At 35.2% G+C, this 70,754-nt stretch overlaps 8 protein-coding genes and 1 pseudogene across 9 annotated transcripts; 4 read left to right on the top strand and 5 right to left on the bottom strand.

Annotated features, from left to right (window-relative positions):
* The first annotated feature begins 2,472 nt into the window (after positions 1–2,472).
* LOC143529311 (NAC domain-containing protein 90-like) lies at positions 2,473–5,423 on the top strand. The gene is made up of 3 exons (XM_077025136.1): positions 2,473–2,889; positions 3,355–3,647; positions 4,834–5,423. The coding sequence occupies exons 1-3, from the start codon at positions 2,715–2,717 to the stop codon at positions 5,140–5,142; spliced, it is 777 nt and encodes a 258-aa protein (XP_076881251.1). The 5' UTR covers positions 2,473–2,714; the 3' UTR covers positions 5,143–5,423.
* An 11,993-nt stretch (positions 5,424–17,416) lies between these two features.
* Positions 17,417–23,241, bottom strand: LOC143529310 (beta-fructofuranosidase, insoluble isoenzyme 1-like). The gene is made up of 5 exons (XM_077025135.1): positions 21,545–23,241; positions 21,283–21,441; positions 20,530–20,792; positions 20,166–20,418; positions 17,417–17,515 (listed from the first exon to the last, which is right to left on the bottom strand). The coding sequence occupies exons 1-5, from the start codon at positions 22,400–22,402 to the stop codon at positions 17,498–17,500; spliced, it is 1,551 nt and encodes a 516-aa protein (XP_076881250.1). The 5' UTR covers positions 22,403–23,241; the 3' UTR covers positions 17,417–17,497.
* A 402-nt stretch (positions 23,242–23,643) lies between these two features.
* LOC143529309 (beta-fructofuranosidase, insoluble isoenzyme 3-like) lies at positions 23,644–27,637 on the bottom strand. The gene is made up of 6 exons (XM_077025134.1): positions 27,260–27,637; positions 25,641–25,649; positions 24,655–25,517; positions 24,410–24,568; positions 24,053–24,300; positions 23,644–23,969 (listed from the first exon to the last, which is right to left on the bottom strand). Exons 1-6 carry the CDS (start codon positions 27,465–27,467, stop codon positions 23,699–23,701), a joined length of 1,758 nt encoding a protein of 585 aa, XP_076881249.1. The 5' UTR covers positions 27,468–27,637; the 3' UTR covers positions 23,644–23,698.
* Positions 27,638–35,539: 7,902 nt separating this feature from the next.
* On the top strand, positions 35,540–40,176 carry LOC143529308 (wall-associated receptor kinase 2-like; annotated as a pseudogene).
* Positions 40,177–44,150: 3,974 nt separating this feature from the next.
* Positions 44,151–48,053, bottom strand: LOC143529307 (urease accessory protein D-like). Its single transcript, XM_077025132.1, has 8 exons — positions 47,932–48,053; positions 47,769–47,834; positions 47,630–47,704; positions 47,346–47,390; positions 46,851–47,081; positions 45,959–46,041; positions 45,694–45,856; positions 44,151–44,829 (listed from the first exon to the last, which is right to left on the bottom strand). Exons 1-8 carry the CDS (start codon positions 48,031–48,033, stop codon positions 44,716–44,718), a joined length of 879 nt encoding a protein of 292 aa, XP_076881247.1. The 5' UTR covers positions 48,034–48,053; the 3' UTR covers positions 44,151–44,715.
* A 1,192-nt stretch (positions 48,054–49,245) lies between these two features.
* LOC143529341 (uncharacterized) lies at positions 49,246–52,359 on the top strand. Its single transcript, XM_077025159.1, has 4 exons — positions 49,246–49,652; positions 50,318–50,692; positions 51,550–51,718; positions 51,787–52,359. The coding sequence occupies exons 1-4, from the start codon at positions 49,305–49,307 to the stop codon at positions 52,239–52,241; spliced, it is 1,347 nt and encodes a 448-aa protein (XP_076881274.1). The 5' UTR covers positions 49,246–49,304; the 3' UTR covers positions 52,242–52,359.
* Positions 52,360–53,237: 878 nt separating this feature from the next.
* Positions 53,238–55,508, top strand: LOC143529369 (uncharacterized). The gene is made up of 4 exons (XM_077025184.1): positions 53,238–53,963; positions 54,622–54,684; positions 54,786–54,954; positions 55,054–55,508. Exons 1-4 carry the CDS (start codon positions 53,238–53,240, stop codon positions 55,506–55,508), a joined length of 1,413 nt encoding a protein of 470 aa, XP_076881299.1.
* Positions 55,509–55,689: 181 nt separating this feature from the next.
* Positions 55,690–59,726, bottom strand: LOC143529340 (F-box/kelch-repeat protein At1g57790-like). Of its 2 annotated transcripts, none has more exons than XM_077025158.1 (3): positions 59,522–59,726; positions 56,138–57,257; positions 55,690–56,048 (listed from the first exon to the last, which is right to left on the bottom strand). In XM_077025158.1, the coding sequence occupies exons 1-2, from the start codon at positions 59,551–59,553 to the stop codon at positions 56,150–56,152; spliced, it is 1,140 nt and encodes a 379-aa protein (XP_076881273.1). In that variant the 5' UTR covers positions 59,554–59,726; the 3' UTR covers positions 55,690–56,048; positions 56,138–56,149. The 2 variants fall into 2 exon arrangements, with proteins under 2 accessions (XP_076881273.1, XP_076881272.1); XM_077025157.1 differs by having other exon boundaries at positions 55,695–56,056; positions 59,522–59,721.
* A 7,243-nt stretch (positions 59,727–66,969) lies between these two features.
* On the bottom strand, positions 66,970–67,980 carry LOC143529368 (protein VACUOLELESS GAMETOPHYTES-like). The gene has a single exon (XM_077025183.1). It carries the CDS (start codon positions 67,978–67,980, stop codon positions 66,970–66,972), a length of 1,011 nt encoding a protein of 336 aa, XP_076881298.1.
* Between the last annotated feature and the right edge of the window lie 2,774 nt (positions 67,981–70,754).

Raw genomic sequence — 70,754 nt, 5'->3', positions numbered from 1 at the left:
CATTGGAGCTTTTGGAAATGGTAGTTTTTCGGTGGCAAATATTTCCGTGACGCTTTTGGTGAGTGGCGTCCACCGGTGTTTTCGGCTTGAAGGGTGTGTGTTATCTCTTCCGCCAACAAGAGGGTGAGAGCTGGATGAGGTGTCAAAGTTTACCCTTGACTGCCAAATACCTAGCTTCCTCTTTTTGTTCTGCCGGGCGATCCGAACATTGTTTTCTCTAGTCCTTTGCGTGTAGAGGTGTGTACTCTGGGGAAGATCCCTTCCCAGTTGCTTCTCCGTCTCGGCAAAGCGCTTGGCCGCCGTTATGATGGCATCCCATGTGGATGGCATGCCGTCCTTACCCATCAATGTGCGGATAAGCTCTGGGTATTCGGCGCCCTGGATGAAAGCGGCGCGAACAAGATCTTCACTTATGTTGCCCAGACTTAGCTTTTTGGAGTTGAAACGAGTGATGAAGTCTAGTAAAGATTCAACATCCTCTCTCACGCAGTTGAGGATCGTCCACTGTTCTTCAGTATATTTCCTTTGTTGGCTGAAGTGTTGGCTGAACTTGTTTTGAAAGTCCGCCCAATCATAGATGCAGTGGACTGGTAAACGATCGAACCATGCCCTGGCCGCTCCAACCAGAGTCATCTGGAACATATAACACCACGTGGGTTCCGTCCAGTTACTGACGTTTGCCCCCGCAATGAATCTGTTCAAGTGGTCGTCTGGGTCGGATAGACCATCATAAGTGCCGATGTTGGACATTTGTTTGGCACTTCTCGGGGCGATTGCTTCCGCAATGTCCCTTGCAAACTTTGACTTTCCTGCATTCGCAGCTGTTGGTCTAAAGGTTTTGGAGAAGTCACGCGGGTTTCTCTCTGCATTCGTTGGTTTAAAGGTTTCTCCAAAATTCCTTGTCGGTTGGAAGTCCGTTTCCTTACGCTTCCCTTTTGCCTTATGGCGAGGGTTTGCGTCGGTATCGGATTCTTCCCGCTCATCTTCTGAGTACTCGCACTCACTGTTCATATTGAGATGTTGGCGAGTACTGCCGAATTTGTCAGCCTGTTGAAGTGAACGCAAGCGTTCATCCAACTCAGCTTGGAACTCTTTTTGACGTGCTTCGGCCCACGCCTTAACTTGATCTAGTGTTTGGCGAGGGACCCTCGTCCGTTTCTCCAACTGGGCATCAGTGAACCCAGTGAAATATTGTTTACTGCACTTGTCCCGGCTTGGGTAACCGGGGTAGTGTTCGTAAAATTTGTATAACCGCCGGTGTTCCCAGTTGCTGGAGTTGTGGTCACCGGGGTTTCTTGGTCACTTACTGGCCTTGGGACCGGAGTAACGTTAACCATTTCTTCAGAAATTTTGAAAAAACTAAGAATTAGTTCTAGCTTTTATGCACGGATGGCGCCAATGAAGAAACACTAAGCGACCCAGGGCAGATTACGGATAATCTGTGGGTTAAGTAATGTTTCCCACGAGGATGAGGTCCAGCAGAGAAGGTTGTTCTTCAGGTGACCTGCAAAACAGACACCGTAAGCTCGTCACTGAGAAGGGGGGGGGTTCCTCCTTGTGACCACCCTCCGGCGTGAGAATCAGACTAGATTGCTCTGAATATAAGTGTATATTAAGAGATTGCTAGATAAGATGAGATATCCGATGATGTCCTTACCATTCCAAGGAGTTGGAGTATTTATAGCCGAAGGTAGGTTTCCTAGAAGGTACAGCCGGCTGAATAGTATTCCTGTTCTACCAACAGTGGGCTACGCACAAGCCATGCTGGTTGGTGGATAGGCTGCGGCCGACAGTGACAAGGTCGGCTGTATACTGTTCCTTTACTGCCGGCTATGCACTGTTCCACCAACTGTAGGCTGCGCACGTCCCACAGTAAAGGTTGGTGAGTAGGCAGCGGCTAATAGTGAAACAGTACTAGAGGGTGCACCTCCTCGTACTGTTGTCGGTGAGCTGTCACCCTGTGATTGGTTCATGGGCGTCTGGCCAGATCGTCTGTTTTGCCCATACCTTGGTAGGTATAGTACAAAAGATCTTCCAGAAGCATACGGACTGGCTCATTTGGGCGGGAGTATTCCAGCGTTGCTCATTCCTTCAGGTGACTACTGAAGTAGCAAGAGTTGGTGCCTTGTGCGTGTAGCCTTGCTATCAGTGCGGGTAGCCTTCCCTGATGGCTTGTATCAGCAGCTGCGGGGACAGACGGAGTACACCATTGGGAGGCTTTTCCTGCGGGAACAGCTTGCGTACTGCGCGTAAGGACGTCACGTCTGAGCATGGTGGGTCCTGCGGATCCAGTTGGTTTCTGCGCAGACGTCTCTCTTCAATGTGAGTCCTGCGGGTCCAACTGGGCTCTGCTGGGACCTACCTCTTCGCATAAACTAATCAGTAATCTCATTTTCATGTTTGAATTTGGGAAGCAACACTATTTATAATTAATTCAATTGCCGAAGGTCACTAAATGTATTAATTAAAATATTAAGATGGTTCTACCCACATGCATGGAAATTTCTCATGTACGTTTTTTTCTCCTTTCACTCGGCTTTGATGTTAGTCCCACACATATGTCAATTCTCCCTCTCTCTCAATATATATAACTTATACACACACACCACACATATTTGTAATTTGTACGCGTTTAAGAACCAAACCAAACCTTGTATGTTAAGTTTGTTCGTTCTTGAGCAACATAGTTAGTTATCCATCAGATCTAAAGATCCATGGAAGGAGAAGAAGTGGTGATACCAGGATTCAGATTCTACCCGACCGAAGAAGAGTTGATAACGTTCTACTTAAAGAACAAGATACAAGGCATGCCACACGAATTACTGCAAGATATCGATCGAGTTATCCCACAACTTCATGTTTATGATTTCTATCCATGGGATCTCCCTCGTTAGTACCTCATTTTACTCCTTTAAGTTTATTTCTATTATTCCCTAAACCATTAAGATTTTTATCTATTTATAAGCTTTTAATTTGCAAGCAAAAGCTTGCTACAACATGTTAGTTTTTGTATAAGACTCACCTGAATTTGAGAAGGATTAGATCTCCACAAAATAAAAGTTAAAGCTACAATAATCCTTCAAAGTTACTATATGATATCAATATATGAGCATGTTACAAATTATTTTACGTTATTAACGTTGAAAGTTTATAAGAATAAATCATAAAATATAGAAATTTTTGCTTTATGTGTTTATGTATATTAAGTTAGAGTATTCATCTATATTCTATAGTAACCAGAGCTAGTATGTATGAATACTAGGCCTGCATAATAGCTTAATATGTATTTAAGACATAAAATTAAGATTCATTGTTGGTCTTAACTCTTAACAATATATAATACCTTGAATGCAGAATATGCCGGAGAGCGTTGTCAGGGAGATCCTGAGCAATGGTTCTTTTTTATTCCTAGACAGGAAAAAGAGGCGCGAGGGGGTCGACCATCGCGCCTCACGAGTTCTGGCTACTGGAAAGCCACTGGCTCCCCGAGTATTGTTTACTCGTTGAGTAACCGAGCCATTGGGGTCAAGAGAACCATGGTTTTCTACAACGGTAGAGCTCCCACCGGGACAAAGACCAAATGGAAGATGAATGAATATAAGGCTTTTCAAGAAGAATCATCCTCAAATACTAGCAGAAAACCTGAGGTATTTTCTTTATTTTATTGTTCTTTATCTTAACTTCTTATTTAAGTTGTGAAATGGTCATGTAGTTCAAGTTGAGTTTGTCCACTGCTTCTGTTTTCTGGAAGTTTGTGAGTCAGTTCAAAGAACTTCAAAGCAGTTATTATTGAATGTTGTTAAAAAATGAAGTTATTGTAGAATCCTGTTTTTAAAAGTTAATTACATCTTATAAATAAAAAAAACTCACTTTATTTGTGACTATGGTACTACTAAAAAGGTACATTTATTTATAATTTATCTAATCACAATACCAAATAGATCTAGGGGTAAACAAGCCGAACTCAACCGAGCCTGAACTCAGTTAAGCTCTATTAAGCTCGAACTCTACTTGTTACGAACTTTCTGTTTAAACTTCAAGTTCTGATCGATAAGTATACTTAAAGCTCACGCCTCATTTATTAATTAGTAATTATTTAGTTATATTATTTGTATAATTAATATCTATGTATTTTTTAGAACTATACTTTGTAATTGCAGTAATACTTTTATATGTTGTGTTATATCTATATATATTATAAAAATAAAAATAACTATATTTTAATAAAGAATGAGCTCATTTAGATTAGCGAGATTATCAAATATTCTTAATATGTGAATTTCAATATTTCATGCTCAAACTCGTTAATTAATGAGCTCGAATTTAAGCTAGATCTTTTTTATTAAATGAGATTCAATTTAGTCTTTTGTTCGTCGAAACTCAACATAATTCAAATTTTTAGTGAAAAGGTTTCGAATAGCTACTAGCTAGTAAAATGCATAAGCTCATATACACCGTGGTATATATGCCATTTGCACACTTTTACACTACTATAAATATGTAAAACATGAACTTTTTTCACACTTTTAATTAAATGTATTAGATGGTTATATAAACATAAATGTTACTAAACGTGTAAGTATAAGATAAATTTGATATAAATAATTTGTATGAGAAAACTAAGAACTAATAGATTGATATCTATATATAGTTCTACGGATTATATAATCGTTGTAAAGAAAAAAGTATGAAAATGCATGAGAAATGTAGTGTATATTAGTATATATGTTCTTGAAACATACTATTTTTACAAGACGTATCAATTCTTATAATCATTAATTAACAAAAACAAATAACTACAAAGAAACTAATGCAACTTCTTATAACATGCAGCTGATGGAAGAGTTAAGTTTGTGCCGAGTGTATGTGAAATCAAACTGTTTGAGGGCATTTGATAGAAGGCCATCCGGAGTGACCATAAACGAGCAACCGCCAATTCCACAACCCTATCACAATAACGAACATCATGCAACCACATCGTCCACTCATCCCAGCCGTCCATCGATACTAGAGAGAACAACGAGCTTATCCGATCATAGTCATTACTCGTCGGATGAGCAAAGTGTTAATCATCCCAACTCTATGATGGAAAGTGATGATCAACATTTGTTGGACTGGGAAGACCTTAAAAATTGGTTCTAGGTAATTTTTATTGTGAGTTTATTATAAGCGTAGTTTGAATAAGAAAATGAACTGAGTGTTATTTGGATATATGTTTTTATACATTTTTGTAATGTTTTGATTAATTGAGGAAGTGGTATTACTATGTGTAATAAAAGTCATGCTTGCAGGTAATATATAGCCTAATACTGGAAGTGTGTGGGATGTTAACGGGTTTGGTTTAATGGTTTTTAGGTTAAATCGTTAGTGAAATGATTTTTATTACCTTTAATCCAAAACCAAACCGTTAAAAAATGAGATACATAAAACCAAAAAATAAAACATTTCTACGGTTTAAGGTTGTTTAGACTTTAGAACATGTAACTTGTAAAACGGACGAGGATGATTTGAAACTTCTAGGACCATGTGACATGTAAGGTATTAGTTGGCGTTAGATAAAAGAAAAAACATATGTAATATTACATCATTTAGTCGGTTTTATTATATAATTAGTAGAATCAAGTCCGGTTTGGCATTAAATGGTTTTCAAACCACCCATAAAACATCAAGATCGATATGAAATCATTAACGAAGAACACACAATATATAGTAAACCGCCTTTTATTATAACCCAAAAAAATATAACTAAAAAACTCGATTACAATAACTCTTATAATACATAACCTTAACACGGTTGAGGTATTTATGTTGCTAACCCGACTTGGTTAATAAGTTGACTAATAAATTCCTAAAGCCCCTTAGCCCCATACAAATTTAAGATACTTAGAGCATCCACAACGGGGTGGATTTCCCTAGGTCCGAATACATGTGGCAATCGACGGACGTAAATCCGGCGGACGTCACCATTGTGGCTCCCAAGTCCGCTGAACAAGTTTGGTTCTGCAAACGTAACACGAACCTGCAGATGTGGGCTCCTTTATACCTATAAAACAATTCTTGATTTACAATCAATCCACAATCTCACCAAAATCTGATTCAACATGAAGTGGTTTCAGATCTAACCGATTTGAAGTTTCAAAGAGTCCATCTTCAATTAGCGTCTCCACTACAACCTCACCAAAATCTGATTCAACATGAAGGGAGACCGATTTCTGTTCGCCGTTTGAATATCCGGCGAGAGGTGATGGGCGACTGTGATGTTACTGAGGGGATGAAGAAAGTGAGAGGAGAGTGTATCTTCAGATCTACCAAAACTATTTTTGTGTAGGTTTGTTTGAATCTCCGGCTAGAGGTGATGGGTGGTTGTGGTGCTTACTGATGGGATCAAGAAAGTGTGAGGAAAGGGCATCTGATCTAACCAAAATTAATGTGATTAAATATACAAATTAATATATTATAAAAGTATATTTAAAATATAAAATAGTAGGTGATGATGTGTTGTTTGTGTAGGTTTGTTGTTGTGGAAGAAAGTGGGTATTCTGTGAAAAGTTTGAAATCTGATGTGGCGATGATGTCGCGGTTTGTATAAGTTTGTTGACGTGGATGCTCTTAGGACCGAACCTGTGGTCCCACTCGGTATTAACCCCATACAAACTTAATGAAAAGGTTTCCTTTGAAGAAGACCATCCTTGTCGCGTATAGACTTCAAGAGTCAACACCACTTCATAATTTGTTATGAATTTGTTTTTCTCCTTATTTCCATGTATGAATGTATAATCATTCTTTGAAAATAATCATTTTGAAATTTAATTTTAAGTAATGTATTCTTTACAAGAAAATTTAAGAAATACAAGTCAATTTTTGAATGTTGAGATAATATATCAAATTGAATTAGAACTCTTATTCATAACTTATCAAATTATATCATTCGTTGATAAATCCAATGGATCAATACCGCATAATTTACAAAAAAAAGGAAAATAGAAAAATCTTGTGTTATGTTGGATTTGCATTTTCATTCTTGTATTATGTTCAACGAGCAACCGCTAGTTCCCCAACCCTACCACAGTAACGAACATCATGGATCATTGATCCAAACTACTCATCCTAGCCGTCCATTAACATTGGAGAGAACAACAGGCATATCCGATGATAGTCATTACTTGTCGGATGATCAAACTCTTAATCATCCGAACTCTATGAGGAAAGTGATGATTAATGTTTGTGAGACTATGAAGACCTTAAAAAATGGTTCTAGGTTTAATAATAGTGAGTTACTAATTAAGCAGAAGTTGAACTATTTGTAACAAAAGTCATGCTTGTAGCTAATACTGGAAAGTGATGATCAACAATATTTATAGGACCGGGAAGACCTAAAAAGTTGGTTCTAGGTTTTATAATAGTGGGTTAATTAAGTAGAAGTTGAACTGTTTGTAACAAAAGTCATGCTATTAGTTAATACTGGAAGGGTGTGGGATGTTAACGGTTTGGTTTTAATGGTTTTAAGTTTATATCGTTAGTCGGATGATATTTATTCGCTTTAATCGAAAACCAAACTTGTTAAAATTGAGATACATAAAAGAAAAGAGTTAAGTGTCATTTTAGTACCCGTGCTTTGGTCAACTACGCAACTTTAGTACATATTCTTTATTTTATGCAAATGGCTACCCCAGTTTCAAAAAACTTGCATTTTTAGTACTTTTTTTCTAACCCCGTTAATTTTTTCCGTTAAGTCAGGGATTATTTGGTAACTTCGTTATTTTCTTTGTTTTTTTCTTTTATTTTAAACGCTTATATCTTGTAAACCTTAAATCCACAATCATAACATCAAAATCCAAATCCTAAATCCCTAAACTCTTTCTCCATATCATCATAGGGTTTGAATTTTTACGATATTTGGGAATTTAGGATTTGGATTTTGATGTTTTGATAAAGGGGATTTAGGGTTTACAAAATATAAGTGTTTAAAAGTGAAGAAAAAAACAAAGAAAATAACGAAGTTACCAAATAATCCCTGACTTAACGGAAAAAATTAACGGGGTTAAAAAAAGTACTAAAAATGCAAGTTTTTTGAAACTGGTGTAGCCATTTGCATAAAATAAAGAATATGTACTAAAGTTGCGTAGTTGACCAAACCACAGGTACTAAAATTGCACTTAACTCTAAAAGAAAATGAACCATTTATACAGTTTGAGATTGTTTAGACTTTAAAGCATGTAACTTTAATGAACGGGTTGGGATGATACATAATATCTAGGACCATGAGACGTTAAAACATATTAGTTGACGTGACACGTATTGAGTTTAGAGAAATGAAAACATAAGAAAGAAAAAGAAAATATAATTTTACACGATTTCTATAACTATATATGTAAAATTACATTATTTAGTTGGTGTTATTATATATCTAGAATTAAGTCTTGCATAGTATTAAACAGTTTTTAAACCACCCATAAAACATAAAGATCGATATGGAATAAAACGAAGAAAACAAAATATAAAATAAACTAACTTCAATTATAATCAGAAATATATAACTCGAAAAACCCAAGTACAATAACTCTTATAATACATAACCCTAACTCGGTTGATGTATTTATATTGTTAACTTGACTTGGTCACCAAGTTAACTAATAAAACCTTGAAGCCCTTAATTCCATACAAACTTAATGAGGTACTTGGGCCCGGGTCCCGTCGGGTATACCTATATGGGACGGTTATACTTGAAACCCGACGGGAATTGGACCGAGTATGGGATTTGCATTAAAAATTTTTGCATGTATGCGACGAGTATGGGGTTCAGCGATACCTGATCCTATTACTTGAAACCACATACCCTTTACCGAACCATACCCGATTTATATACCCGAACTTTAAAATAAATTTATTGTTTTCCTTATGAGATATGTACTTACTGATATGTTTTCCGTTATGTTTCATTTTAGTATGTTCATTATATTAAACATTTGTTTTTCTTTTGAGATATGTACTCATTGATATTATTTATAGTTTGCATGTTGTGAATATATATATATATAATTATATAAAAGTTATAAGGATGTTATTTATATATGATAACGTTTATATGTATGTGATGCATCATATTTTAATTTGTAATATTTGTTAAATAAAAAAAACTATACAATAGTTATAGTTATAAAAATGAAATGTACTTACGAGTATACTCTATACCAACAAAAGGTTTTTTCCTTTTCAATATGAATGGGAAGGTTAATTTCCTTTAAAAGAAGAGCACCACTTGTCCCTTATTGACTTCAACAGTCATGACCACTTCACAGTTTTCAATTTCATACTTGTTATGAATTTGAATTTCTCCTGCTATCATCTTATTTGTTTAAAAATAATCATTTCGATATTTTTCAATTACACGTGTATTCTTACAAGAAAGTTATAAAAAAAAAGTCAAATTTTGAATGTTTACATCCAAATTGAATTAGAACTCCGATTCACAACATATCAAATAATATTCAAATTCAATGTTTTATACCAGGCATTATTTACCAACAAAAAAAAAACTTGAATTATGTTGCTTTTTCATTTTTAGTTTGTGAATCACTATCCAAAAGAAGCACTATCCTATAAAAAGAAACAGGTATGACTTTGACCTTGTATACGAGAAAAAATGTTATCAAGAAAAGCTATTTCTCTTATAACTTCTGTTATCCACTGAGTTTCCATTCACACGTCATTCTTAAGTTATAAATACAAAAAATATTTTTTATGTTTTAACAATTAGTAAAGAAAAAATAAAAACTAAATGTAACTTAAATATAAAAATACAAAAAGGTTGCAATTGTAAAAAAGGCAACCATAAAATACCAAAACAAAAAAGAATTGAAAACTAAATATATTCAGTTCTCATTGCGGTTGGTAGTCAAAATGCGTACATATGTTTCACGAAAGCTATCGAGACACATACGTGTCAAAACCGCTTAAGAGATTAAAAATATTTTATTTTGAAACTGAATCGATTTACGGTGTTAAAAAAACACTAAACACCGTGTATTTGACTATTTTTTTAAGTTAATGGAAACAACTTAATAAATAATTCCAAACTAGTTAGTAAATGAAAATATTAATAAAAAACTAAAATTATATTTAATTATTAAATAAAACCATCCACGCTTGGTTTCTTCGGTGGAAAATACCACGACTCTCCTCCACGTACATGAACCATGACGGAGGGGCACCGTGCTCATCGCCACATCACTTCCACGCTTGGTTTTCACTCTCCCACGCCTCATGGTCTAAGATTTCAATTTACCAAACAATATGATAATTTTTCCATTTCAGAAGTTTATGGTCTAACCAAACTAGGGGTGGGCACATAACCAAATTAGCTTAACCATAACCAAATTAACCAAACTATAAATGAATTAGTTGACTTGGTAGAATCGAGTTAATCAACACAAACAATTAACCAATGGTTCTGTTACACGATAAATGATAAACCAGAGATCATGGTTTCAGTGCGTGGCATAAGGCATAACCGAGTGAACACATTATATGGTCCTATGGTTCGAGATACTCGGGAACCTTAGATTTATCAATCATGCTCACTTTCAATTGCATTTACTGTTTTTTACTAAAGAAAATAAAAAATCAATGCCACTTTCATGAGATGTTCTAAATAACAGGGCCGCCCCTAATGGGTTGTAGAATAAACGGGTCGATTTGGGCTTATAACTTTTGGGGGACCATTTTATAAAATGAATTTATTACATTTTTTATACTTTTTTAATTTTTTTAATTTATGGGCTAAGAGGTCTGCAGTGAGTAACTTCCAGTTAATGCTAGCAGGTAATTAAAATTTGTTTTTTTAAAGGCCTCGGTTTTAGAATTTGTTTTATGCCTTCAAAATGATTAAGCCGTCCCTGCTTAATAATTATTCAAATTCAAAGTTTAGCATGTGAATTTTGTTTGTGTAAATGGTTATCGGTATAATTAAGGAAAGTGGAAGAAAATTTCGCAACTTAAGAGAGAACCAAATTATCTGAACATAAAACCTACCATGGTCTATTAACTGAAAACCAAATTAACCAAAACAAAACGGTTTAGGTTTCTAGTTAACCAAATTTTTGGTTACGAGTTCGGTTAAACGTCAAAACTGAACTATACCGATTCATGTACACCCCCAAATCAAACTAAGCTATATGTTCGATTTCCTACTAAGCTACATGATAAATTTTATAGTAGTTAAATAATTTGTCAAACTTGAATTAAATTTTATAGTAGTTATATCTATTCCCAAATTGATTCCAATGAAATGACATCTTCCATTCATTTATATTAATAGAAACTTATTATAAATTAGCATCCTATTTTAAAGTTGTTCTAATCTCATATTTAAGCTCTACTTTAGTTCATTTTAGCCTTCTTCATGGACCAAGCATCTAGTCTCTCAACACTTACGTTTTCAGTACCATTGTTAAATACATACAAATGTGTTTTATCGCCAACTGCTAATGTTAGTGAAATGATTTTTATTACCTTTAATCCAAAACCAAACCGTTAAAAAATGAGATACATAAAACCAAAAAATAAAACATTTCTACGGTTTAAGGTTGTTTAGACTTTAGAACATGTAACTTGTAAAACGGACGAGGATGATTTGAAACTTCTAGGACCATGTGACATGTAAGGTATTAGTTGGCGTTAGATAAAAGAAAAAACATATGTAATATTACATCATTTAGTCGGTTTTATTATATAATTAGTAGAATCAAGTCCGGTTTGGCATTAAATGGTTTTCAAACCACCCATAAAACATCAAGATCGATATGAAATCATTAACGAAGAACACACAATATATAGTAAACCGCCTTTTATTATAACCCAAAAAAATATAACTAAAAAACTCGATTACAATAACTCTTATAATACATAACCTTAACACGGTTGAGGTATTTATGTTGCTAACCCGACTTGGTTAATAAGTTGACTAATAAATTCCTAAAGCCCCTTAGCCCCATACAAATTTAAGATACTTAGAGCATCCACAACGGGGTGGATTTCCCTAGGTCCGAATACATGTGGCAATCGACGGACGTAAATCCGGCGGACGTCACCATTGTGGCTCCCAAGTCCGCTGAACAAGTTTGGTTCTGCAAACGTAACACGAACCTGCAGATGTGGGCTCCTTTATACCTATAAAACAATTCTTGATTTACAATCAATCCACAATCTCACCAAAATCTGATTCAACATGAAGTGGTTTCAGATCTAACCGATTTGAAGTTTCAAAGAGTCCATCTTCAATTAGCGTCTCCACTACAACCTCACCAAAATCTGATTCAACATGAAGGGAGACCGATTTCTGTTCGCCGTTTGAATATCCGGCGAGAGGTGATGGGCGACTGTGATGTTACTGAGGGGATGAAGAAAGTGAGAGGAGAGTGTATCTTCAGATCTACCAAAACTATTTTTGTGTAGGTTTGTTTGAATCTCCGGCTAGAGGTGATGGGTGGTTGTGGTGCTTACTGATGGGATCAAGAAAGTGTGAGGAAAGGGCATCTGATCTAACCAAAATTAATGTGATTAAATATACAAATTAATATATTATAAAAGTATATTTAAAATATAAAATAGTAGGTGATGATGTGTTGTTTGTGTAGGTTTGTTGTTGTGGAAGAAAGTGGGTATTCTGTGAAAAGTTTGAAATCTGATGTGGCGATGATGTCGCGGTTTGTATAAGTTTGTTGACGTGGATGCTCTTAGGACCGAACCTGTGGTCCCACTCGGTATTAACCCCATACAAACTTAATGAAAAGGTTTCCTTTGAAGAAGACCATCCTTGTCGCGTATAGACTTCAAGAGTCAACACCACTTCATAATTTGTTATGAATTTGTTTTTCTCCTTATTTCCATGTATGAATGTATAATCATTCTTTGAAAATAATCATTTTGAAATTTAATTTTAAGTAATGTATTCTTTACAAGAAAATTTAAGAAATACAAGTCAATTTTTGAATGTTGAGATAATATATCAAATTGAATTAGAACTCTTATTCATAACTTATCAAATTATATCATTCGTTGATAAATCCAATGGATCAATACCGCATAATTTACAAAAAAAAGGAAAATAGAAAAATCTTGTGTTATGTTGGATTTGCATTTTCATTCTTGTATTATGTTCAACGAGCAACCGCTAGTTCCCCAACCCTACCACAGTAACGAACATCATGGATCATTGATCCAAACTACTCATCCTAGCCGTCCATTAACATTGGAGAGAACAACAGGCATATCCGATGATAGTCATTACTTGTCGGATGATCAAACTCTTAATCATCCGAACTCTATGAGGAAAGTGATGATTAATGTTTGTGAGACTATGAAGACCTTAAAAAATGGTTCTAGGTTTAATAATAGTGAGTTACTAATTAAGCAGAAGTTGAACTATTTGTAACAAAAGTCATGCTTGTAGCTAATACTGGAAAGTGATGATCAACAATATTTATAGGACCGGGAAGACCTAAAAAGTTGGTTCTAGGTTTTATAATAGTGGGTTAATTAAGTAGAAGTTGAACTGTTTGTAACAAAAGTCATGCTATTAGTTAATACTGGAAGGGTGTGGGATGTTAACGGTTTGGTTTTAATGGTTTTAAGTTTATATCGTTAGTCGGATGATATTTATTCGCTTTAATCGAAAACCAAACTTGTTAAAATTGAGATACATAAAAGAAAAGAGTTAAGTGTCATTTTAGTACCCGTGCTTTGGTCAACTACGCAACTTTAGTACATATTCTTTATTTTATGCAAATGGCTACCCCAGTTTCAAAAAACTTGCATTTTTAGTACTTTTTTTCTAACCCCGTTAATTTTTTCCGTTAAGTCAGGGATTATTTGGTAACTTCGTTATTTTCTTTGTTTTTTTCTTTTATTTTAAACGCTTATATCTTGTAAACCTTAAATCCACAATCATAACATCAAAATCCAAATCCTAAATCCCTAAACTCTTTCTCCATATCATCATAGGGTTTGAATTTTTACGATATTTGGGAATTTAGGATTTGGATTTTGATGTTTTGATAAAGGGGATTTAGGGTTTACAAAATATAAGTGTTTAAAAGTGAAGAAAAAAACAAAGAAAATAACGAAGTTACCAAATAATCCCTGACTTAACGGAAAAAATTAACGGGGTTAAAAAAAGTACTAAAAATGCAAGTTTTTTGAAACTGGTGTAGCCATTTGCATAAAATAAAGAATATGTACTAAAGTTGCGTAGTTGACCAAACCACAGGTACTAAAATTGCACTTAACTCTAAAAGAAAATGAACCATTTATACAGTTTGAGATTGTTTAGACTTTAAAGCATGTAACTTTAATGAACGGGTTGGGATGATACATAATATCTAGGACCATGAGACGTTAAAACATATTAGTTGACGTGACACGTATTGAGTTTAGAGAAATGAAAACATAAGAAAGAAAAAGAAAATATAATTTTACACGATTTCTATAACTATATATGTAAAATTACATTATTTAGTTGGTGTTATTATATATCTAGAATTAAGTCTTGCATAGTATTAAACAGTTTTTAAACCACCCATAAAACATAAAGATCGATATGGAATAAAACGAAGAAAACAAAATATAAAATAAACTAACTTCAATTATAATCAGAAATATATAACTCGAAAAACCCAAGTACAATAACTCTTATAATACATAACCCTAACTCGGTTGATGTATTTATATTGTTAACTTGACTTGGTCACCAAGTTAACTAATAAAACCTTGAAGCCCTTAATTCCATACAAACTTAATGAGGTACTTGGGCCCGGGTCCCGTCGGGTATACCTATATGGGACGGTTATACTTGAAACCCGACGGGAATTGGACCGAGTATGGGATTTGCATTAAAAATTTTTGCATGTATGCGACGAGTATGGGGTTCAGCGATACCTGATCCTATTACTTGAAACCACATACCCTTTACCGAACCATACCCGATTTATATACCCGAACTTTAAAATAAATTTATTGTTTTCCTTATGAGATATGTACTTACTGATATGTTTTCCGTTATGTTTCATTTTAGTATGTTCATTATATTAAACATTTGTTTTTCTTTTGAGATATGTACTCATTGATATTATTTATAGTTTGCATGTTGTGAATTATATATATATATAATTATATAAAAGTTATAAGGATGTTATTTATATATGATAACGTTTATATGTATGTGATGCATCATATTTTAATTTGTAATATTTGTTAAATAAATAAAAACTATACAATAGTTATAGTTATAAAAATGAAATGTACTTACGAGTATACTCTATACCAACAAAAGGTTTTTTCCTTTTCAATATGAATGGGAAGGTTAATTTCCTTTAAAAGAAGAGCACCACTTGTCCCTTATTGACTTCAACAGTCATGACCACTTCACAGTTTTCAATTTCATACTTGTTATGAATTTGAATTTCTCCTGCTATCATCTTATTTGTTTAAAAATAATCATTTCGATATTTTTCAATTACACGTGTATTCTTACAAGAAAGTTATAAAAAAAAAGTCAAATTTTGAATGTTTACATCCAAATTGAATTAGAACTCCGATTCACAACATATCAAATAATATTCAAATTCAATGTTTTATACCAGGCATTATTTACCAACAAAAAAAAAACTTGAATTATGTTGCTTTTTCATTTTTAGTTTGTGAATCACTATCCAAAAGAAGCACTATCCTATAAAAAGAAACAGGTATGACTTTGACCTTGTATACGAGAAAAAATGTTATCAAGAAAAGCTATTTCTCTTATAACTTCTGTTATCCACTGAGTTTCCATTCACACGTCATTCTTAAGTTATAAATACAAAAAATATTTTTTATGTTTTAACAATTAGTAAAGAAAAAATAAAAACTAAATGTAACTTAAATATAAAAATACAAAAAGGTTGCAATTGTAAAAAAGGCAACCATAAAATACCAAAACAAAAAAGAATTGAAAACTAAATATATTCAGTTCTCATTGCGGTTGGTAGTCAAAATGCGTACATATGTTTCACGAAAGCTATCGAGACACATACGTGTCAAAACCGCTTAAGAGATTAAAAATATTTTATTTTGAAACTGAATCGATTTACGGTGTTAAAAAAACACTAAACACCGTGTATTTGACTATTTTTTTAAGTTAATGGAAACAACTTAATAAATAATTCCAAACTAGTTAGTAAATGAAAATATTAATAAAAAACTAAAATTATATTTAATTATTAAATAAAACCATCCACGCTTGGTTTCTTCGGTGGAAAATACCACGACTCTCCTCCACGTACATGAACCATGACGGAGGGGCACCGTGCTCATCGCCACATCACTTCCACGCTTGGTTTTCACTCTCCCACGCCTCATGGTCTAAGATTTCAATTTACCAAACAATATGATAATTTTTCCATTTCAGAAGTTTATGGTCTAACCAAACTAGGGGTGGGCACATAACCAAATTAGCTTAACCATAACCAAATTAACCAAACTATAAATGAATTAGTTGACTTGGTAGAATCGAGTTAATCAACACAAACAATTAACCAATGGTTCTGTTACACGATAAATGATAAACCAGAGATCATGGTTTCAGTGCGTGGCATAAGGCATAACCGAGTGAACACATTATATGGTCCTATGGTTCGAGATACTCGGGAACCTTAGATTTATCAATCATGCTCACTTTCAATTGCATTTACTGTTTTTTACTAAAGAAAATAAAAAATCAATGCCACTTTCATGAGATGTTCTAAATAACAGGGCCGCCCCTAATGGGTTGTAGAATAAACGGGTCGATTTGGGCTTATAACTTTTGGGGGACCATTTTATAAAATGAATTTATTACATTTTTTATATTTTTTTAATTTATGGGCTAAGAGGTCTGCAGTGAGTAACTTCCAGTTAATGCTAGCAGGTAATTAAAATTTGTTTTTTTAAAGGCCTCGGTTTTAGAATTTGTTTTATGCCTTCAAAATGATTAAGCCGTCCCTGCTTAATAATTATTCAAATTCAAAGTTTAGCATGTGAATTTTGTTTGTGTAAATGGTTATCGGTATAATTAAGGAAAGTGGAAGAAAATTTCGCAACTTAAGAGAGAACCAAATTATCTGAACATAAAACCTACCATGGTCTATTAACTGAAAACCAAATTAACCAAAACAAAACGGTTTAGGTTTCTAGTTAACCAAATTTTTGGTTACGAGTTCGGTTAAACGTCAAAACTAAACTATACCGATTCATGTACACCCCCAAATCAAACTAAGCTATATGTTCGATTTCCTACTAAGCTACATGATAAATTTTATAGTAGTTAAATAATTTGTCAAACTTGAATTAAATTTTATAGTAGTTATATCTATTCCCAAATTGATTCCAATGAAATGACATCTTCCATTCATTTATATTAATAGAAACTTATTATAAATTAGCATCCTATTTTAAAGTTGTTCTAATCTCATATTTAAGCTCTACTTTAGTTCATTTTAGCCTTCTTCATTGTAACATCCCGAAATTTCTAAGGTAATATTAGTTATATTACTTATTAATAGATGGAAAGTTTACTCGGGTTATCGGGAAATAAATAATATAATAGGAGTTGGTATGGGTCGGGCTAGTGTTGGGTAATGGATGCGGGTTGTGGACTTGGGTTAATTGAGATGGGTTAAATGAGAATGGGATTTCAGGGATATAAATACCCCCAAAATCCCAAAATATCTTCATTTCTCACCAACTCCCCAACACACACTCCATACACACTCAAAACACACACATTCTAACCGATCAAGATTCGAAGCCGAGACCCGAGATTTGTTGATAGATCTGAGTTGGTAAGGTAAGAACTAATCCCGCAAAGCTAATTTTACTGAAAATGGTTAGGATTTGACGGGTTAACCGGACCCGAAACCTTACTGCCCAAATCGGACCCCTAAAACGTCGATTTTAGGCCGATTTGATGGTTGGGGTTTGTAGGCGCTGATCATACGATTCCGTGGGTACCAAAATCGAGTTATTTGGCTAAGAAACGAAGGAGTTATGGGCAAAACAGATCTGCAGCGCGATAACTTCGCCTGCAAGATTAAGTTCGCCTGATGAACTTCGCCTTCAAGCGTAACTTCGCCTTCAAGCGTAACTTCGCCTAAAAGCCAAGTTCGCCTGAGGATAACTTCGCCTAAAAGCCAAGTTCGCCTGAGGATAACTTCGCCTAAAAGCCAAGTTCGCCTGAGGATAACTTCGCCTGAAGCCAAGTTCGCCTAAGGATAACTTCGCCTAAAAGCTAAGTTCGCCTGAGGTTTAACTTCGCCTGAAGCCAAGTTCGCCTGAGGATAACTTCGCCTAAAAGCTAAGTTCGCCTGAGGTTTAACTTCGCCTGAAGCCAAGTTCGCCTGAGGATAACTTCGCCTAAAAGCCAAGTTCGCCTGAGGATAACTTCGCCTAAAAGCCAAGTTCGCCTGAGGATAACTTCGCCTGAAGCCAAGTTCGCCTAAGGATAACTTCGCCTAAAAGCTAAGTTCGCCTGAGGTTTAACTTCGCCTGAGGATTAACTTCGCCTGAAGCCAAGTTCGCCTAAGGTTTAACTTCGCCTGAAGTGAAGTTCGTTTAGAAAATAAATTAAAAACCTAATGGAAAATGTGTTAAGACAGTTAATGTAAATAAAATTTTTCCAAGCTGACCTGGCAGCTTAACCCCAGCCAGGGGCTCTGCCCCTTGGACCCCGCTAGAGGCTGCCGCCCCTAGAACCCCGCTGCCAGGGGCGCTGCCCCCGGACCCCCGTTCATTGTGGGTCATTTATAGATAGAAATACAAAACGAGTAGTAGTAGTTAATTGATATGTGTAAATATTATACAGTTTGCCGAGCCCAGTTAAAGAAAGGCATTACGATCAACGGCGAGCGTAACAGGATCCAGGTGAGTTTCTAGCCCCACTTATGTGTTATGTTTTCGGGGCTGTGTGCATACTCAATGTGATAGTTAATACACTTATCCTAAGAGATAAGTGTATGCCTTATATGGATAATGTGAACTGTATGAATGATTGCTTGATGGTACGTGAACGACCTACGGATATTGCACGTGCTGTCAGGTTGTAAAGCTATGTATAAGGTAGGAATGTTATGTATGAATGATTGCTTGATGGTGCGTGAACGATCTTCGGATATTGCACGTGCTGTCAGTTTGCAGCGCTAAGAATAAGGTAAGTATGTTATGTATGTTTATGTGTATGAACACGATAGAGATGATAAAAGAAAGAAATGATAACGTATGGTTGTATGGTTACGAAAAGGGTACCGAGCCCTAATAATACTCGAGGTATGATGTATGGTTGTATAGTAATGAAGAGGGAATCGAACCCTTCTAATATTCGAAAACTAGGGACCAGACCCTTATAATATCTGTGATGTTAGGGACCAGACCCTTATAATATCTCGTTATTATGTGTGTATGATTGTTAATGTGACATGCTTATTATGTAAATGCTAGGAAGTGTGTTGTAGACAAGTAGAGGTAGAACGTGTTAGAAGTGGCAAGTTTAGTAAGAGTGTTAGGGGCATAACGACAGTACGTGGTAGGGTAAGCCTATACGTGCTTTCGTTATTAAAGTGGCATAACGTTATACGTTATTAAAGTGGCACAAGTGGCATAAGTGGCACAAGTGGCAAAGTGGCATAAAGTGGCATAAGTGGCATAAGTGGCATAAAGTGGCACAAGTGGCTAAGCGGTAGGGGTAATTAAGAGGTTAAGCTATAGGGGTAGTTAAGTGGTTAAACAGTGGCATGTTAGACAGTGGACTATGTGTCTTCGGATACGTAAATATTGTATGAAGTGGCTGTATGATAAGTTGCTTGATTAACTAGAACTCACTCAGCGTAGCTGACTTTTAGTATGCACGCAGGTGAGCTGATTACAGAGTTAGCATGAGGATGACACACGGCATGGATTGAACGGCTGGCATCTGAAGAAAGAAGTAAAGATGTTTTAAATATAAAGTTTTGTGTTATGGTATCAAAGAAAAGATTTAATGTTTTGTGACAAATGATTGACGTTTTATATTCCGCGAAAGGTTTTAATAAACTCTGATTTGTAAGAACTGTGTTTATGAGTAAATCCGACGCTAAAGTAGGGCACCGGGTTCGGGGCCTTACATTCATGGGCCAAGCATCTAGTCTCTCAACACTTACGTTTTCAGTACCATTGTTAAATACATACAAATGTGTTTTATCGCCAACTGCTAATGTTGGATAAACCCTAGATGTTATTGCCGTCTTCCCTCCTGATGCAAAGCTTTCCACAACCGAATGGTCAATCAAACTCCTAAGCGAAATCTTGTTTTCAGCTAAATCCACATCCACAAATCCTCCAAATGATGGCCTATACTCTTGGTTGTTCAATGTTGATCTTTGTTAAAAAGAGAAACATAATTAGTATATAGGTGAATGTGAGCTAGGATTCTATGAATCAGTTATATCCATTTTGGTTATGGATTAAGGCGTGTGAAAGAGATCTTACGGCATAGCATCCGAACACATAAGAACTTTATGATTGGTGTTAGGGGTTTTGAAAACCCTAATAAAGACCGGAGTGTATTCTTCAAAATTCTCTGAGGTCAATGTTAGAAGGCCAAATGGCCCTAGCCCGCCTTGTTTGGTTGTTCCCATGATTTGACATATGTTATTCGCAAGATTTTCAGGTGGGAATCTTTTATCCCATTCATTATCATATGCCTCTGCTTTATCTAAACTCTGGAACTTAAAGACCACATCCACGTCTGCCTGTGTTTAAATAATGTATAACTATAATCAAATCACATAAACAAACCACATTTTAAGTAAATCACTTGATGAGAAGTTCATTTATGTTCAAGCATGCACAAAAGTTTTATTTTCTTTTAGTCAAAAGAACAAACGTATATGCATACAAGTATGGTTCGATCATGAACATAAATATCGTTAACATCCGCGTCTTAAGGTCATTTTATGTCCATACATTATATTCATTTATATGTTCTTTTAGAGAAGTTGGCCCAAGTAGGTTCATTTGTGTTCGTTTTGTTTTCCTTAATGTGTGTTTATCTTCGCTATACTATCAACACACAAACACAAACATGTACACTTTTCTAACAAACAAACATGAACAAGAAATTTGTTTGTAAGTGTCCATGTTCATTCATTTGTTCGCTTAATGTTTAAAGAAAGAAAACAAACAAGCATTCGTGTTCGTTGAAAGCAGTTACTGAAAATGAAAACTACCAAAATTTCAAACCTGGGCAGCAGTAATTCCTGCAATTTCAACTTTATCTCCCTTCTTGAGCTTCTTATTGGTGAGTTGTACTCTTTTATCTCTTAAGGTTTCTAGTTCCGCAATAGGCCATAGTAGCAATTGCTTCCTTGATGGATCTAACCAAACATTTCGTGGAATCAACTATGCCATTGTCACAATTCAAATATAAATCATGGTTGACATACCATTCAAATATGAATATTAAGGTTAGATGAAGATTCATGAAATATAAGAAGTTATTTACCTGAATTCCAGCCCATCCTTTCTTGATGTTTTCGTCTTCAGTGCTAGACTCGTTAGCCCAACCCCAAATAACCCTGCGATTCTTTGCAGGGTCAAAGAACGACTTAGAAGCATAAAAGTTTCCCCAATCGTATCTTAAACCAGCCCAACTATCGACCATTCCTTTGTCCGGGATGTATTTATCTTGTTTTGTATCATATTTACCAATTGTGTAATAATCATATCTAGTAAGTTCAAGACTTACTTTAAAAACATGTTTGGTATCACCATCTATTTCCGAAGTGTCCAACCCTCTTTCTCCCTTAGTAGATACCGGGTAAAAGTCCGGGCATTCCCACATCCCAACATTCTCTTTTTGGTGGAGTGGGTGGTCAGCCAAAGTCCAATTAATGAAATCTTTGCTTCGGTACAAGTATGATATACCTAACATATTATCATTGCCACCAATGGTCATTTCCCATTGACCGTTGACCTTCCAAGCCGTAGTGGGGTCACGAAATGCGGACACGTTTTCTTTGGTTGGTTTTATGATAGGATTGTTATCCGGTTTGATCCATTTTGTTAGGTACGGGTCAGAATAGTTTTCGGGTATTGCATAGTTTTGGACTTGATAACCTGGTTCCGGTTTGTCTTTGGTCACCCCGGTGTACAAAATGACTGGTTTGTCATCAGGAAGCATTGTGGCGGATCCAGACCAACAACCAAACTTATCAAATGGTTTTGTTGGTTTAATTGCCGGATCAAGTGGGGTCCAGTTTATTAAGTCTTCTGATACTGAATGAGCCCACACAGTGTTACCCCACACGGAACCTTTCGGATTGTATTGGTAGAATAAATGATATAATCCCTTGTAATACATTGGTGCTGTAATATATGACCAAATTGCAAATTATTGTTAAAAACCTTTCATTTTTGTATATTACTAAATGGATGTTCTAAAAGATATAAACTCACCATTAGGATCTGTATTTCTTGTTCAGTTTCAACACCAGATCATGCATATAATTTGCAAGAGAATCATAGCGTTTAGTATTAGAAAAAGAAACATATTAAGAAAAATTGATATTTAAACGTGCACGATTATATGTCTAGATATAAAAAAATTACGCATATGTATGAGTCGTGATCTATAAACAATGTTTATATATTTCGCAAGTACCAAAATAACGAAAAGTCGCGTGATTGGTGTGTCACGTTCTTCGACCAACAACCAATATTATGCATGTTTCTATAGGTAGATGAAGTAGAATTGCAAACACATGGTCAATATCAATAACATCTACTTGTAGCTAAGACCATCATGACATACCATTGATCCAATTTTGTTTGGGTTGAAAATGATAGGCAGTTCTGTGATCTTCTAAAACTTGAAAAGCTTTAATGTGCTGTAAATGTTTAGAAACTTTATGAAAGGCCATAACTCCTCCTTTCAATTTGAAGTCATTTAACATCGGGAAGAAATACACCAACCCTACTAAAACCCAAACAATCACATTGAAAGGCCCCATTCTTCTAATTTTAAAAAATATAAACTAAAAGATTTTTAAACTTGTAATCTTTTTAATTGAAAATTTGTGAAGGGAGGGGAAAAAAGGGAGTTATGAGGTGATGGTAATGAATATATTTAGGGAATTATGAGGAGACGATAAACAGTGTTTTATGGAAATTAACGTCCCTACGTAATATTGATTTAACTAAAGGTCGCAAAAAGGTGTAAATGTCATTTTGCCTCTGTTTCCAACGATCACTTAAACTCTGGCTAAAATTAATTGCAGCCATTTAATTTGTAACAAAATGTATCAACCAAATTTTTTGTATCAAAATTAGCAACTGATTTGACTACTGTACCTTTTAGTAACCAATTTTGTGACTTCTCCTTCAACCAATTTTTTTTATATTAAAGATGGTTTTGTTCCTAACTTTAATACATGGTATTGAGTTTGCAACAAAATTTCTAGTGACTAAGATTTTTCCTGTTATTATACCGTAAACATAATAAAATATATAGTTTATTGAAAATTTCCAAGGCATAATTAGTTATACAAATAATAGTCACGTAAAGATTACATACTTATATAGTATATAAGACATTAATAGAACTAATACCATCTCAAACTTATTTCTATCTATATGATTCAATGTTATGGAACATGGCTTAGTTCATAATAGGTTTATTGATAGACCAAGCATTCAGTGTCCGAACCGTTATGCTTTCGGTACCATTGTTAAATACATGCAAATGTGCATCACCATACACTGCAAGCTCCGGATAAACTCTGGATGTGATGACCGTTTCCCCTCCCTCCCCGAAGCTTTCCACAACCGAATTATCGATCAAACTCCTAAGCGAGAGCGTCCTGTTAGCTAAATTTGCATCCACAAACCCTCCAAATGATGGCTTGTACTCATTCTTATTAGTCGAGGAACTGTATTCACAAAAAAAAGATCTTAGCGATGTTTTAGAATTCTTAATCGATTATCCTACGTTTGTTATGACCAAATATCTTACAGGGTAGCATCAGAACACATGAGAACTTTATAATTATTGTCATCAGTCTTGAAAACTCGAAAGAAAACTGGAGTATACTCTTCAAGATTCTTGGAGGCCAGTGCTAGAATTCCGAATGGTCCAAGACCACCTTGTACGGTTGCACCCTTGATCCCACATAGATCTTGTGTTGGAAATTTATCCCACTTTTTATCATATGCCTCGGCTTTACTCAAACTCGAAAAGCTAAATTGAACATCGACATCGGCCTGCATGAAATCATTCAAAGTAATAGTATGATGAATCTTTAAGAGACAAACTTAAAATTTGATCAGTTATTGTTTCCCTTGTACATTCAACTGGTATTAAAAGATAAACCTGTGCCACAGTAATTCCTTTTATTTCCTTGGTGTCTCCTTTGTTAAGCTTCACATTCTTTAGTTTCTTCTTCTTGCCCCTTAAGGTTTCTAGTTCTTGAATTGGCCATTGTAGCAATTGCTTTCCACTAGGGTCCAACCAAACCGTACGCGGAATCAACTACAAGTTTACAAAATTTTAAATCAGCTAAAAGTTAAATTTAGATCATGTTTAGTGACCTTTCTCTAAAACATGCTAGTTGATACCTGAATTCCTGCCCATCCCTTCGCAACATCTTCATCTTTTGTGCTCGACTCGTTAGCCCAACCCCACAGAATCCTTTGCTTCTTGACAGGATCAAAGAATGTTTTGGAGGCATAAAAGTTTCCATAATCATAACTTAACCCTATGTCCCAACCAGATGTATTATCCGGGTGATACCGGTCTTGTGCCACATCATATGACCCAATCGTGTAGCATTCGTTTCTTGTCTCGTCAAGGCTCACCTTAAAAACATATTTAGTGCCACTACCCAATGTTGATGTGTCCAACCCATTTTTTTGACCTTGAGATGATAATGGATAGAAGTCTGGACATTCCGACATACCCGTACCCATTTTTTCATGAAACGGGTGTCTAGCACGGGTCCACCTAACAAAATCTTTGCTTCGATACAAGTAAGCAATCCCTCGACTGTAGTTTCTACTACCAATCAACATTTTCCAATGACCATTATTGTACCAGGCAGCTGAAGGGTCACGAAAAGACGAAATGTTCTCCATAATTGGCTTAAGGATTGGATTGTTTTCAGGTTTGACCCATTCTTCAAGGTACGGATCTGAATAGTTGGCAGGTATCGCGTAGTTTTGAACTTGGTGACCTGGTTCTGGCGTCTCTTTAATCACTCCAGTATACAAAATGACCGGTTTTTCACCTGGAAGGATTGTAGCTGATCCAGACCAACAACCGTACTTATCAAACCATTTTGATGGCACAAGTGCGGGTTTTAATGATTTCCAGTTAATCATGTCCTTTGATACCGAGTGAGCCCACACAATGTTGCCCCATACCGCACCTTTGGGATTGTATTGACAGAAGAAATGGTAAAGTCCCTTGTAATACATTGGTGCTGTTTCATAACATCAAAACCATAAGCCAACTTTTATGTCAATGCTTATAAATTCATAATGGCTTGTCTATATAATCCAAACAATATGTATGTTATATCTTATTAATCTTTTTAAAAACTTACCATTAGGATCTATGAGTATTCGTTGGGTTTGAGCAGCACATCATGCAAAGAGGTTGAAGGAGGAAACATATTAGCTCGGTTACGGCAAGAACATATGAATAAACAAAAGTATATTCACTAACAATATGCAAAGGTTTAACCTTTTCTTATGCTAAATGTTAACTTTTAAAGCTCAAAGCTACTAAACTTATGGATCATACTATATCATATTATATAACAAAGACTGGACATAAAAATTAGAATAAGAGATCATTATAACCACAATCAAAGTCGTATACATCATCTAAAGTCATTATATGTGTGGGAGCGGTTTTAGTTTAACGGCGTTAAACATCCTAGGTGGCTTTGACGCCCACTATGACCAGTATAAATGGCATAGGTTTAAATCTCGTGGGTGTGACAAAACACTAAAAAAATGTAGTTCAAAAAAGTTAATTGGTGACAAGTTCATAGACATATTTGTCACCTAGGCTCGTCATTAGTACCGCAGGAAGTCATATATTGATTTATACGTAACCAATACAGTTTGGTAATAACAAAAGAATATCAGACTATTGTTTTATTATTGTAAAAAAGATCGAATAACAAATATTAATTGCTTGCTAGCATTCGTTCTTTAATTTTCTCCACGAAAAATTAAACCAATTATATAAATGCAATTTAATTTTGTTACTTTATTGGCAGAAGTAATGTATTTATGACCCATACAAACAGAGACGACTATGTAGTCTGCATGCAAATTAATTGGACACAACAAATTAATATAGATATTCAATGATATGTAATCTAATAAAAAACATTAATATTAATAAAATTAAAAATAAATATAAATGTAAATTATTATTCTTTTGGAAAGACTATTTCATAATACATCTTTACTGTTAAAAAAAAAAAAAGCGAAGCTAGACTTCGCAACCAAAAGCAGTTACATTTATATAGGTCGTCTAGGCTCCATCGATTTTAACCCATAAATATACAAATGTAACTACTAGCTAGTTTTGCTTTATTAGTTATGCTTAGTAGTAGGCAATGCAACTCCTTGATAAATACATAATTAACGTTAAGTGGATAATTAGGAATTTAACGTAAGCACTTGATAAAAAAAGTTGTGAAATAGAGAAAGAGACTATACATTGTTACAAAGCTCTGTTTTATGTCTTATATTTAAAACATGTACTTGCATTTATATGATTTTTTTATTTAAAATTGGTTGTGTATTAAATAACCTTCTATTTATGTAAAAAAAAATGGATGTGTATTAAATAACCTTCTATTCACAGCCAATTAACAGATAATTAAAAAAATCTTTTATTCACAACATTTTTGTAATTCTAACTTGAATATAAGTTTAACATAAGTTGGCATAAAAGGGTTGAGAATCCGCGTGAAAAACTCTAATATATATGTTAAGTCATATGTAAATAGATATCATTGGTGGCTGAATCGAAAATAAAAGTTACAAAATAAGATGTGATACATGTATGTTAATGTAACATATTGAACATATGAAAAACATGCAACTTAATATGCACAAGGCACATGCATATAAGTGCAAAGTTTTTCAGCAGCGAGTTCTCATAGTTAAGGAAATTAATAATAAGATCAGGAAGAGTCAGTACCATTGATCCAGTGTTGTTTAGGTTGAAAATGGAAGGCAGGTTTATGAACCTGCTTGACTTTGGCAGCACCTATATTCTGGTGGTGTGGATAAACCTTGTGGAAAGCCATGACTACACCAATATTACCATGGAAAGTAGTATTTAAGATTATTGGGATGCAACATAGCAAAACCCTAATTAGTTTAATGCAAATGTTCATCATTCCCATGAAGTTAGTGTTCTTAATAAAGTATATAATTTGGTCTTAACGGGGTTTGGAAGAAAGATGAAGGTGATGATGAAGAAATAAGAGGTTATGGGAAGTTAGGAGGTGAAGGGTAGTTTAAAGTTTTAACTTACAAGGGTATTTATGGGAAGAAAGTTGGCAGCATCAAGATAACTTTATGGGCAAAAGTTTTTTTCTTTTTATTCTAAGCGTATTCAGGTCACAGTTTTAGGTGAAACGTGTGAACACGTGTAGCTATGTGGATAGTAATGTGTTTTGAGTCGACCGGCGGGTTTGTACTTATTACCGCTTTATTTTTAAAAATTTTAAGAGGTTAAGAAAATAGTTTTGTCATCAACTAAAATATTGGTTTGATTTTTTATACCAAAATTTAGCATCTAATTATTTTATATGCATTTCAAATTCTGGTTGTAAGTTTGTAATTTGTGCCGAAATGTAACACAAAATAACATAAAATGGTTTCTTGTTAATTAAATGGGTGGGTCGTATTCGTGTCAATCAATCATCTTTAAAATAGAATTCTAATGAAATTGCCCCTTATATTAATATATTTATCTAAAAACCCATGTAACTATCACATAAGTATCTTGGATTAAAATAAAGAAGACATTTCATTTGTATAGTATTTTCAATGTTTATAAGGATATGTATATGAAATTGTTACATAATATTATTTAGGTTAAAAATAATCAATGTCTTCTTCAAAACCCTATTTATTGCCGTGTGAATAACATTTTTTCTTTTTTTCCTTTTACTAAATTATCTAAGGGGGCCGAACCATAAACCGAGTACCGAACTAATTTCCGTGCCACCCAGCCGATTTCACAAGCCAAATGTACCACCCATAGATACTAGATTAATAGGGAAGCAGGCCAATTCACTCACGCATCTCAAAATCGGTTTTACGAAACCAAAATCGGAAGCCAATGAAGAAAGCCGAGATGGTGGTGGCAGTGTTGCTGAGCAAAATGATGGAGGGGGGGGGGGGGCATAAGCCTCGAGCCCCATAAGGCCTTTTCATTATAGTTCGCTATTAATATATATTTGTTTATATTTTAGGGTATTTACGACATTACTTGGGTAGGTTGTTTCAGTGTTTCACATACTGTGAGCGTAATACGCTAGGAATAACATGAGGATTATTCTTCAACAACAATTCTTCCTTTGCTTTGCAGGCATTCTGTGATTTGGATTGGATAGCTTGTCCTAATACTCGTCGATCGGTCACTGGTTTTTTTATGTTTCACTTGGGGGGCTCTCCGTTTCTTGAATATCTAAGAAGCAACCTACTGTTTCTTTGAGCTCCGCTGAAGCCGAGTACCGATCTTTTCGACATGTGACTACCGAACTTGCATGGTTGACAAGACTTCTCTCGCATGTGATAGTTAGGCTGCAATCTATATTGCCAAGAATCCTGTCTTTCATGAACGGACTAAGCACATTGAAATTGATTATCATTTTGTTCACGAGAAGTTACAAGATGGCCTCGTGACTTTGGTGCATACGAACACGAAAGATCAGCTTGCTGATATTTTTACAAAGAGCTTGTCATGGCCTCATTTTCACTCGGTTTTATGCAAGTTGGGATTTTCTCAACCTCCAACTTGAGGGGGTGTGAGTGTATATACTTATACGCTAGGATAACACATGTACGCCGTATATACATATACACCATGTATGTTTTGTGTATATATATAGGTTTCTTGTTTCTTGTTTTGTAATTTTAATTCTTAGATAATAGAATTTCTTTCACAGCTTGTTTGCTTCTTTTCTTTCTGTCATCATTTTCAACGATTACAGATATGCCGCCGCCAATGGTTCGGGTTCAATTGGGTATGAGCGAGCTGGTATTTTTTTATAATTATTGATTGTTCATTTTATGTGAATCGGGTTGCTTGAGGAATGTCCCGAAAAACCATATTCGATGTTTTATTATTTTTAATTGGGAGAAAGTGAAAACCAAACTTGAGAGTAAGGAATCAAATAGTTCATAATTTTGGCAAAAAGCTTTTTATCGAATTTGGTACAAGGCAGATAGTTTTGGAAAACAACAATTTTGGTACGTACCAGAAAAGATAAATCGAGATAATGAAATGACGGTGTTCATGCGACGGCACGAAATGGGTTTGGGGAAAAGATTGATTGTCTTTTTTCAATAAACCAATAAATATTTTTGTTTTAATTATTATACTTTTAATTGTAAAAACCATGTCATTATATAAAATGTTTTTTTGATTAAATAAAGTAAATATGAAACTTGCCGTGCCTTCGGGCGAGGTGAACCAATAGGGTTTTATTGAGATCGTCAAGCCAAATTCGGATGCCAACGTGGATCCCGATCATGCCAACATAGTTGGCCTGAGTAGAGTGGCGGGGCGCGGCGTGCTCGCGCAGTGAGATAACTTAACTATGAAAGTCACCATGTGCGTTGAACGTGTGTTGCGTCTTTAGGTGGCCATTTTCAAATTGATTGTTTTGTGCCCAACGCGATATTTGATCTAGATTACGTGTGACATTCGTCAATTTCGTGTCACTTTTGTTATGTAAACCCGACCCGTTTGTAACCCGAAAATTTCAAATATATAAAATATTGGATCTTGTCATTTAAAATCTATAAAATATATAAAATATTGTTTTTTTTATATTATGCATTGTTTGACCATTTAAACATACCCATTTTTATGCAAACCATAAAAGAATCTTTATACCCAACTCTTCACTCCTTCCCTATATATACACACCCATCTTCTTCATTTTACTCTTGCTACATCTCCAAAAACTCTCTCAAAACTCCGTAGATTCAATGTTGTTATTTCTTATGTATTCTTGAAGTTTTGACTTCTCAAGTCAAAATAACTATAGTCTTTCATTCTAACTTGTTCATCTAACATTACTAACTCTTGAATATGGTGGTACAACATATATATAATACACACCCCTTGTTTCCTTTATTTGTTACTTTACCAACTTTGGTTGGTTAAGTTTCGAATGTCATAAGGCAAGGCTTCATGGAGGACTTCGTGTTCTTGATATATATTTACACACACATAACTTATTATACATATCACTTATGACTAACTTCTAACCCTTTAGTTTGTACATCTTATTTACAAGTTCCATGGCGTGGGTTTGTATAAGACTAACCTCGGTTTAACCGAAACTAGTCCAAACTGGAAACCGAACTTTTGTTTACTAGTTTTGTTAAAATAGTTGTTTAAACATGTTTATTGCTAGATTTGAGTTTCAAAAATCATTTTTACAAGTTCTTTGATATTAAGCATATGGAATCCATCTATGAACTCGTTGGGAGATGGAAACCGAACTAAACCGAAACTTTTGCTTAAAAGACTTGTAGTTAACTTTTTTTGTTGTAAAATTTAAGTTTTCTTCATTTATAAACCAATATACAAGTTCTATGATATTTGGGCATGTAGAAACCATCTATGAACAATTTGTGAGATGGAGACCGAACCAAACCGAACTATACCGACTTTTACTCGCTTAAGACACACAAGTGTGTTTTTAGCTATCAAGACTTGTATATTTCTTTAAAAAAAATAGTTTACAAACTGATTTTAATTATTTTCTTAAGTACTTGGAATAGTTGGATCCAACTTGATCTCATAACATAGTTTGGACCGACAAAACCGAACACTCGCTTAATGTGCGTTGTTAGTTCTAAACAATAGATCTACATACTTCGTTAAGTGTTAGTATGTTTTAATGAGTTATCTCATAAAAATTAATATTTTGGAAAGTTGACTTTGGGTTCGACCATTTGTCAAGACCCGAACCGACAACCCGAACACTCGTTAAAAACCCGTTTTAGTATCTTTAGCCTAATGGAACTTGCATTTTAGCATTTTCCCCACCTTATTACTTAACATTGGTTAAGTAAATATTAAGGTTAGATACTTTAACCCGGTTTTGAGCGAACTTACATTTTTTTAAAAGGGTTATTATTATAAATTCTTAAATAGTTACATTTTAAACCTTGAACTTTAATTGATTAGTTTTTGCAACAATTATTTTATTTAAAGATCTTCAAGACAACCTTTCTAAATCCAAGACTTTCTTTTATTTAGGCTTCATACGTTAAACTCGTCGTTCCGGCAAATCTCCAAATAATCAATCTTTCAAGTTTATTACTTGAACGTGAGTAACTTCATACCCCGTTTTCTATCTTTTATTTTGGGGGTGACATTTCAACTTATCTAAACTAAATGTTTTATACTTGGGTCTTAAACCACAAACGTTGTTGTATACCTTACTTGAATAATTGCTCGATTTGGTGTTCTATACTTATTTGACTATGTGTTTATCGCTTTTGGATGGTGGAACTATAAATCCTAGACCTTTGGCAACCCCTCATGGCAAGGTGTCGTTAACGTAATGCAATTAAAGATAACTATAAAATCCTAAACTATTTGGCAACCCCTTATAGTTGGATGTCGCTAACTTGTTAGCGATAACTATTTATCCAAGTTTATAGCTATTATTTATGGTTTTGTATACTAGTTTTGTGGCTTTTCATACTATATATATATTGTTCAAACTTATGAATTGCTCACCAACCTTTGTGTTGATAAACTTTATTTTATGAAATGTTACAGGTTTGCATCTAGGTTGATTATGGAGTTCGGTGAAGAAAACGTCACAAATACCGTTAGGATATTAGCAAAAATGAACAATATTTGATTTGCTATATTTTGTTGTATTTGAGTTATGAATATTTGGTTATGTGACATTTTCGATGTTGTGAAATGAAATGAGTTCGTTAAATATTGTCGCTTTAAATAGTGTCATGCGCTTATGAGCAATCGTTGCACCCCGGCATGTTCCGCCGCCTTTGGTCGGGGTGTGACATTACGGGTTGATCCGGATCCATATATCTTCATAAAACCTTTAAGAAACTTGAAAATATAAAAGATTTTGTAAAGTAGAGGAGGCCAATTTCAAAGTGAAATCATAATATGTTGGTTGTAATTTATATAAGGGAGATAATGAGTGTAGAAAGCCAAAAACCTACTTAACTAATAATCTAGCGACACAACCAAAAAAATATAACTATAATTCACAAAAGTTATGTCCTTATAATTAGTGAAAGTTTGGTTTTTTAGCTATTAGGAGTGATACTTCAATTTACAAAAATCTCACGCCGAAATTGTCAAAGCAGGTTATGATCAATGTTTAGTGATCTTACCACCACTCAATAAGTTGCACAAAAATAAATCCTAATTTGCACCATCTCATTTGGCATACATCATTTCTAAAAACAAAATGTTATGTTTCATCTTTCTTATGTGACATATGTTTGGCCACCTTTCAAAATTTGTATATACTGATAATAATCATGTATCAAAATTGATCTTCTTCTTTTGTTTTTGGTACCCATCATGGTTTAAGGCAACCATTGCTTTGTGTGTACACTATGCACTTAGCTAAAACTATTTGCATTCAAGGTAAAAGAAATAACATTTCATTCGGTATGTTAAAAGTAAGTTCATATTGGTAGGAATCGATCAATGTCGACGTAAAGTCATGGAAGAGAATAATGGTCTTAAACACGTTTTGTTGGAACGCAATTGGATCAAACAGAAAGGAAGAAGAAAAACACAGAAATTTCGAAGTAAACAACTTCGACTCTTTTCTTATTGATAAAACTCGACGAAAACAAATGACTCTCCTAAGCATATGCATTAATACTATACTCCATAACTCAAAATCATAGTCTAATACAAAATCAAACAAACCAAACTGGTAAACATAAACAACCAATTAAACACTAAGTTTAAACAATAATATAAAACCTATAATCTAGGAGATAAATCTTCTTGGATAATTTATCACTCTCTTTAATATTTCGAGTTCTTCGTTTTCTTTTCAAAATTATCAGCCAAACATATTTAAGCTAAATAGATTATGATTAAGGATAGCACAACTTTTTTTATGATACGTAGAGCGAAAGCGAAGTCTAAATTGAAGCATTTATTTTTAAATTCATAGGATGTTAATTCAAAGCACTATCAATATAACTTATGTCAAATACATAGTTTTGTAGGAAGAATAGGAATAACATAAAATTTATAGTTAAGAAACTATATAACATAAATCCTTAATCCTAGGAAACTATTTGGTAGTTTAAAAACTATCAATCTCAACCATTAGATCATAAATCCAATGGTCTAGATTGATTCTTACTCTTCTTAGAAAACTATTTCTTTTTATTATAACCCACCTTTTAAAGATAATATCCAATCAAATGGAAGCATAAGTAACTATCAATATTACATCTATAACTTAGTGGTCTAATTAATATAGGAATTGTGAATAACAAGAATCACTAAAATGTAAATTTCAAAACGGAACACTAAAATAGGGAATTCTTCTCATATAATAGTTATGATAAGCCGGAGTATGGATTAGTGGATTACTTATCTTTAAGCTATTTAACAATAGAAATATCATAAACTCAAACTCTTGTCAAGATCCTCGATTAAATAGTCGATTATAGGCTTCGGCATAAAACACGGTTCCGGACACGACCCCGTGTACCTGACCCGCGGGTACGAACCAGGTTCATAGAAAAACTATATCCGACCCGGACCCATAACCAAACTAAATCGAACCCTCGGGAACCGGTTCCACCTCTACTGCTCTACCTGGTCAAAACCCAGACCTGACTCGACCAAAACCCAATAAACACCTAGCAAAACACGCTATAAACCTTACCATACCCGGAACCAGCTCCTACCCAACTAAGTTATTGACTTTGTTGACCAACTCTGAACCAGTTTATGTATCCCTAGTTGATTGCTTGTCCTTAGGTTGATGGCCCAGTTACATAGGTACGGTCTATTAAACACTGAAGGATCTTAGGGCCAGATCAGATGATTTTTCCAGTATGGGTCAGTTTTTATAGGCCTGGTTGTATATATCATAGAAGAAAGCACAAAAAACCAAAAAGTAACAAGCCCAAGTTACCACACTACTACTTAAACCCAACCCAGTTGTTTTCAGTAGTCTTGTTTAACATGATGTACACAGCCTCAACAAAACTTGCACACATATTTATGATTTTATCATCACAAGATAATTTCAAATTCAATAATTCAAATTACCACGTAACTTAACATCACTTAACACAAAAATGAACGAGATTGAACCATCAAAGTTACACCAGAAAATTGTAAGACGAAGACTTTTGTTTTTTATATAACACTTGCATAATTACAGTATCATAACATTTGTTTACATGTGTCGTTCTCATATATGCAATATCACAATAGTTCAACGTAAAATCGTTCTTAAGTTCTTAAACTTAATAAATCAACCGACATATTAACGGTGAGACGATTCATTCATCGTCTCATAGTTATATGATGTATATGACCCCTTGAGTTTGCCAATTTCAGATATACCCAAATGACTCTTTCAAAGTCAACTTGTTATGAGTTTAGACTTTTTAACGTGTGCAACTTCATATGCATAATGCACAAGTTGTCACCAACTACATAATCTCTTAAAATAATCGTGCACACAGTTTCATCTTGATAAATCAATAATAAAGGCTCTATATCCCTATCGTTTACTCCATAGAATAGCATGTAAGCGACCAATACAAAAACAAAACAATAACATTAATATAAGGGAAAATGCCAAAACATCTATTTAACCAACAAATTCTTAAAATGTCCATAAAAAGCTTGTCGAACCAATCACTTTTAATCATTACTTGACATGATTTTTAGGCAACAGATTCTGTCATTTGTCTAAAAAATCTCACAGGACAACTTAATATCCCCGTCGACTCTGACGATTTTTTATAAAATCTAGCAACCACACGGTTTTATGACGCGAAGCAAAATTTAGTTAGTTAAAAACTCGTCAAGTAATAATTACAAAGTGATCAGATCAAAAACTTTTAGAGTGACCATATTAAGAATTAATTGATTAAATGAACATTTTGTCAAAATTGAATTAATTGATTAGATAAATATTTTGTTGACATTGACCTGTAAAACAGCATTTCGGTAAGGACCTCTTAATAATATAAACTTTCCATTATTATCATCTTCCACCAAGAAAAAATGTATCTACTCTTTATAATCCTCTATCTATCCCACCTCCCTTTCTCTCCAGCAACCACCACCACCACCGTCGTCAACAACCTTACACTCCCCGGCTGCCCGAGTACATGTGGCAACCTAACCGTACCCTACCCGTTCGGTATAGGCTCCGGGTCCAGTTGCTCTATAGGTCCATGGTTTGACATCACATGCAACACGTCTTACAATCCCCCTAAAGCCTTCTTGCCAGGGGACTTATTTGCATACCGAGGAAACCGAACTTTGGAGCGAGTGGAAGTGGTGAGTATATCCGAAGAGAATGTGCGGGTTAAAACCGCAGTGGCTTATAAGTGTTATGATCAGACTGGTAATGTGACTACGTTTAAGCCCACTGGGATTACTGTGGCGAACTCATATTTCACATTTTCACAACTGAATAAACTGATAGCGGTCGGATGTGATGACTACGCGGTTATTTCTCCTGTGGCTGGGATTGAATATAAGAATTTTACGGTTGGGTGTGTGTCTATTTGCTCCGGTGTTCAAGATGTTCCGGTTGGTTCATGTTCAGGTATTGATTATTATTATTCATCTAAACAAATATAAAAGGCTAGTCAATGAAGTATTTTATTAGTATAACAAGAGAAAATTATAATGTAAATAGTTATTTTTATTAGTAAACGGAATTTAGTTCAATGGTATCTTAGTGTGTTAAATAATGCGTTATCCTCTAGATATAGACTGGCAAAAGGTTTCAAATTCATCTATAGAGTAGAAATCGGCGTATATTAGATGAGTGTTTGAGTTGGTATTAAAAAACATTTTTTTATCCTTTTCGCCGATTTTATTGCCACATGTGGCAATTGACGAAAATATCACTAGTGGCATGGCACCCCATTATGGCACGTCGCATGAGTTCAAAGAAAATAAAGTTATTGGCTTCGAAACAATGACGGCATGACATGTGGCATGTTGGTGAAATTTTTGGTGTGTTGTCAAGTGTTGTCATATTCAAGCGAACGGTTGTCATGATGCAAAATTTTCGTCTTCCGGTTTTGACTTTTGTCATCAATAGATAAAATCGTGACACTTTGACAACTTTTTTAGCGAATTATAATTGATTGATTTCATCCTAAGGTGAAATTATACAATGTGTGTCATGTTGTTATTGGTTCGAGGCCGTCAACTTTATTCCTTTTGAATGAGTGTGTCGACTTGGGATCCCTGTCACAGTCGAAATTTTCACCTTCTTCGCCGTATAGGCCTTTATGTCTTAATAAGATTTGTAAAAACTGAATGTCCACGAGTGAAAATGGTTAAAATCAATCTTTTGAAACCCGGGCTAGTACTAAGGCGGACAGTTTGTTATCCTGTCCAGTTATAAAAACATTCATTAAAGTTTATTTTCATAAAAGAATTTGATCAAAATATCAAGTCAACGTCCATAAGGAAAAAATGGCTGAGCCAATGTTCATTTTCATAAAGAATTTGCACTGTCAATTATTATTATACGAGTCAACCATTCAAATATATTGTCCCTAATGAATTATTTAGCTGTGAATATTGGTAATCAAATCATTTTTTTTATTTTCTAATTACTCACAAGTTATAAAACTTGTGTTCTATAACTCTTATTTGTGTTTGAATAAACATTCTGAATCATATTATTCTACATTTGTTTTATGCTACAGGTATAGGATGTTGCGCAACGAGCTTGCCCAAAGGTTTATCAACTTACGTGGCACAAGTATTCTCAATCTATGATCACCTAAACGTATGGTCTTTCGATAAATGTGGCTACACTTTCTTAGGTGAACATAGCGTCTTTACATTTTCAGGGGCATCAGATTTCACAGATCCTAATTATATCGATCGGATAGTTGATACTGTTCCTGTGGTGCTTGATTGGGTTGTTGGGAGTAGGAGTTGTGACGATTATATAAACACGAGCGATTATTATTGTCAAAATAATAGTGTTTGTATAGATTCTAAGAGCGGAAATGGGGGGTATAGATGCTCTTGCAAAAATGGTTATGAAGGCAATCCTTATTTTTCTCCCGGTTGTCATGGTGAGTAAAATTTTTCGGTACTTGGTTTAGATAGAATGGGATTACTACCCGGTTTCGTTGGCATGGGTTGAAATAGTGACCCGATTAAGTGGTTAAACCGGTTTTAAGTAACTATTTTTTTACTAGAAAATTTTCTTTTTAGATTATAAATTTCAACTTGTGACATATGAAAGTGTTAATACTTTACTTATCTTGCGTTTTCCTATTTAAAAGTTATATTTATTTCTATGAATTTATTTATAACCATCATAACAATATAGTAATTAACTATCATATAATATATAAATATCTTCAAAATTAATGTTAATGTCCAGTTTCATTTCAGATTTAGATTTCTTAAGTTTTTACTTTTGAGATATGAAGAATATCTTCTGTTTTCATTTTGTAGATATCGACGAATGCGCAGATCCTAACAAAAATCCTTGTAACGGGACTTGTACTAATCTTCCGGGAAGTTACAATTGCTCGTGCCCTCACGGGTATGAAGGAGACGGGAGAAAGGATGGGAGAGGTTGCATTGCCAAGAATTCGAGCACGTCTAGCGTCCTCAAGTTGTCTCTTGGTGAGTAAATAAATGCTCTTGTAACAAATCACTACTACAAAAATGGGTATTTGTTATATCAAAATCCTATCGCATTTTTCTACGATCTAGCCACAATCAACATTATATATGGTATAGTTATGACTTATGGATATTCCGTTGCAAATGAAATCCGTAGCAAAATCGAGAAATATATAGTTAAAAAGATAGCTAAAAGCAGTTTAATAAAAAATTGATAGTTTCATTTTGTAATTTTCTAATTGTTCCAAAGTCTTATAAGTTGAATCAATCAAATTCAATTTGCTCGCTCTATTTCAGAGCATCCATTCATGCGAAACTCATCTGCTTCTATTTCTACTTTCCATAAAGCTGTTCTATGGCCCCTTCGCGCAATTCTTCTGAATTTCTATATTATACAAGATTCTCTTTTTTCGATTATCTAATAAATCACTTAATAAAAGTAGATTCCCAAGGCTATATAATAAATTAAACATTTAAAATGTTAATTAGAAGTAATATAGCAAAATGTTAATTAGAAATTATAACTTTTTATTTCATGTAATGCTAACAAATGAAGTATAATGCCTTGTGTTTTATGAAGGAATGGGGTTTGGATTCATATCTATACTTATGGGAATTGGTTGGTTGTATTTCAGCCACCAGAGAAGAAAGATTATCCAAATGAGGGAGAAGTTCTTCGTGAAGAATGGTGGCATGTTGTTGAAACAACAACTTGATTCAAACACGGGTGGCGGTGTCAACCAATCGACTAAAATTTTCACAACCGGGGAGCTTAAAAAAGCAACTAAAAACTTTTCCAATAATATGATTCTTGGTCGCTGTGGTTATGGGATTGTGTATAAAGGGATCTTACCTAATGGAAATATAGTTGCGATAAAGAAATCACGAGTTATGGACGAGAGTCAGATAGAGCAGTTTATCAATGAGGTGGTCATTCTTACTCAAATCAATCATCGAAATGTGGTAAGCTTTTAGGTTGTTGCTTGGAGACTGAAGTCCCATTGCTAGTTTACGAGTGTGTTTCTAATGGTACTCTCTTCCACCATATCCACACGGATGGTGGACTGGCGTGGTTATCTTGGGACAATCGTTTAAGAATAGCTGTCGAGTCTGCTGGCGCACTTGCATATCTTCATTCTGCCGCATCAAAGCCTATTATACATCGCGATGTGATCCGCCAACATATTATTAGACGATAACCTAGTCACCAAAATTTCCGACTTTGGGGCTTCGAGATTGATACCATTGGGTAAGGAACAAGTGACTACATTGGTTCAAGGGACATTAGGGTATCTAGATCCTGAATACTTTCACACAAGTCAGCTTACGGATAAAAGTGACGTTTATAGCTTTGGAGTCGTGCTCCTAGAGCTTTTAACGGGTAAGAAGCCAATTTGCATGGAGCGAAGTCAAGTTGAAAGAAACTTAACAGCCTATTTCCTTAACGCTTTGAGTTCAGGAAACCTATTTCAAATTCTTGACCCTCGGGCTATTAGAGAGGGTTCATTCGAGCAACTCCAAGCAATTGCATCACTTGTGAAGCTATGTCTCAATATAAACGGCTTTAACAGACCAATAATGAAAGAGGTAGCTATAGAACTAGAACGACTAAGAAGATTCACCAGGCAACCATGGGTTGAACATCAAGGCAGCGAAGTTGGCTTTGTTAGACCGAGTGAGGGAGAACCTTCGGACCTTTATGGTGACTCGATAAATTCATATATGGATTCGATAGAGCTATCGAGTCACTCTACTTTATACCTTACCAATGAAGCTAGATGATCTACCAAGTTGGCTTATGAATACAAGTGTAAGTGTTATACTTTGGGGGTTTTCATATTTGTTATTAGCACATGAAAGTGCACACTTTGCTTTGCGTTTCTAAATTTGATTACAATAATAAATCTAATTTCTTAATCTGGATTGTTAGTGGATATTGTGACATTGAGGCAGTCAATTACTTATGTGTTTCTACACTAGAAGTGAAATGACTTCAAGTTAGTAAAAATTTGGGGTAAAATTTTCATTGATGAAATTGAAGCCATAAAGACCCAAAAGATAGAATTCGGGTTCGACAGTTAGACCTAATTGTTTAGGTAACTCAACCCATAGCCCAAAGCTTTGTTTACCATAATGCCATGTTTATATCTCTCAAACTACTTAAATAAAAGTCGGTAACTTTTGTATCACCCATATGAAATATCATTTACTCATAGATCTGTATAATGGACAGTGAAGATATTATTATAAATTTATAATATGATAGGTCCATGTTTGTACCCGCATTCTATTATATGTAAGATTCTTTAACAAAACTTTTGTCACTTTCATTGCATGTGATTTTTGGTAGAATCATGGTTTAAGCCAACCATTGCTTTGTGAGTACACTGTGCACCTAGCTAAAACTATTTTCATTCGAGGTAAAAGACATAACATTTCATTCAGAATGTTAAAAGTAAGTTCATTTTGGTAGGAATCGATCATTGTCGAAGTAAAGTCATGGAAGAGAATAATGGTCGGTCTTAAACACGTTTTGTTGGAATACAATTGGATCAAACCTGAAGGAAGAAGAAAAATACATAAGTTTTGAAATGAACAACTTCGACTCTTTTATTAGTAACAAATGACTCCCCGCATTAATACTATACTCCATAACTCAAACTCAAATCATAGTCTAATACAAAATCAAACAAAAACATAAACAAACCGTTAAAACACTTGGTTCAAACAATAATATAAAACCTATAATCTAGGTGATAAATCTTCTTGGATAATTTTGATATTCTCGATAATTATCACTCTCTTTAATATTTTGAATTCTTCGTTTTCTTTTCAAAATTATCAGCCAAACATCTAAACTAGGGATGAGATTGGTACAGGACCGATACCGAATTTTAGAAAAAATAGGAATATAATACAATATGAAGAAAAAAAGACATAGTCAATGACGAAAATAAACATAAAAAAAAGGGGGCCGAACTTAATAAAGCCAGGGGCGACACCCCACCCAGCTGAAAGGGAGAGAGATGAAGAAGGAGGCCAAAATCCTTCACCCATGTCGCGAGTTCAAGGGATTCAATGGTGATTTTGTTAGTTTCCATTGATCTCTAGAGTTACAGGTATGTAAATCTTCTATCTTGGTGTTAGCAAATTCATGGAGTAGGGTGGTGTTGAGTTTTATGGTTCCAAACCTGCGAATTTTGAGTTTTTGATGCTCGATTTTGAGGAGAAAACCTTAAGTTGTATGCTAGAATAAATGAATGTAACTTTTGAGTCATGGGTTTAATTGCATGTCATGGATTAAGTGTTAATTTCATGAATTTGTAAGTGGGGTGTGAATGCAAAGATGAACCATGATTAGGTTATGTTAATATAAGTCTATGCGGTGAAGTTCGGTTTAATAAAGTGAGATTATGAATGTGTATTTGGAGAGGATAAACATATAATTGATAATTACAATGGTGAATTATATCTCACGCCCACAAGGTGCTCGATGAAATGTCTAAACTACTAAAGTAGTGAAATTGTGTATAAGTCGTTTTACTTGTGTGTCATAATTTGTTTTAATAGTTAAACTAATGAGCATGAGGTTATGATAAACCCAATTAGTGCTAATGAGTAATGTGTGCTCTATTTGATTATGAGATTGACTTGTTGTCGAGATAGGCATGGCATAGCTTGGAAGACACGGGTCAAACGAGTAACAAAGCAAAGACATTCCTACGGGCAAAGGTGAGTAACTTGAATTTGTGTTTGATTACAGTAGTCTTAATAATGAATAGTTATTCTTATAATTATGGTGTTTTACTATAATAACTTGTGCATGGTTTAACCAAACAATGTCTTATCGTCTTGACATCGATTGAGGGTTTTGAACCCATAAAGAACTGGTGCAAATTGATAAAGGGCCGTGTGTTATAACTTATAAGTGCTGAAAATTCAGCATATTCAATAATTTATCAGGTTTTGAAATATTCATAATAAATTGACCTGATGTCCGATTGAGGCGTTTTATATATCAACGGAAAGGTCCATGAGTCTATTTTACTAATAATTTTTAGTTGAGATGAAATACCTACTGTAAGTGGCTGAAAACATTGAGTTTCCACAGCTACGCAAGGCTGATTCGGAATATGAGTTTTATTGTATATATAAAACTATTGGGGGATTAACCGAAAACTCATTGGGGGTGTCTTGGGTATGGTTGTAGACTTCAAGGTGACAAAACGCTTTACATGAGTTGGGGATGAGGTATGGGTTGATTTAGTATAAACTAAATGGTGGGATTTTGGTTAAGTTGCGGGGGTTGATGTAATCATGGTGTCACAAGTTTGTAGCCCATTTTAAATATACTTTTACCGCATATGGCGTTTAGGGTAATTTTGGAAAAAGAACGAGAGAAAACTTACAAACTTAATAATGGCGCGTGTCGAGGGTAATAATGAGTCGTTAATCAAACGGGTTGTGGTGTGATATACGATTAATATTGATGTGTTATGTTGTTTAATATTTATGGTGCAAATTAACCTACTAATGGTGTCTTGTAGTGTTTTCAATTCGTATAAACAAGGATATCATAGGTGAAACGACTCATTGTTGGGGTCGGGACAAGTAAGGGAACATGGACATATAAAAGGGAGTTTTAAATCGCATTGGGAGTCGTGCCGCAGGAGTGAAGCTTGATACGCTTTTAAGTTTTTATGAATCATATTTGTTTATATGTATAATATGAGTCCTCACTTAGCTTCGTCTAATTAGTTGTGGTGGCGGTGATACGCAGATATAGCGAGTCTTTTATACATGGAGGCGGTTATGATATGTGAACTAAGCGGGTCGGATTGGATTGCATATCTTATTGGAAAATTAATTGGAGACATGTGTCTTAGGGTAACTGAGGGTCAAAGAAGTGCCTTAACTCGACTTAAAAGATAAGTAAATAAATAAGGCATTTCCATTCATTTGGTTTAGATGATAATCACATGTTTACATGTATGTGTATGGTGATTATGCTATAGAAATATTGAATTGTGAGATGACTAATCATTGGGTGATGTCATGTGATAGTTTTGGATGGTGAAAGGCTTTGGTGATCAAATCAATGGACCGGGTCAACGGGATGGGGACATGGAGTTGGTGCAGTGCATGATTTTGCATAGTCGTTTTGTAAAGTCTTTCTTTTACATTGTGATTGTATTGGTGTTTTGGAGTATAAGCTCCATATTGGTTTATTAAGAGTCGGAGTGTCCACGTATGTTTGGATCACTTTTGTATTGGTTTCGTTGGGTGTCTAAACAGGTTTATGTATCTTGAGGGTTGTTTATTTTACCAATAGATCATGTCGAAATTTTATAACAAAGAAATGGGCCTATTTTCCGCAAGATGTTTAATTATATGTTTTAAATTTTTTTGGGGGCTTACAAAAACAAAATGATATATAAAAAAAACACAATTGTGTTTTTTCCTCAACATTGTGACTTTTTCGAGTTTTTTTTAACAAGGTAGACGACGGAAACATTTTTGCGTTTTTACATTTATCGTTTTTTGAGTTATGATTTTTTTTATTAAATTTTCAATATTTTCTTAGGGGTTGTAGCTATAAATTTTTCTCACCATTTTCATTTTTGTTCCCCTTTGTATAATAACTTGTCTCGTACCACTTGACCCTTTGCGTTTATTGTTGTTTTGCTCATAAGCCCGAAAAACCTGTATCTGTCCGCATTCACATATATCATTATTTGTTTGTCTGGCTGGTTAAGTGTCTGGATCCATAATCCTTGATATTATGTCTCGGATCCAACAACTGCGCCATCCGTGGTCCCAGGTCCAAACTACATTTTTAGCGCACATGATATCCATACAAGCAGCTACTCCGGATTTCATAACCCAATGACGGACCCCCTCACATCCCTTGGTTACAATCAGGAGGGGAAAGCTCGTCCAAAGCACCCGAAGCGGGTAACGAATCCTATTGCTCTATTTTGCTGTGATGTCACAAGGTTGGTGAAGACGGCTACTCATGTCAGTCCGAAGGTTATTCAAACATGTCACTAATTAGTAAATATTAAATTCAGTTCAACACTACCTAGTTCCTTTAACCAACCAAAATTAGGCCTGTATGTAGGCTACAGAATCGGGTTGCTCTGACGTTTTCTCTCAATTCAAATTTGTGTTCTTTTATTGTCTTTTCACATTAAGTAAAAAACTTTTTTAAGCAGAAACGGCACGGTTTGACTACCAATTCAAAAGTCAACTTTCTTTATGATGATGTTTTGAATGCACTAATATAGCCATAAAAACTATCACCCATCTTCTTTCTCTTGAGCATTTGCCAAGTAAGCAGATGACAGTTCTGAACATTTATCTGACCATCACCTGTACAATAAGATGGATCAACAATTTGTGCCAGATTGATTATCATATTATCATTAAGAAACAGTATCAACATATTGCAATCATAAAAATCCTGAAAATAACAGTTATATGACTTACAGAGGGTGTGCAAGATGGTCGGTCAATGGCTAGAGCAAGTTCTAGTGGTAGGGGCGCAAACCGATCATTGGTTCCATACCAGCCAACTGACTATGAAGAAACCTGTAAACGGATTCTGTTGTTGTGGCAGCTATTCTGACAACAACACCGATTCCCTGTACGTATCGAAAACAGCACAATGTTTAGGGTAGTTTGGTCATTAACATGCACTTAACAAAAAAAAAAGTCAATCTTCATCCATTTCAGAGGGATCAACTATGTTACGTTCATGCAAAAACAGTTGGTCCAAAGTTGTAATATTTTGCAAACTGGCTAAAAAGAAAAATGCGGCTAAAAAGAAAAAAAAAACAGAAATAAAGGTTAGTAACCATTAACCAATTCTCGGTCCTTGATGAGTTTATTAATACAATTGACCGCACAAATGATGTATATGTTGATGAGTATGGAGTTTGGTAAACTAATAAAAAGGAACCCGAAAAATTTTTTGATGCTAAAAAAGACCTCCCCAAGAGGTGTGGAAGAAATGGTCTAAAGGGAAACAATACTACTGGAACATACTCCGTTCGACTGCGGATGATCGAGATAGTGAGTATGAAGGGTTTGTTAGAGAAAAGTCAGAATCTGATGAGGATGATTATGAAACATATGATGAAAATGAGTGTCAGGTAGAATCTGAGGAAGACGTACGTGAGGTTGAGTCTGAGACAGATGGTATGGCACGCTTTATGACTAAAGGTTGCTTAAGGAAAACAAAGAAGAAATCTTGACTTGTTTTTCTTTTGTCTTTAGATTGTATGTTTAAAAAAAATTGCAAAATGGCCAAATAACAAAGACCATCTGTGCAATTAATTCCATAAAAAAATTGACAAAAAGTTGTTTGCAGGTCAAGGAGACCCGTATTAGAAAACTACTCATTTTGCTATGGTTGCAAACGAACCAAACAAACAGAAATGGATAAAATAGTCCAGGCATGAAAAAGTCAAATTCAACAACATGAAAAGGTCAAAGTCAACACCTACCTTTGGACCAAACGAGTTACAAGAAGCGATAAGGGATGGTTTTGTATAACCACCACCATTAATCGATTTAGTTCTTCCACCTGTAGATGGAACATGCAGTTGCGCTGACATCATCTTCTTCACGTCTTCTTGAATTTGGTTTTGTATGTCCTTTAACTTAGGCCTATATCCAAAACAACAATAAACTTCATTTGTAACACTTCATTTATAAAACTTCATATTATTATTATTATTAAGATATCGAGTTTAGTGGCCTTGATCTTACCCTAACAAAACAACCATTGCAGTTACTTGGTAATCTTGCATTCGTTCAGCAATACTTGTAACGTTTCTGTTTTCGAGTAGTACCTGCATTCACATAAAGTATTATTAAATTTAATAAGAATTTTTGTTGCAGCAGGCATGAAATGATTGCGTTTCACAACTGCCTACAATCAGAAACAAAATCACTTTATCCAAACATTTAAACTGATCATTGTGACTTAAAACCGCAATGAATTGATAATCACTTTAGAGTTAATTGCATAGATAGTCCCTGTGGTATGTGCATATTATTCTTAATCCCTAACTTTTAGAAATTACATCTATGGTCCGCAACAGTTTGAAAGTGTAACATAACACCTATAGTCTGTAAAATGGATGGTTGTTAGATTTTCTAGTTAAGTTCACACAAAATGACTAAAATGCCCTTGTTATTAAAAAAATAAACAAATAAAACATTAAAAGAAGTATAAATTAACTGACTATTAAAGAATTCAATTAATTCCTCAAAATTAACAACCAAACATGCAACAGGAATACAATGTACTCAATAGCACATGCATTAGAAAACACATTTTCTTCAAACAAACATGGATGGTCCCTGTGGTATGTAAATATTGCGGTTTGGGTTTCCAAGTTTCATTAATTACACTGTTAGTCACTTAGTCCAATAGTTTGTCCAAACGTAACAGAGATAGTCCGCAGAGTCAATGTAAGTTACCTTTTCTGACAATTGTTTTTAAAAAAAATTCCAAAACGGGAAAACCGGTGATTATATGTGCTAAGTTTGGAAAAACTATTGGACTAAAGGTGTATTTAATAAAACTTAAGAGTTCAAAACCACAACATAGCCATACCACAGGGACCACCCTCCTTATATAAAAGAGGAAAAATACCGTATCAAGAAACAAAGGCTTGGTTTCCATGTATATATGGTTGGTGCTTTTATATAGCGTAAAATCCCATTTTTCTCCACTTTCATGGCGCCCGCTAGTGATCCAGTCAACAATCAGTAAGTTCGAGCCAGGTGTCATTCTGAACACTTGATTTTGTGCATATTTTGCAGTGGAAAAGCATGTCACGGGATCTGGAATGACAACCAAAAGGGCACCATTCCCTATTCTAGCCTACTACATTGAAAATAATGGGCTTTTTAAACCATATACTAATATGTCACAACAATATCGAGATCAAAAGTCTTTTAATCTTAACAGTTGAGCAATAACAGTATGAATGTACACATGAGGAAAGAAATAGATGAACTCATAAACTCGCTTTGTCCCATTAAAACTGAAATGTTTGACTTGACAAGTGCTCGATTACTAACTAAACCCAAATTGTGCCAATAAATAGATAATACATGGAATGAATGAATATGTACTAGTTGTTACCTCCATGAGTTGCACAGAGCACTTTGAGGCCACCGATTTATACACCTATACAACAATGTGAGGCTCATGAGAAATCGAGGAATATCGATCGATCAACATTATTATTCAAACAGATTAACGGAGTCAAGATTTCAAAAAAGATATCATCATCATCTTTGACTTGTGTGATAAAAGTTTAAAATCAGCTATGAGTATCTCGATATCTTGTATATATATATCCGCAAACAATGTTCTATGCATAGAAACAGGTGGTGTGCAATGAAAAATGTATAAAATTAATGAACCTTAGTAGAGGCCTGAGTGGTCAAGACAGCAGTACAAGCATCTTCAAGAGTAACATCAAACGAAATACAATCACCCTAACGACATAAAAATGAATCAAAATACAATCTCCCTAATAATAATAATGATGATGATGCTTACAGAAACAACGCCACCACCATAAGTAAGTGTATAGATCCAAACAGCATCAATTGAAGAAGGCCCAGCCTGCAATGCAACATCATCACCAGATTATTATTATTATTATTATTATTATTATTATTATTATTAATTGAGTAGTGAAATTAATGAATTAGTTAGTTACCTTAGTGGGAACGATGAATTTGAGTGGATACTTGGAGAAGCATCGGGTTACGGTTGACTTCCCTCCGACTCTCCCCACTACTAACCTGCCGGTGCTTTCCATCTCAACCTTCTTTTCTCTTTCTCTTTCTCTTTAATTAATTATATGCTACTGGTTCGGGTTCGTCGGGTATTCTATAATCAGTTTTCGGGCAACCTCGGGCCGAGTAAACATTCTTACTAAAGCTATGAGCTTTTTCCTTTCTTTCTTTTTTTTTTTATCTTAACCCGGTGTCGCTATTAACCGTAATCATATACCAGAACCGACTCGGAACCAACCTACCTAAACTCACAACCGCCGCCTCTACAAACCATTAACCATCGCAAGGCGCAAGCGAACCATTATTTATATTTTATTATTATAAATAATAATATAATAATATTACTTATTTCTCTTTAATTGATTGAATTGTTTAGTCTTTAGTGCGTGATAATATGAAGATTTGCATTGTATCTTAGGTGGTTGTTTGATTCAATTTAAGTGAAATTCAGTTTGTGACACAAACGAACCATTCGAACATGGACATTTATATGAACGAGGTTTTTTTGTTTGTGTTCGCTTAAAAGAAAATGAATATGTTCGTGTTTGTTTATATGCATTCGTTAATACTATAAGCGAATGGCTCACGAACGTAAACATGCGAACATAACTAAACATAAATGAACGAATATAGCTTAGCTAAAACCATAGGGGTGTAAACAAGCCGAGCCGTGCCCAAGCTCGACTCATGAGTTGTTTAGCTGCATTTTTTTTTCAATTTGGGGCTCAACTTGTTACTTAATTATATAAGTTTGTAGTTTTCTTTTGTCAAATGGGAAAATTTTAAACGAGCCAAAGCTCGGTTCGAGCTCATTTAGCACCTTAAACGAGCCAAATGTCTCAAATGTCGACTCACGCTCAGCTATGTAGTGTTGGATTAGTACAAGTTCAAAAGAGAGAAAACTTAAAAACACACCAAGTATCAAGTCTGGACAAGATAACTAGGCGAGATTTATTTGAGGCACGACCCTCGGGTTTATCGATACAAGTCCAAGTAGCTCGCTAGCGCTTATTTGCACGCTTATAAAACCAGTTAAAAATAATGTGAAAAACAATCTGCTTGACTTAAAAAGATTATTGCTTGCGAAACAAGCACACGTAAATGAACGAATGAAGCATGTGCAAATGCAGATGCTGACATTCATTCGTTTAACTACAATTCACAAATTATTCGCTAAACGTTCATTCCTTTACGTAACTAGCTAATAATATATAATATTATTCCCCGACTACTCCTAGTCCAAAGAGTCCAACTAATATCACTCACTCTCCTTCTTCAACCTAACTCCGGCAACATGTCCGGCGAATCCCCGGCCACCCGCCCGGTCGGTGGCACCGAATACAGCTGGTGCCGAGCGGTCCCGGGCGGCACCGGAGTCACCGTATCCGCCTTACTCTTATCCAAACCCCCAAATATAACCCAACTTCAATCCTACGTCATCAAACTCCAATCTTTTCATCCAATTCTCCGGTCAAAACTCCGGTTTGATCCGGCCACAAATGGGTACTCGTTTTTCATACCCGTTGATCCACCCACCCAGCTGATTCAAGCTTGTGATGGCATACAATCGTTTGAATTAGTAATTGAACATGAGATGATCACAAACCCTTGGGTGAATATGAATCTGAATCAAATGAATCAGGTGACGTCATGTTTGTTGGTGACTAGTGTTTACTCTTTACACGTCACTTCTTTTTTTTATTTTTTTTAATCAAACGTATTTGTAACTGTTCGGCGGAGAGTTTGTTTATGTTCGTTTAATAAACCCGTGCACAAGGAATTTTGTTCAATTAGCTAAATGAACAAATATGAACCGAGACCATGTTCGTTCTATTGTGTTTGTGAATGTTTGATAACGTGTTCGTTTACGTCTTTTTATGTTCGTTAATGTTTGTTTGTTAATTAAAAGTTTTTGATACTTTTTGATGAGTTTAGTTGTCTGATCATATAGACTTAAGCAAAATTATTAACTATAAAACAAAAATAAGTATTATGCGATCATTTTTATGTAAAATTACCATATGAATATTAAAAAAACACGAACACAAACTTGGTAGCCGGGCGAACCGCTGACATTTACGATTCTTGGTTAGCCAAATCAAAGAAAGCATTGTTTGTGTTCATTTTTGTTTGTCCATTTGTGTTTGTGAACCGTTCACGAACAAGTTCAATTTCTTAATGAACAACTTAGCTGTTCGTGAACATTTCGCTTGTCAAAAGCTTAACAAACGAACATTAACAAGGCCTTGTTCGGTTCGGTTCATTTACCGTTCTATGTTAAATCTGAATTCTCATAATATCAATCAGGTGACTGAAGCTGACGTCATGTTCGTTACCGTTTACACTTTACCAGACGAAAAATGGGCAGTGGTGCTGCGGCTGCACACGGCTGCGTGTGATCGAGCTGCGGCGACGTGTTTGGTTAGGGAATTGGTTGAGTTAATTGGCAGTGGTGGTGAAATTGGAAGTGTGAAAGAAGAGGGGTTAGGATTTGCAATTGAGGATTGTATACCGGCCGGGAAAGCTCATAAACCATTTTGGGCACGTGGTGCTGACATGATCGGGTACTCGGTGAATGCATTTCGCTTTTCGAATTTGGAGTTTAAGGAAGTCGGGTTCCCGAATTCGACTCAGTTAGTGAGGTTGAAGATTGGGTTGGAGGATACTAATAGGATTCTTTCTGTAAGTGTTCATATTATTATTGTTATTAACATTCATAATTATAGTCATATTAGTGGTGTGCGAAACCGGAAAAACCAAACCTTCACTTATGGTGAGACGCAGCTTCACAAGTGAATAAACGAGTCTAGAAATAAGCTTGTTTGATAACCGAGCTTGAGCCTGACCTTCAGTTACCGAGCTCGAGCCGGCTCATGAGCTTAGACAAGCCAAAGTATTTATATAAATATTTAATATATGTTAATTTAATACTTTTCATTATATGTGTAGTTATGATAAAATATATTATATTATATTATATTATATTATATTATATTATATTATATTATATTATATTATATTACATTACATTACATTACATTACATTACATTACATTATAAGTAAACAACTATATAAATTAATTTTAAACAAGCCAAGTCGAGTTTTAGAAATGGAGCTCGCTCAAAGCTAGCTGAGCTTAAGCTCTTTGTAAGTTAAACGAGCCGAGCTAGCATGGCCTTGGCTCAGCTCGTTTTGGTTAAGTTTTTTTTCCAGTCCAAAATTTTCAAACCTAAATGTCAAAACTGAAACCGAACCCAACTATGAACCGAAAAACCGACACCAAACGGCTTTCAAAAACTCAAAAACCAAAATTTTGGTTTTTGGTTAGGTTTTAGCTCAAAACCAAACCGAAACCAACTAGAAACCGAAAAAACCGACACCTAACGGTTTTTAAAACTTAAAAACCGAAATTTTGGTTTTTGTTCGGTTTTAGCTCAAAACTGGACCGAACCCATCCATACCCCTATTATAACTGTTAACATTCATACTTTGTTGCTAATTAATATGCTGTACTTGCATTGTGACATTTAATATTCAGGTATGTAAATCAAAAGGGGTTAAATTATTTGGAGTGTTAGCTGCAGCTGGATTCATTGCTGCTCGGGTTTCTAAAAACCTTCCAGACGAACAATGGGAAAAATATTCGGTTGCGACTCTCATTGATTGCCGTTCAGCTCTTGATCCCGTTCTTAATGATCATAATATTGGTAAGATTAATTTTCAATAATAATTTTTTATTTGTAGAATTAAGTGATTTTACCATTTTATTATACAGGATTTTACCATTCTGCCGTCTTAAACTCGCACGACATTAAGGGAGGTGAAGATTTATGGGATCTAGCACAAAATATCTATACATCGTTCACGACTGCGAAAGACAAGAACAAACATTTTTCAGATATGGCGGATTTAAACTTCTTAATGTGCAAAGCGATAGAAAACCCCGGGTTAACCCCTTCTTCTACGTTGAGGACTTCGCTCATTTCTGTTTTTGAAGAGCCCATGACTGAAAATACTAACGAATTTTATAAAGAAGCTGGTTTGTTGGATCATGTTGGTTGTGCTTCGGTTCATGGTGTGAGTCCTTCACTAGCGATCTTTGATTCGATTCGCGATGGGGAGTTGGATTGTGCGTGTGTGTATCCGTCTCCGACACATTCGAGGGAACAAATGCAAGATTTTGTTGGTCATATGAAGAAGATTCTTGTTGAATGTGGTGCAGCTAAATGAAAGTTGTGATTCTAACTTGTGTGTAAAACTTTTATAGTTATTGTTGTTGTGGATAATTATGTGGATCATAAGATTCAAGTCGGTTTTTATACCACGGTTGCTTTGATTGATTTTCGCGGTGAAAGCGCTTATGTTGCATTTTGGGAATAAGATAAAGGGGCAAGAACCTGAATCAGACAGGACAAATAAAGGGACCGACCACTCTATGATTAACTCGTTAGTCTAATCGATACGTGTTGCTAAAACCAGATAACAATATAACTTTGCTAAACGAACAAAAATTTGAAGTATTCAACATTTCACACACCACAAAAATATAAACAACCTACGATAATTACGGGAGTTAAACAGGTTGTGTTCGTGGGTTGGTGGGTCCAACCCAACACGAATCCGAAAATTAGACACAAACACGAACACAGCCCGAACCCGAAAATCATGTATGACACGTGAACACGAACACGACTGGCATATCCACGGGATGACCCGTTTGACCTTAAAGTTTTATTCAATATTAAATTTACATTTTTATAACAAAAAAATTATGTAAATCAATTATATTTTACTTATAAAATCCAAAGTCAAAATACTCAACTAATTTCATTTATTATACAAGAAAGAGCGCTGAAAAAACAAATGGGTTAAATGGGTCAACCCATGAATACGTCAGGTTGACCCGAACCTGACTCCTTTAGATAAACGGGTTCACAGGTTCGACTTGAAGCTAAGCCGAAGCCATTTATATCAAACCCAAACTCACGAATTTCGTGTCGTCATAAGCACATAGTTATATTACTGTAGAAGATAATTTAAATGCTATATTTTAATAATAAGTATAATAATAAATCATTATAAAAAGAAACACAATTCAAAAATAGTAAACATAAAAAAATCTCCTAGAAAAGCTTCCCCCCTCACATTAAACCATTCTAACGCTTTTAACTACCTAAACATGTTCCTCATTCTCCCAAACAACAATCATAAAACCATCATCTCTAAATGTCTGAACAACCTCCGGCCAATGCCACCTCCCGCTCCGTCGGCGGCACCGAATACAGCTGGTGCAAGGCCGTCCCGGGCGGCACCGGCATCAGCCTCTTAGCCTTCCTATTCTCCAAACAACCTGATCTCTCCCACCTCCAAACTTGCATCCACAAACTCCAAACTTCTCACCCCATCCTCCGATCCAAACTCCGGTTCGATCCCGCCACCAATGGGTACTCCTTCTCCACCCCAGCCGACTCGGGTCCCCCCCAAATCCAACCCTCGGATCTCCCCAAATCATTCGAGTTAACCATCGAACACGAAATGAATACAAACCCGTGGTTGAATACTAATAAGGCGAATCAGGTGACGGAAACCGACATCATGTTTGTTAGCATGTACAATTTGCCGGAACAGCAGTGGGCAGTCGTGCTGCGGTTGCATACCGCGGCTTGTGATCGGGCTGCTGCGGCTTTTTTGTTTAGGGAGTTGTTGGGGTTGCTTGGTGGAGGGGCAGAAAAGGAGAATGCTAAAGAAGTAGGGGTCGGGTTGGCGATTGAGGATTATATACCCGCTGGGAAAGCGAATAAACCGTTTTGGGCTCGTGGGGCCGATATGCTTGGGTACTCGGTGAATTCGTTTCGGTTTTCGAATTTGGATTTTAAGGAAACGGGGTTTCCGACCTCGACTCAGTTGGTGAGGATGAAGATTGGGTCAGAGGATACCGAAAAGATTCTTTCGGTTAGTGTTCTTATTTGGATTAACTTCATTCATTTCATACCGTATCATATCATATTATTAATATTATTATTGTTACAACATTTTAAATTTATTATCTTCTAATCACTTATTATCATTGGATCAAAATGATCATTTGATGTAACTATATGTGAAAAGTTGCAACATCTATAACCCTGGTACCAACTAGCATTGTCACCCATTATGGAATTACATGGTGTGACGTTCTCTTTTGATCCACAACCAATACGTCCCAAACGCGTCGGTGGTATTTGAGTTCAGGTTTCTTTCTTGTGGATGGAATGATGTGGGATTTGTCTAGACTGCAGTAAAACGTGTCGTTGCAAACTAATCTTGGTTGTTTTAAATTGTAAAAAGGGGCTACCTTGAACACAACTACCTATTTCGGACATAAATCTCTAAGAACGATCGTCGCCTTTGTTAAGAATGTTTATTCTTGCGTCTCTTCGTAACATTTTGTGTGAAAAGTTTGATACTTTGGAACAAGAGAAGCCAAGTATGATTGTTCCAAGGAAAGTATAGTTCGAATTTTTGAGGTCAAACGGGCTATATTTCTGATCCATTTTTCCTTTATATGGATATATCTAATTTCCTCCTAAACTTATTATACATATTGAATTTTTAACAGTTTTTTAAACAGTTGGAAAATTTCTTCCATAAACATGAAGGTTTAGCATCAGTTTTGATGGCTAAAAGTAGTAAGGTTGACCTCAATAGTCAAAACTCAAAAGGATACACCCTTTTTCGTACAGATTGAAATCCTGATTAATCTGCTGTACTTGCAATGTGGGATTAAATTTTCAGGGCTGCAAATCAAAAGGAATCAAACTGTTTGTGCTCTTAGCAGCTGCTGGAATTGTTGCTGCGCGTGCTTCTAAAAACCTCGCGATTGATAAATCGGAAAAATATTCGCTTACGACTCTCATGGACTGTCGCTCGCTTCTTGACCCAGCTCTTAGTGATCATAATATTGGTAAGATTAGTTTTTACATACACTGCTTAGATATCATGTCAGGTGTGTTTGTGCATATACACATACATACATTACATTTAAATTGTTTTACTTAAACAGGATTTTATCATTCTGCCATCCTAAACAACCATGATGTAAAAGGAGGTGAAGATGTATGGGAACTAGCCCAAAAAATCTACACATCATTAACAACCGCTAAAAGCAGCGATAAACATTTCACAGACATGGCCGACTTAAACTTACTTATGTGCAAAGTCGTTGACAACCCGAGTTTAACCCCTTCCTCTTCATTAAGAACTTCACTCATTTCTTTATTTGACGAAACCCTAGTCGAAAATACGAACCAGTGTCACAAAGACATTGGTTTGTTGGATTATGTTGGTTGTGCTTCGGTTCACGGTGCGAGTCCTTCCCTTGCGATCTTTGATACGATTCGTGATGGGGAGCTGGACTGCACTTGTGTGTATCCATCCCCAACACACTCAAGGGAACAAATGCAAGCTTTTGTGGATCATATGAAGGAAATTCTTATAAAAGCTAGTGCCCCTCAATGAAGATTGTTGTAATTCTAACTTATTGTTGTGTTGATCATACATTTGGTCCTTGATTTTTATTTTAAGTTACATACTATCAAATAACTTTGTAACCGATTATACGTATATACAAAAGCTTTATTGTCTACATATTTAATCATGTACTTTCAAACAGTGGCAGACCCAAGAATTTTCTCATAGGCGTCAGAAATTTTCTCAAACAAGGGTCGGTCGGAATTTTTACGCTATTATATTATAGCACTATAAAAATTCACAGGGGACGATCGGACAAGGGTAGGTCAGCCCCTGGTTTCATAACAAGCCGTGCATTCTAATCACTTTGCCTTAGTTTAAACAACTAATTGCATGAATAATTAGAACTAGATTATTAACTAATGTACCTATTACATAAATCACTATCTACTGGTAATTTAGCTTAATATCCTAAAATACACATTATTTTCACAATATATTTGACATTTATTAAATCTAAAGTCTAAAACATGCCAAACCCAAACTTCTGGTGGTTTTATTCAGAACCACTCCACTCTCATGATTCTCCTAAAAACCTAAAAATATCAGTTTTAGTAACAAACCGCGAAGCTAGTATTTCGTAAAACGAAAACAAATATGGTATTTGTAAAAATTACCTGTTACATGAATCAATCTTCCCAGCTGAATGTCTCGATATCTTCTGGCGGTTCGACCCATATGCTCTCGAACGGATCTTGTTCGCCCCAATCATGACACTGCTTTCGTGGATAATATCTACAATGATCTAACGAGTATGAAATACACCGTTTCCCATAAAACCGAACTTTAGAAAAATAAACACTATTCCTCATCACTCCTAAAAGATCGGTTCGTGCATGCGATGACAAGAAACTGGCAAACAATGTCACACCTTCAAGCGTTTTCATCTCAACCCATTCTTTATTAACCTGATCGAGTTTATAGACGATCGGGTTTTCACTATAACACGTGTAGATAACAAAAATATCGCCTTTATGTTCAGCCATAAACTTCCCTTTCCACCAATTTTTAACGAAGAAATTATCAGGACAACGAGGCGGAGGTACGACACGGATGGTCCACGTCAGCTCAATTGGGTCATAAACGCCAAGCCAGCCGGTTAAACTTAAACAATAGAAAAGCCCGTTACAGAAAACAAGCTTGTTCCATATACTGCTAACGAATGGCAAACGGTTATGGTAGTTAACCGTAGTCCAAACCGTTGCTCCTGGATAACACGTGCTAATTGCAACGACAGTTGGACTAACGTGTTTAACTGTAAACACTATACAGTTAGGAGATTTTGGAGAGCTTGAAAACGCGACTATTTGGTAAGTCATTTCGAATCGCGGTAGTTTAATAATTTCGCGTGTGAACGGGTTGAAAAATAGGACCCGTTGTGTTCGTGGTTTGTAAAGAAGTAACCAACCCTCTTTGTTGTAACAGATTCTGCATCCGTGTAACTCTGGTAGTTCTAAAGAATATGTTTTGCATTTTGACGGGTCGTAAAACTCAAAACGATTTCCAAGTTTTGGGAAGTACATCAGCCATGGTGGCTTGTTGACCACTCTGACCGATAAAGCAACTGAAAGCCATTTTTTGCATACTGCAGATGTGCGAATGTTGTCTTTTAATGTTAGTTGTGATATTATGAATTCAAGGAGTTCGGTTGGAAGGAATGACCATGCTTCTTGTTCTTCGTTCTCAGTCTCTTCTGGTTTAGATATTCTTGTATCGTCTTTATAGGTTACTGTTAACCTATCAAACACAAATTATATAAAACAGTCATAACTGACAACAAAATTCAAGATTTCATAAGTTTGAAAGCATAATCATCATATCTATAATTCATTCATCTGCATTACAGACAACAAAAAGCCTAATAATCCTCATATACAACATGAAAAAATGTTGATCAGAAAGGAAAACCAAAATATGAAAAAATCGATTGTACTTCATAGATATTAAACCCTATATAATTCGGATGAAATGCATCAAGTTACAGCTGGCACGTATGCATCGAATCGAACAAATTACATACAAAATGCATACATCGAATCGAACAAATTACATATGAAATGCATCAAACAAACAACGAACAAATTCAATACATAAAACTATCAATTACGCACACGTGACACAAATCTCAAAATTCAGGTTAATTTCGCCCAAATTCACCTCAAAACATAACCGAATTTGTAAGCATAAACATTGATCTCATTGATCTCAATCTCTCATCTCTAAAGCCGCATATATATCCGAATTTCATGACATTCCAAGATCATATACGAAACCCAAAAAATGAGAAATTCTATTATACTTCACAGTCATTAAACAACCCTAACTCCTAAAATTAGGCGAATTTCATAAATTTCAGATGAAATGCAAAAAAATTACACTACATCAAATCGAACAAATTATACATGAAACGCGTCACTCAAGCAACGAACAAATTCATTACGTTAAACCAACAATTACATACACACAACACGGATTCCAAAATTCAGGTATTGTAACCGAATTCATAAACCTAAACACCGATCTCATATCTACAACATCATATATATCCAAATTTCATCACACTCACAGTAAAAGGAAACCTATAACATAATAAATTCGATTCTACTTCATAGACAACAATTTTGACGTTATTTTACTAATTTTGTGAAAATAACGTTAGGACATTGGACTCTGAATCCAGTAACCCGAGTTCAAGTCTCGGTGGGATCTTTTAACCTTGTGCCCTGCTTGCGGTGCGCGCATATAATGTATATATGTGTGAACCCTCGGGTGGGCAAAAGTAAAATTGCACTAATTTTGACGTTATTTTACTAATTTTGTGAAAATAACGTTAAAAGTGATGGAAGGTTAATCAGGCATCATGTGGTGGCGTTGATAGCCGAAAGACAAGGGTACATGCACCAATCAGCCGGCGTCCCGATGATTGAGTGCTATGTGCCTTATGTAATATGTCCAAGGCTTGATGCAAAACTACTATCGAGCCGGGGGTCTCACCGGAAGCAGCCTCTCTATCCCCATGGGGTAGAGGTAAGGCTGTCTACATCTTACCCTCCTCAGACCCTACCATAGCTTTGCTATTGGTGGGATATACTGAGTACGATGATGATGATGATGATGATGATGAGACAACAAAACCTAAAATTAGGCGAATTTCATAAACTTCAGATGAAATGCATCAAATTACAGATGAAACATATGCATCAAATAGAACAAATTACAGATGAAGCACATCAAGCAAACAACGAACTAATTCATCACGTTAAACCATCTATTACGTACAATTTCGCCCAAATTCACCTCAAAACCTAAAACGTGATCAACTCGTTGACGAAACTTACAATTTGAGTCATTAATCCTAACTCTACGATCAGATAGAAAACCTAAAACATGAACAATTTGATTGTTCTTCAGAGACATTAAACCCTAACTCCTAAAATTGGGCTAATTACACAAATTTCAGCCGAAATGCATCAAATTATACACGAAATGGATACATCAAATCGAACAAATCCATTTCCTAAATTCCAAGCAATTTCGTTCAAACTCACCTCAAAACACAGAAATTATAGCAAAAACATCAATCTCTCATCTCTAATCTCTACAAGTACAACCACATATATATCAAAACTCCATGACAGGAAACCTAAACCATGATCAATTTGATTATACTTTATAGTCATTAAACCCTAAATCCTAAAACTAGGCGAATTACATAAATTTCATCCCAAATGCATACATCAAACCGAACAAGTTCCAAATTAAACGCATCAATCAAACAACGAGCAAATTCATCACGTTAAACCTTCAATTACGTACACACAAGACGAACTCCAAAATTCCGCTCAATTTCGTTCAAAATTCACCTCAAAACACATATATAGTAACCGAATTTGCGAAGATAAACATCGATCTAATCATATATAACCGAATTTCATAACACTGAGAGTACAATCACAAACAAAACCTAAATAAAACCTGATCAATTCGTTGAGTAAACTTACAATTTGAGCCTCCGTCTCTTCCGTCCGGCCATAACCGCCACCAGATTAAGCTTTCTCTCACTACAACAACCACTCTATATGTGTTTCACTGTGTGTGAGAGAGAGAAAGAAAGTAAGTGTTTGATTGAAATGATAAAGAGAAAGACGGTTGTCTCAACGTGACTGCACCTCGTTGTGCCAGCATTACACGTGTTAATAACCGACTGATCTGCTGCGGTGAGGAACAGGTTAAGTGTGTGAGGCGACGGTTGAGATGTTAGGATGGGAGATGTGGGTTGACGTGGCGTGGGTTGGTTGGGTGGGTGTATGGTACGCGCGGAGGGGATAGGGTGTGGGATGGGAATTGGATCTGCGTGGGAATCACAGCCTTATAATAATTATTGTGGGTGTGGGTTTTGTTTAGTTGAGTGGGTCACTTTATTTAAAGATATAGGAATTAAATAAAGGTTACTTTTATTGGGAAAAGATACGATGTTTAACCGTTTAAACCGCTCTTTTTTATAACTAAAAGTAGCCTTCCCACTCTCAGAGCTACTGACGTAAGGCTATGTGTTATACCCATCACACGTTATTTTAGCGTCAGATTATCATTTACTCCCATCGTTTATGGTTTATTTTCACCACTCATGCTAATGATGTAATTTTGTGAGTTATACGGTTATATCCATCACTCGTCACTCGTTTGATACAATTTGATCAGATGTAAAAGTCTTCACTACAAATTTACAACCACACGTAAACACATGGCCAAGAAATTGATGAGGCAGATTGTGATCATGCTTGCCACGCAAAAGTGAGTGATCCCCCACCCGATGACCCTCTCCCTACGAGTTTAGCACATGACCTAATGGTTTCTTGGAATCTTACACAAGCTTGGACGTGAGAATCAGTGAAAGAGTATTGCGCTAACAAGAGAAATGGGCAATCAACATAAACCTCACGATGAGATTGTGTATAATATATGTATACATATACATATACATATATTTTACCAAAATCCTCGATTGGGGATAGCGACTTGACAGGTGGTCCCTTCCAAAACGAATATTTTTAAAAAGCTGTTCCATGGGTTGTAATAGTATGATGAAACTCAACGGTCTCTTGTAATTATACCTTTGTTCTATAGTAATGTCGAATAATGTTCATCAATACTGATATGTTTATTAATTATCTTAACCATTTTGGGTGTTACCCTTTCAAGTATCCAAGAAGGGATCTAGCATAGGTTGAGTGGTAGCCCACGTTTCACCACAACTTTCTTCGGCAAGTATATTTTTAGTGCAAAAAAAAATATCCTTGTTTTTATATATCGGCTACCTCATAACCATGGCGTAGCCACACTTTGACCAGGGGGTCGGCCGTCCCCTGTGAGAAATTTTTTTTAGTGGTATCTATGTGTTAAAATATCGACTGACCCTTGTGAAATTTTGACACCGACCCATGTGGAATTTTGAGACGACAAAAAGACCCTGTGAAAATTTGGGAACAACCCCCATGAAATTTCGAGACTAGCCATAATAAATTTTTTTTTTACAAATTTACATTTATAATTATATTAATGCATATAAATAACTAAATTTGAGTTTAATTGTAACAAGTTTAATACAAATTTAAGTCCAAATGTCCAATCAATATATTATTAAGTTTTAATTTAAGTTTAAGACTCTTAACCCAATTTACATTTAACTTATTAAAAAAGGTTACAATAACTCATGTAATTTGTTATGTGAGTTCAATGGATTATAAAAGTTTTAACCTTCAAAGAAAATATTTCGACTTTCTACATACGTTGGTTTACTCACCAACTTCATTTGTATTGGTTTATCCTTTATTGAGGCTAGCTCTCGTATTACTCGTCACAACCACAAACATTGAAGTACGTGAAGTCTGATTTGTGAATCAAATGAGTGATGAGAATTTAAACGATAGTTGTATTTGTTATATTAAAAAAGACATGCGTGATGTTTTTGTTAAGCTTCAAAAATTGAAAACCCGTAAAGATCGATTTTAGACATATGACATTTTATTTATGAATTTCTAATGAAGTTTGCTTTTCACGTATTTTTTTCGTTTGATTATATATTTTTCTATATTACTCGAGCCGACCCAATAATAGTCAATCAGAGGGGCCCAACTAGAACAAAAAAAATAACGGCCGAACCATATCGGAAAAAAATTATGTGGCAATGGCCAACTGAATACCCATTAAAAATTTCCGACCCGTGTGTGAAAATTTCCTAGATCCGTCACTGCCTATAACACAACTATTTTAGCGTGTGCTACCCCTCAGATTTCCTTCTAAATAGCCAGTACCCCAATCCGTTGGTGACGGATCATCGTACTCAAGCTTATAATTTTCTTGGACTTGTGTTTGTGGAGCACAATAGTCATTGCACTCAGATTTGATCATTTTCTCCAACGAGGCAACGACCATTGATTATCCCTTGATTACCGCTTGATGGCCCACGATGTTTGTGATAGCTTTGTATTTGTTGTTTACGGTGGGGCCCAAAACTTATCAATTGAGCCCAAAACTTATCAATTGAGCCCAAAACTTGCTCTTAAGCCCAATTATTTAATATTGTTTCTTGGATTACTATTCTCATCAGCTCATGTACCATTTGGATTTCAAATGTCTTCCATTATTATTTTCCTGAAAAACTATTTAAAAATACTTTTTATTCATCACTGGATTTACACTCCTATACTACATTAAGAGAACACCTTCATCCAATGTATTAGTAGACCAAAGACCCTTCGATAACTTCAATTAATTATGTTAACAAAAATGATGTAGAAAAGTTAATTGAGTTTTGGCCGTACTCATTTCTATTCTCGTTCAATTTAATTTATGCCGTTTTAGTTTGTTTTGACCATTAACCTATGTGATAATAAAAACACATCAAATTTCATTTATATAGCTATAAAAATAGTTAAATAATATTTTTTTTTTTGTTGTGTATATAAAATTATAGCTATAAACTGATTACATATGTATTGATGTACAGAAAACCAATTACCTATTTAATAATGAAAGGGTAATTGATCCCGAGTTTGAAACTTGCTTTAGCAAGTGAAGCTTGAGTTTAGCCATAGAGATTGAAATGAGCCGAGCTTGAGCTCTTTTAAATTGAATGAGTTAAGCTCAAGCTTAAACGAACTTTGGTGAGTCTAGAACTTAGACGCAACTCGACTAACTTGTACTATAATGACAAATAAACATATACCATGCTTTTAAAATGGCCAATCTATTAAAGTTGTTTGTTCTAGACATCTTATTTTATTTCTTCATTAAAAAGCTCATTTAATTATAAAAACTTTACTCACAAAATAACAATACATTCAATAACCTAGGTTAAGGATATATGAATCTAGATATAACTTTTGGTAACTTGTTTGTGTACTTTCATTTTAATGGTTAGTAAATTAATTGTCTATAATTATCTGTTTGCTTGTGTACTTTCATTTTAATTGTTGATGATGAATCCATTCCAAATGAATCTTGATGTCAAATAGACTACAAATTCATTAGACAAAATAACATGTACCTCAATTCATAAAAGACAAAAGATGTTGATTTGAAACCCTGTTGCTTGTCAAATTAAGACAAAATAACAGGACATATAAACAGGAATAAAATAATACTCTGTAACTTGTCATGAGACATGGTTGATCACCAATTTTAATTTAAAATAAAAATAACTTGTGAACAAAAAAAATTAAGACTTGACAATTGAAGACACTGCTGGAACCAAAGGGGGTTTGTTGACTTGATCACCTACTGGAATTCTTCGGAATATAAAATCAAGGTATATTGGTTTTTATTAATCCTAGCTATTATCTTTTGATCGTTGCCGGCATCAATTAACGAATCGGCTGCTAAGTGTCTCATCTTTTATCATATTTCTTAAAATTTAATTTTAATCTAAAAGTTTTATTTTAAGAAAAACATATATTTGAATCGTTAGTTGTAAATTTTTTTTTCAACAAATTTTACTTTTCTTCTCATTATATAGAAACATAGATATTACATCAACATAGCAGATAGGCGGGCAACAAGCTGCGCCGGCACCCCTTTTTGAATTGCAAACCCTAACCTGCTAAAGACATACCTCTGCCCCTTTGGAGTCGACACATTGTCATGCACAACCCGTTGGACCCTGGTTAGGAAACGGATAGCTTCCGGTGCCAATGAGCCAAAGGTATCAAAAGCAAGAGGGACAAAAACATGTTGGTTCTCTTCGCAGGCTTTAGCATGTTTCTCCACCTTCTTCGTTTCAGCCATTTTCATTGCTTGCCCAGCTACAAACTCATTATCCCTCAAACCAGCTAAAGGAGATACCCCTATAAGGTCAACACAAGCGTGTTTTCCCCCAGCCCAACCAAAGACGAGCAAATCTGCCGGTCGTAGAGTGGATCTCCCTTCCGTGGGGTCTGTAAGGAAGTTTACAGGGGGCTTCCTTTTTAGCTGATATCCCAGCTCGCCTTAAGATGTCCCAAAGAATGTCCCGCACCCAATCATGTCGGTATTTTAACTCAGGCATCTCCTTGCAATGAACCGCATGCTCTCCGAATTTATCCAGGCAAGCCTTACGGCAGATCGGACATGTTTCGTCTTCTGGGTACATTGGGACCATCAAACGGTACTTAAGAATGGCCCTATACTCGACCGCAGACATGCTTTGGCCCAAGCCATCAATCGGGATAACGGTCAGAAAATCTTGGGCATGAGGACCTTGTAAGCATTCAATAGCCGCCTTCTGTCGGGGGGACAATCCAAAAACTTCTCCCAGACTCTGAGCGATTTTGCCAAAAAGGGCATTCGCCAAAGTTTTTTGAGGCTTTGGTGGGGCGGTGTCCTTATTAGAGAAACCGCCAATGTCAAAGTCTGGGAGAGCGCCATTTAGGCGTTCCAGGGCCTGCACGTAGTCTGAGTCCAAGTCGACAACTCCGCTATTCCTTAAGATGTGATTCTGTAGCTTCCAAGACTGAGCCCTCGACGCTACAAAAGCGTAAACCTCAACTTCATGAGCCGAAAGAAGGCCTAAACCCCCCGAGGGCATCGTTAACGATGCAAGTCGCCACTGAAGATCACCAAAGAACGGGCCTCCACATACAACTATGTCTTCGATGGCTTCTCGAAGCCCCTTATCAAAATAAAGCTTGTAAATCGTGTAACCTTCTCAATTAGTTTTGATTCCGTCACTTACCACCCACTAGGCCTCTAAATGAAACTAATCTTCATAAACCGTTTTTAAGAAGTTCTTCATTTAACTAAACAAACAAGCCTCGACCCACATTTTGTTCGCTCATTTATGTTTATGAACATCTGTCTATGTTTGTACGTTTATGCTCGTTTAATTGAAAAAAAATATTTATGTGTTTTTTTTATGAATTGTGATGTATTAGACTTGTTCGCTTATGTTTTTTAGGTTTAAAATGAACACGAACATGCCCATTTTCTTAATGAACGAACATGAACATAAAAATCCAACGAATGTACGTTCATATTCGTGTTCGGCTAAAGTTAAATGTACGAACACGAGCATACACCTATTCGTGTCCGTTTGATTCGTGAACATATGATGTTGAAAATGCATAGCCTTAATGATATATTACATATTAATGAAAACAGAATAAGTGGAGCCAAGCAAGCTACGACACTACGTAGTCTCGCCCATGTATAATACCCAAGAAGAATTAAAATTTATAGCAGATTTGATAGTTTACCAATCAAAATAAAAAAGACAGAACCACTTTTCTTTTTCCACGAAAAGGTCATATTATTTTATAGTTCAATTTTGTAATACTATTTGGGCTAGCCGGTTAATAAAACAAAAGGCATCTAATTTTTTTTTTAACGAACAACTAAGTAACGCTGGATACTCCGTACGCGGCCCCCATTGGCTAAAGATAGCCCGAGCCGGCCAATAGTTCGGACGGACGAAGCCCCTATTGATGGATTCACCGGATAAAACCCGACCCTCACGCTCGTCAAACGGCACGACAGCGAGAAGCCGGTAAAACCGGGTGAGATCAGGACTCGAACCCTGAAAAGCCAGGATCATCCCTCATATCTCTCATATAAATTGGTGATAGTAAGATTTTAACCCCCAACCTCTCACTAATAAAGTGAGTGCTCTACCATTGAGCAACGTCCAATTTATAAAATTAGATGCTTTTATCAACCAGCCAAATAATATTTGTATATTTAGCTATTAGATACAAAGAAAAAGAAGCATTATAATGTTTTAATCATTCAAAAATTTAATCAAAAACCATTATTCTTGATAATTTGTGTTCTCTGTTTGTTTTATTGTTTCCATTCTGCATCACTAATAAATTTTGAAAGTTTCAAATTAATGTGAGCATATAAATTAAGTTCTTTCTTTTTTTTTTTTTTGCATTCTAGCTTCTTACTAGTTCGTTTTGTTCTGAATAAAATACCGTCATTCAAAAAAAATGTAAGTACACAAATATTGAGGAGACGTTATAACAATTGCGTTGAAATAAGAAAAAACAAATTAATAATTAGGGGATGAGGTAAAATTAATGATTCGTCCATGCATTTTAATTACATGCCATGACATAAGTTGATACAAAGTGCAAATTAAACATTATGGATATGAAAGGTGAAACGAAAATGAAACTTTAAGATTATGATATTTAAACATTACGGATAAAATCTACAAGTTGACACAAAGTACAAATTTAGTACTATAGTAATTTCTTGGGCTTGTACACTCCAAAGATAGGTATGTTTTAACTTGGAAGCAGGGGTGGCTCGTGGGACAGTGAAAACAAGTTAGGGCTTTAGGCCTTCACTCAATTAAGGCCTCCAAATAAAAAAAACATTATATATAGATATATTATAATCGATATAGTAAACTCAAAGTAATGTATTGATGTCATGGTAGGCTTGGTTGTTACTAAAGTATAGGTTATGAGATCAAAACTTGTAATTATCAATTTTTTTTTCTTAACAATTATTATGAAAAAAATCCCAAAATCTTATTTTGATTTAGGACTCCTCCACATTAATTGAGCAAAGATACTGGAAGATGCAATATCATATAAGATTGCATGATGTTTCTATCCCGAGTTATTCAATCAATTTCTAGATACCATTTCAAATTCTAGTGTTGTAAAATTATGTCACCTTTGAGGTGTTGGTAATGTTGCTGAATATTGTGACCAGAATTGTTTGAAGCACAAACGATAAATATAACCACCATTGCATACACTTCCGAAAACAAATTAAAACTTTATTACATTCACAAATTCTAAGTCACCGTGTTGCAAGCCAAATAGAAGAACTCAACCCAAAATACTAGTCTAATAGGTGAGGGAACCCATTTGGCTTATAAATCCCACATCAGTTGCCCATACAACCAATGTGGGACAAGTCTCATACCTTGCATTGGTTTCAGTCCGTAACACACCGGTCTTCACTCGTAACTGCATTCATGATCATTTGTAGTACTGCACTCATAGTCAACGTTGACCACATCACCACCACCACCACCACCGCCACCTTCTGTAAGACTTTGGACAAAATCCTGGCCAATCTGATGCATCACACCCTCAACAAACCCGTTCACCACCGCATCCGCCAGTCCATTACCCGGTCCCACATTTTGATTTGGTTGTGGTTGTTGTTGCATCTGGTAGTTTTGACCACCGACCGGTATTGGCGGCTGTTGTGTTGGAACCGGGTAACTTTGATAACCAACAGGTGCTTGTGTCTGTGGCGGTGGAGGAGCCTGGTAACCGTTACCTTGATAATTAACTGGCGCTTGTGGTTGGTAATGGTAAGTTTGACCATGACCATGACCCGTGCTCATGCTATGTGTAAGTGGCTGAGGTTGATGGGAGACCGAGCCTGGACCCGGATACGAGTGACTGTGTTGTAGAGCCGGCTTAGCCGTGGCACAGTGTAGATGAACATCAAACTCACACGAAACACAGCGGTAGAGCCACTGGTCAGCCGAGCCGACACTCTGGCACACATCACACGAGAACCCTGACTTTTGACCATATGGGGATGAAAAAGTAAGGACAAGTTGGTGCGGGTGGAACGGGTGGTTGACCGAGAGGGGTTTAGTGGCACACAACACATGCAAGTCAAAGTCACAGACCTGACAGTGGTAACTAAATCGGGTTCCTTGTTGACTGCATGCGTCACACCGAAAGAAACCACCCGGGTATATAGAATTGGGAAGTAGGGAAAGCGTGTGTTCACGGTGGGACGGGTGGGTGATCAATTCGGGAAACTTGGAGCATGACGCGTGTAAGAAAAAGTTGCACGGTCTACACGCGTAGATGTGATCGGATGAAGAAACGAGGAGGTTGCAGCCTGCACAACTGATGTTGGTTTGTAGTTGGAGGTTTGATGATAATTGCAGGAGATGAGGGTGGCTTGAGTGCTTGATTTGTGTGTTGTGCGTCAACTTACCCATCTCTTTCTCCAATTGGTGATTTGCATTATGGAAGAATAATGTTATAGGCAAGCTTGGAGGAGTTGACTTTAGAGATTTTTGAATGTGTCAAAGTCAACTTATACATGTTTTGGTTGGTTTCTGGTTGTGGCCAATAAAAAAAGCAAGACTATGTCAAGTTGTTAACTATTTTTAAAACGATGTATTCATATTACATTTTTCAACTTTTCTATTTAGAAATATTTAAGTTTTGTTCTACATGTCTTATTTGGTGGTAAAGATGTTGGGGGCTATCTAATAAAAACTAGGGTTCAGATCTCACAAGAAAAAGGAAAAAAAATAATGTAAATAATAAAAGAAAATAAGTTATAGTTGGTGTGACTAGAGTTAAGATTAGTGAAACTATATTACCTTTACTTCTATTTAGAATAATATTATAGGTAGGCTGGAGGAGTTGACTTTAGAGATTTTTGACTGTGTCAAACTCAACTTATACTTGTTTTGTTTGGTTTCTAGTTGTGGCCAATAAAGAAAGCAGGACTATGTCAAGCTGTCAACTATTATTAAAACAGGTATTCATTATACATTTTTCAACTTTTCTATTTAGAAATATTTAAGTTTTTTTTACATGTCTTATTTGGTGGTAAAGACATTGGGGTTATCTAATAAAAACTAGGTTCAAATCTCACAAGAAAAAGGAAAAAAAATATAAATAATAAAAGAAATTAAGTTATAGTTGGTGTGACTAGAGTTAAGATCAGTGAAACTATATTACCTTTAGTTAAATGTTATAAAAGTAAGTCTATAAGGTCAAGTACTCCTCGAGTACTCGTTACAAGGTATGACGTTGAGGGGAATTTCGGTAACTCCGCTTAGTTACTAAGAATCGATCAAAAGTGGCCAACTCAGCCAGAATCACATCTAGTCGGTCAACTTGGACTAATTTTGACATAAAAAATAAAACATGATTCAAATTTCTATAATATTTTTAAAAAAGAATATCACTTTTTTAACTAATGATTAAATAATTTTAGAATAATTTAGTACTGCATTTATCTTATTTATATTGATATTCACTTATTTTATTATAAATATTAGCAAACTTATGATATTTGACATACATATATATATACTATAGTGTTCAAAGGTTAATTTTCTTTATATTTATCATTTCCTAGTATTCCCCGAATACTCTGAGTACACCTAACTCCCCTGTCAACCGTCTAGGATCCGACTAGCTACTTTTGTAACCTTGTTTTAGTTTGATCAATTAGTGATTAACAAGCGGGTCATGGGTCTTACCAAACCAAATTGCTTTTAAATCGGTTTATTAACATCTCATTTATTTGTGAAACCCTTTCATCATCAAACCCTAAGTATATTATTAACTTTCTTACAATAAATAAAATTAAAATAATATATATATATAACTATCTATATAATTGCATACCATAAAATCTTAAGTGTCGCTCTTAGGTTGTTTCCTTCATTCTCTAAAGCCACCATATTGCTTGATTTATAAATAGAGGCTTCTCATGCATTTGACCCGAATTCGCGGGTATGGGTCTCACCAAACCCAGATAGTATTTAAATGGGTTATAACATCTCATTTATTTGTAAAATTATTTCATAAGCAAACAATAATTTTCACGGGTCATGGGTCTCACCAAACCCAGATAACCCTTAAACGGGTTATAACATCTCATATATTTGTGAAATAACCCCTTAATTATCAAAGAATAATTTTCACGAGTTATGTGTCTTACCAAACTCTAATAGCCCTTAAATGGCTTATAAGATCTCATTTATTGATAAACACTTTCATTATCAAACCTTAATTTAATTTATCTGCTTTACATGTTCTTTGTTGTTGGTCTTCATCTCCATCGTCGGTTAATTTCCAATACCACCCACCATCGTCAACTACATCAACGCCTCTTTTTCATAGACAAATATTTGTGTTCATGTTTGTACTTTTAAAAAAATCAACATGCTCGTGTTCGTTTATGTTTGTTCGTTAAAAATCTAAAAAACATAAACATCTCGACTAATAAAACCCAAACGTTAAAAAAATAATAATAACAAACTAATATATATGTATTAAATTAACACAAAACTACATATAAAAATAAAATAATCATCATAAAATAGCAAAACGATTAAAAACAAAACTTTAAATAAACTCCCGTAACACGGGAGGATCAAACTAGTATATTATAAACGAATAATGTAAAACAACCCCGTAATACGAGGGATAATATATAAACAAAACCAAAAAAAGCTTTGCTCTTTAACTTTTCTCAAGCCACAAGATTGTTTTATTTGTAAATGAAGGTTTCTCTTGTATTTGACCCGAATTTAGGGGTATGGGTCTCACCAAACCCAGATAACCCTTAAACATGTTATAACATCTTATTAAATTAAAATTTAATCTCACCAAATAATTGATGTGAAAATTCTATAAAATAGAAATATGGTAAAAATTAATATCTATACTATTAAATAAATAAAAGTTTTATTTGCCACGTGTCCCTCAAATTAGCCATCCTCACTCACAAAATCCCGCCTAAACCTACATCCTTTTACAATGGGGCGCGATACTTGCTCCGACCCATTTTTCGTTTTAAAGTTGAGATATAATATTCCTCAATCCAATCCTAATCGTTACAGATTCAAACCCTTGATCAGTATCCCCTTTTCTTCTACAGTTCTACAGAATAATTATCAAACTATTTTCTCGTAAACGAATCCGTGTTCTTGGATCTTAATTTTCATCAAGATGCGTAGCTATTCCA

This window comes from Bidens hawaiensis, unplaced genomic scaffold (genome assembly GCF_021521415.1).
Source record: "Bidens hawaiensis isolate Kalapana, Puna unplaced genomic scaffold, B.hawaiensis_p1.1 tig00008535_1, whole genome shotgun sequence".
NCBI lineage: Eukaryota > Viridiplantae > Streptophyta > Magnoliopsida > Asterales > Asteraceae > Bidens > Bidens hawaiensis.
The sequence above is the reverse complement of the archived record's forward strand: the minus strand, read 5'-3'. Positions and strand labels throughout refer to the sequence as shown.

What these genes read in the sequence shown, in the direction of transcription:
- LOC143529311 (XM_077025136.1), top strand. Translation starts at nt 2,715, where the DNA reads ATGGAAGGAGAAGAAGTGGTGATACCAGGATTCAGATTCTACCCGACC. An exon ending in CTATCCATGGGATCTCCCTC is followed by an intron (nt 2,890 to 3,354) that starts GTTAGTACCTCA and finishes CCTTGAATGCAG; the next exon opens with AATATGCCGGAGAGCGTTGT. An exon ending in ATACTAGCAGAAAACCTGAG is followed by an intron (nt 3,648 to 4,833) that starts GTATTTTCTTTA and finishes TATAACATGCAG; the next exon opens with CTGATGGAAGAGTTAAGTTT.
- LOC143529310 (XM_077025135.1), bottom strand. Translation starts at nt 22,402, where the DNA reads ATGTATTACAAGGGATTATATCATTTATTCTACCAATACAATCCGAAA. An exon ending in AAGGATGGGCTGGAATTCAG is followed by an intron (nt 21,442 to 21,544) that starts GTAAATAACTTC and finishes ACAATGGCATAG; the next exon opens with TTGATTCCACGAAATGTTTG. An exon ending in ATGTGTTCGGATGCTATGCC is followed by an intron (nt 20,419 to 20,529) that starts GTAAGATCTCTT and finishes TTTTTAACAAAG; the next exon opens with ATCAACATTGAACAACCAAG.
- LOC143529309 (XM_077025134.1), bottom strand. Translation starts at nt 27,467, where the DNA reads ATGGGAATGATGAACATTTGCATTAAACTAATTAGGGTTTTGCTATGT. An exon ending in AGGGATGGGCAGGAATTCAG is followed by an intron (nt 24,569 to 24,654) that starts GTATCAACTAGC and finishes GTAAACTTGTAG; the next exon opens with TTGATTCCGCGTACGGTTTG. An exon ending in AAGGAATTACTGTGGCACAG is followed by an intron (nt 24,301 to 24,409) that starts GTTTATCTTTTA and finishes GATTTCATGCAG; the next exon opens with GCCGATGTCGATGTTCAATT.
- LOC143529307 (XM_077025132.1), bottom strand. Translation starts at nt 48,033, where the DNA reads ATGGAAAGCACCGGCAGGTTAGTAGTGGGGAGAGTCGGAGGGAAGTCA. An exon ending in GCTCTGTGCAACTCATGGAG is followed by an intron (nt 47,082 to 47,345) that starts GTAACAACTAGT and finishes TCAATGTAGTAG; the next exon opens with GCTAGAATAGGGAATGGTGC. An exon ending in AGCCTTTGTTTCTTGATACG is followed by an intron (nt 46,042 to 46,850) that starts GTATTTTTCCTC and finishes ATGTGAATGCAG; the next exon opens with GTACTACTCGAAAACAGAAA.
- LOC143529341 (XM_077025159.1), top strand. Translation starts at nt 49,305, where the DNA reads ATGTCCGGCGAATCCCCGGCCACCCGCCCGGTCGGTGGCACCGAATAC. An exon ending in ATACTAATAGGATTCTTTCT is followed by an intron (nt 50,693 to 51,549) that starts GTAAGTGTTCAT and finishes TTTAATATTCAG; the next exon opens with GTATGTAAATCAAAAGGGGT. An exon ending in TCTTAATGATCATAATATTG is followed by an intron (nt 51,719 to 51,786) that starts GTAAGATTAATT and finishes TTTATTATACAG; the next exon opens with GATTTTACCATTCTGCCGTC.
- LOC143529369 (XM_077025184.1), top strand. Translation starts at nt 53,238, where the DNA reads ATGTCTGAACAACCTCCGGCCAATGCCACCTCCCGCTCCGTCGGCGGC. An exon ending in ATACCGAAAAGATTCTTTCG is followed by an intron (nt 53,964 to 54,621) that starts GTTAGTGTTCTT and finishes TTTTTTAAACAG; the next exon opens with TTGGAAAATTTCTTCCATAA. An exon ending in TCTTAGTGATCATAATATTG is followed by an intron (nt 54,955 to 55,053) that starts GTAAGATTAGTT and finishes TTACTTAAACAG; the next exon opens with GATTTTATCATTCTGCCATC.
- LOC143529340 (XM_077025158.1), bottom strand. Translation starts at nt 59,553, where the DNA reads ATGGCCGGACGGAAGAGACGGAGGCTCAAATT. An exon ending in AAGAGACGGAGGCTCAAATT is followed by an intron (nt 57,258 to 59,521) that starts GTAAGTTTACTC and finishes TGTGTTTGATAG; the next exon opens with GTTAACAGTAACCTATAAAG.
- LOC143529368 (XM_077025183.1), bottom strand. Translation starts at nt 67,980, where the DNA reads ATGGGTAAGTTGACGCACAACACACAAATCAAGCACTCAAGCCACCCT.